Source organism: Ovis canadensis, chromosome 3 (assembly GCF_042477335.2).
Source record: "Ovis canadensis isolate MfBH-ARS-UI-01 breed Bighorn chromosome 3, ARS-UI_OviCan_v2, whole genome shotgun sequence".
In the NCBI taxonomy this organism is placed as follows: Eukaryota; Metazoa; Chordata; class Mammalia; order Artiodactyla; family Bovidae; genus Ovis; species Ovis canadensis.
This window is the reverse complement of record NC_091247.1, coordinates 59,472,316-59,540,652: the sequence shown is the minus strand read 5'-3', so window position 1 is coordinate 59,540,652 and position 68,337 is coordinate 59,472,316. Positions and strand designations below refer to the sequence as shown.

The following is a 68,337-nucleotide window of genomic DNA, read 5'->3' as shown; positions in this document are numbered from 1 at the left end:
GTGAGAAGGAAGCTGTGAGCAACCAGGTTCCTCAAGAGGCCCAGGAATAAGTGTCTGAGAGAAACAAGAAACAATTCAGTGGAATCTATAAAGAAATGATACAAACAAATTACTTACAAAACAGAAAGAGACTCAACAGACTTAGAGAACGAATTTATGGTTGCCAGGGGTAAAGGGATATTTAGGAGTTTGGGATGGTCATGTACACACTGCTATATTTAAAATGGATAACCAACAAGGTCCTACAGTATAGCACAAGGAACTCTGCTCAATGTTACATGGCAGCCTGGATGGGAAGGAGTTTAGGAGAGAATGGAGACACGTGTATGTGTATGGCTAGCCCCTTTGCTGTCCACCTGAAACTATCACAGCATTGTTAATTGGCTATATCCCAATACAAAATAAAAAGGTTAAATTTAAAAAAAATTTTTTTTAAGAAACCATTCATGTTGAATAGTTTGAGCATCTCAGGGATAGGAGGCTGGGAACATAGGGATGATTCACAGGAACATTTCAGATCACATTTCAGTAAATTTCCCAGCTCCCAGGACAGAAGCATTCATTTTCCTCTACTTTTTCCCCCTTCCATCTATGCATGTAGCCACATTCACATCCATTCAGCCATGTGTTTGTCCTCACTCAAGTCACAGGGTTAATTGTTTGCACTTCTACACCTAGCAACCCTAACTAATATAGGTAATATTCATTTGTTATGGATGCCCACCTTCCTTCATTCCACAAATTTTCTTATTAGCATCTTCAGTACCTGGCTCTGTGCTATGTTCTGCAGAAACATGGTGAACAAGATAGAGCTCTCAACCTCAAGGAGCTCCCAACCTAGTGTGGAAACAAGCTAGCAGAAATCTCACCAGAGCAGTGGCATGTCTATAGAGCCCTGTGGAACCTCCCAGGATGGGCCCATAACACATGTTGGAGGTCAAGAAAGATATATACCTTCATCCTCCTGCCCAAACAGTAGCCAACCTGGGATTTACCTGACCCCAGGTAAACACCCCAGGGTGTTCTCTGGCTTCCCTTGTGGCTCAGTGATAAAGAATCTGCCTGTCAGTGTGGGAGAGGTAGGTTTGATTCTGGGTGGAGAAAATCCCCTGGGGAAGGAAATGGCAACCCACTCCAGTATTCTTGCCTGGGAAATCCCATGGACAGAGGAGCCTGCCGGGCTACAGTCCATGGGGAGAGCAAAAGAGTCAGACACAACGTAGTGACTAAACAACAGGATGTTCTCATGAATCACTCCAGTGCTCCAACCCTTCGAGTGGGAAGCCATGGGCTAAGGCATTGTGACATGGGGATTCATCACTTAGAAACTTATTTACCCTTTCTAGTTCGAGGTTCTTTGTCTATAATAAAGCAATAGAAATAAAACCTCTGTCTCAGTATTACTATGAACATTAAATGAAATATTGTACGTAATTCACTTAGGATAGGGCATGTCACAGAGCATGTGGTCAAGCCACAATCTTTGCTGATTTTTAATGTTTCATAGGTTCTTGGTTTCCACGGCTGAGCTCAGTGGATATTCTCTCTGCAGTGATTCCACAAGGAAACGTTTTAGTTTTATGTGAAATCTTCATTTCTTCCAATTTGCAATAATACACCACAGTCCTTCTGTTCCTCTTCACCTAGTTGATATGTAAAGGCAAGAAAATTCTCTCAACCTTCTGAAAAATGGAAATACTGAGACACAAAGTAGAACCATTTATTGTTACAATACCTCGCCCACAGGCCTAGGGATCAACTTCAGTTCAGTGTATTTCCTCCCCAAGGGCATCTTGCCTGACACCACTGTGGAACATAAAAATGTAGCAGGATCGGCAAACAGTCCTTGAAATTACTGGACAGTAGCTATTTGAGGCAGAGAAGGCAATGGCAACCCACTTCAGTACTCTTGCCTGGAAAATCCCATGGATGGAGGAGCTTGGTAGGCTGCAGTCATGGGGTCGCTAAGAGTCAGACACAACTGAGCAACTTTACTTTCACTTTTCACTTTCATGCATTGGAGAAGGAAATGGCAGCCCACTCCAGTGTTCTTGCCTGGAGAATCCCAGGGACGGGGGAGCCTGGTGGGCTGCCATCTATGGAGTCGCACAGAGTAGGACATGACTGAAGCGACTTAGCAGCAGCAGTAGCAGCTATTTGAGGAATTATGCTCTGAGCCTTAATTTCATTCCTTTTCTGATCATAATCCTATAGGTTTGGGATTTTATCTGCACTCAATGACCTGAAGAATAGTAGCCTTACTGTAGCACACGGAACTCTGCTCAATGTTTTGTGGCACCCTGGACAGGAGGGAGTTCGGGAGAGAATGGATACATGTATATGTATGGCTGAGTCCCTTCACTGTTCACCTGAAACTATCACCACATTGTTAATCGGCTATACCCCAATACAAAATAAAAATATTTTAAGTGTTGTAGGATTAAGGTGGAAGGTGCATTTCCCAAAAGACTAAAATTTCATACTGGAAAAAATTAAAAAAAAAAAAGAAACGAGCTCTCCAAACATTAGCACATGGTTTCAAGTGGTCCAACAATTCAGCTCTCTTCTCACCAGAAGGATGGTGAACTAAGAGTGTGTTTATATCATTGTGGAAAGGAGGCTCTGGAGTCTAAGACCATCACAGACTCTTCTTGGACGACTTGCCAGCTGAGACCTGGCTTCTCACCCACTTGGTTCACATGGACACAGGTGACGGCTCATTTACTGAAGTCCCTAATAACCAGATCTGGGTTTTCTTGCCCTTCCCTATTGGAAATAAACACATAACAAGGAAAAAATGAGCGTCACAGATAGAGAGGAATGAGAAAATAAGTAGATAAATAACTTGGGGAATCAGAATATATTCAACTCATTCTCTTACAACTTCTGCCCCTACACCTATTTCTGGATTCTTTCATTCTGTAGACATTTATGGGCACTTGGGTCTGTGTCCTGGGGTCTGGTGGGTAGGTGAGGGAAGATGCACAGTGAAGAGGAAGACACAGATGTCCCTAACTTCATGAGGCTGCAGATGACCTACAAACACTCACCTTGGGCCCTTTAAGATCCTCAGCCACCAAACAGAAGCTTGAACGTGTTCCCTGGACCTGAATAAAATAAGGACCTTTCCCTACTCCCATTCATGTCTCTGTACTCACCACAGACTCAAAGATCCACATATGAGCTTCCCACATATGTTTTCTTTCATTGCCCACCAAAGACAATGATCCAGAAATGAGGAAATTCTGGATTGAGGATCACCAATCTAAATGGATAATCTATCCTAGACTTCTACATTCTGGGGGAGCTGCTTAAATTCTCTTCTTCTGTTTTAACAAACAGAAAATATTTTGTGTGTGGGTACACAGTGTTTTATTTAACAAATTAATGTTTGTAATTTAATTCCATAGTGTGTTGAATTAAAGAACATTTGGAAAAAGATTAGAGGGAAAAGGGGACTTCCCTAGTAGTCCAATGGCTAAGACGGGGGCTTCCAGGCAGGGGGCCCAGTTCGATCCCTTGTCGCCAAACTAGATCCCACATGCTGAAACTAAGAGTTTGTGAGCTGCAAATGAAGATCCTCCATCCTGCAAAGAAGATCAAAGATCCCATGTAAATCAACTAAACCCCAGTGCAGTCAAAAATATAAATATTTTTTTTAAAAATTAGAGGGAAAAGGAAAAATGAGAGCTGTGAAAGAAAGTGTTAGTTGCTCAGCTGTGTCTGACACTTTGTGACCCCATGGACTATAGCCTGCCAGGCTCCTCTGTCCAGGGAATTCTCCAGACAAGAATACTGGAGTGGGTTACCATTCCCTTCTCCAGGGGAATCTTCCTGACCCAGGGATCAAACCCAGGTCTCCTGCACCACAGGCAGATTCTTTACCATCTGAGCCACCAGGGAACCCCAAAGAGAGCTGGAAGAAAGGCAAAAGATAATAGAAATGGGAATTAAAAAGAGAAAGACAAAAAGAAACAGAGAAACTGGGTATCTCTCAAGAGAGTTCTCATTAGGTCTTTCCCCTGAGAGCCCAGGCCACAGGCTTCTGAGAACTTCTTTGTCGACGTGGTGATCAGCTTGTCTGCCATGCACTGTATCATCTAGGGTTCCACTGCTAGATGGTAACCTAGCAATTAAATACTCTAGTAATGGTGATCTAGCAAAGAGTCTCCACTGACTTTATTGACCAGAGCAGCCACCCTAAGATAGAAAGATTTCCTCGGATTTCAGCAGTTGCTAAGAGAGCCCCAAGCCCAAGGGGGCTGGTGGGTAGGTGAGGGAAGATGCACAGTGAAGAGGAAGACACAGATGTCCCTAACTTCATAAGGCTGCAGATGACCTACAAACACTCACCTTGGGCCCTTTAAGATTCTCAGCCACCAAACAGAAGCTTGGTTGGGTCTGAGGCCTCCTGCTCTTCTGTGAGCTTGTCTTCTCCTCCCCTCCCCCTTCCCACTCTTTGAGGATTGAAAAAGCTTGAAGACACATAACAAGGAAAAATAAACATCACAGAACATTTCTTTTTTTTTTCTTTTTTTTTAATTTTAATTTTTTTTTTAGTTTTTAATTTTTTTAATTTTAAAATCTTTAATTCTTACATGTGTTCCCAAACATGAACCCCCCTCCCACCTCCCTCCCCATAACATCTCTGTGGGTCATCCCCATGCACCAGCCCCAAGCATGCTGTACCCTGCGTCAGACAGAACATTTCAAGAAAATAAACAGATAAGTAACTTGGGGACTCAGAAGAACTCACTCTATTACAGCTTCTGACCCAACACATATTCTTGGATTCTTCTCCCAAATTGACTGTAAAAATCCAAAGTTCTTGAAACAGGAGACACTAATCAGACAGATGAAAATGACATAGTGCAACCCTCCTGGCCTCCACCCAGCACACACTCAGACCCACAGACTGGTATCTGACAAGAGCATCTCCACCCTCAACCTCAACATGGCTTTCAGTTGTGCATTCTGCTCAGAAATACAGTAACACCTGATTTTTATGTAAGAAAAATGAATGCATGTCTTCCAGTTACTGTATTCTGCAGTCAGAGTTAACAAGTGAAATCAAACAAGTTGTGTTTTCATAGGATTGTCTGATATGGCAATTGCAAATACACTTTTAACCTGTGCTGTCAGATTCATGACACACTCCAAAATAATGAGGCACAAGCGATTTGTGCAATGGCACAATATCAAACTTGTTCACTCCCTAGTTTATTAGCTATTTATCTGCAGGTATGTCTGAAAATCAATGAAAACTTGGTTCTATTTTCAGCTGACCCCCAGAGATCCCATCTCCTCTAAAAGATCATCCCTGAAAAATGAGAAATTCTGCTGATTTCACCCAATCTACTCCTTTGATTCCCTGCATCACTGCGTTCAGTACATACCATCCATCATTCATGTATTTGATTTGTGTGAGACCCAAAGATTTCTGTCTTTACTTCCTATCAAAATATAAGCTCCTAAAAAGCAGGGCATTCTGTCCATTATAAAGAAACTGATAGTGCTTTGCTTGAAAACTGTGTGACAAAACAGTATTTGAAGATCACAATAGTAGCTTGAGAACCAACTGAAAGTCTTTCTTTATTCTCCTACTTTGGTTGATGATCCATCTACCATGTATTAAAACCTAGAACTAGAATTTTTGCACCTTCATCTTTATGCAGTCACATACGTTTCAGTGCCTCGTATGAGGCACAGTGCCTTGGCTGAAAAGCATTTGTTAAAGAAATAAATGAGTAAATGAATACGAATTATTGATGGTTGATATATGTTTGTGTAACTATTATAGGGGTTGTTTTTCTCTGTGTGTGATTGCCCTTATTTATTATTTGGATAGACAAACTCATAGAGTGTGACATTATTACCCCAGTTTACAGATGAAGAAATAGAACCGGAAAGATTGAGAAACTTGCCCAAGTGGAAAAGCCGTCTCTCAGATACCTGCCCTCTGATTTCAAACCTCCTTTTGCTCAAAACAACCACCTGCTTGAAACACCACTGGATCTGACCATGCAGGTCTTCCTGAAAAGTCCCATTGCACTTGGAATCCACCTTCCAAAAGTGACCTTCAGGGACTCGTCTTCTTGCTTTGCTGTCCGTGTATGGTGTGCCTGCTCTATGCTGCCTTCAGTCGCAATGCATGTAAGTTCTGATTTCATGTAAGGATGGGAGATCGCACCTTCTGGAGCCAGCCACCTAGAAATTAAGCATCATTTCTCACAATCCCCAATATTCTAGCTCAAATCCACCAACACCATTCCCGCCCACCACCTTGCCACTTTCTCTACTCTGTGCACACATGATGGGCATTTCCTCTTTGAGTGGAAAGGAAGTACACTTTTGGGTAGAATGGTTTGACCAGAGGTAAGAAGTCATTGAGTTGACAGGAAAGAACTTATTTGCACTGAATGACTAAGAATCACTGCTCTTTCACAACTGGAAAGGATTGCTGATGTTTCTCACCAGACAGATTTATCAAACAACCTCAGTTATAGGAAGAAATCTTCAAAAAAAATTGTGTGTATAAAGTTATTTCCAACACTTACTCCAAAAAGAAATGTCAGAGTTATAAAAATTCCAAGATTTATTTAAAATTTTGATAACATTCTCTTCTTGAGTTAAGAATGTTTTATAGACATGAGAAAAACTCTAACATAAAGGATAGATTCACCAGGAAAAATGTCATTTGACAAGGGCCCTAAGAAGTCAAATCACTATGAAGAGATATAAGGATGTGGAAGTCACAAGTTCTATCCTCAAGAAGTCTGTGTAAAAAATAAAACATAACCTTCATTCCCTGAAATGGGTATAAACAAGGAAAATTAGAGCAGTGCCAAAGTGAACACTATCACCCCAAGAAGAACCAGCTAAAAGTATCAGAGTGATTGGGATTTGGTTTGAGTTAATCATGAAGTTTAGATAAGAGAGTTAAAGGTGAACTCACAGAACATTAGGACTGAAAAGAAGTGGCCAGAAAAATCAGTCAGATAAAAAAAGAAGAGACTAAGCCCTCAAAAGGTTAACTGACTTTGTAGTTGACTAAGTATTTAACGAGTTAACTGCAAAATGTTGAAAGCACCAAAGGATTGATGCTTTCAAATTGTGGTGCTGGAGAAGGCTCTTGAGAGACCCTTGGATTGCAAGGAGATCAAACCAGTAAATCCTAAAAGAAATCAACCCTGTATATTCACTGGAAGGGCGATGCTGAAGCTGAAGCTCCAATACTTTGACCACCTGATTCAAAGAGCCAACTCTCTGGAAAAGACTGATGCTGGGAAAGATTGAGGGCAAGAGGAGAAGGAGGCAGCAGAGGGTGAGATGGTTAGACAGCATCACCAACTCAATGGACATGAATCTTGGCAAACTCTGAGGGATAACGGAGGACAAAGGAGCCTGGAGTGCTTCAGTCTATGGGGTCACAAAAAGTCAAACATGTGCACACCTATGGCTGAGTCATATTGTCGTTTGACAGACAAACAACAAAATTCTGTAAAGCAATTATCCTTCAATTAAAAAAAATAGATTAATTTTTTAAAAGTCAGACACACTTAGTGACTGAACAACAGTAACATAGCTTAACTTCCAATGATTTAGTAGTTGCGGTTGAGCCAACACTAGAAGTCAGTTTTGAGGCTCTCTGTCCATTTCTCCTTCCTCTACTTTCTCAAGCAGACTTAGGCAAGGAGGCTTTGAAAGGTTGGCACATAGATTGAGTGGAAAAGGACCCCAGGCTTCCCTGAGGCGGCAGGAAAGACTAGAGGGCCACCTGGGCCAGGCTGCTTTGTTAACTTCTGATCCAAAGGGAATGACTGATCCTCAGAGTTACTGGCTTAAATACCCACATGTTTTCTGATTGGTTAGCTGTCATTAGATGGGCTTGCATAGAGTTGAATCAGTTTGACTGAGGGTCCCAGTTGTGCTGCATTTTCTCAGAATCTTTCCCTTAATAAGAACCCACCTAATCAAACTATGGAAGAACCAGTCCTAAGTATTCATGACTTGACCTATAGGGCAAATCACTGCATGGAATCAATGTGTCCCTGAAAGGTTAATATATTTTTAAGGAACATTTATGGGGAATTCTTTTGAAAATGAAGGGTCCATCTACCAAAATAAAACATAAATTTGCCAAGTTGACTATGGGTATATTTTTTTAATCTTAAAGGAATATGAGCCTCTGTTGGGGTTGACTGATTCTTAGTGGAACCAGACATTTTCTACAGAAGTAGCAAAACAATTCATAAAGCTCAAAATCAGAGCTTCTAGGGCTTCTTCCTTCCTTTGGATTCACTAACAAGTTGCAGAAGGAAGAGCCACAGAAATGTAAATGGAAGAGGGCCCCTCAACCTACTGGATTTGTATTTTTTTCTCTTAAAAAAAAAAAATTGAGTCAGTCAAGACAGATCACAATGAATTGAATATCAGAGAGGAAGTCTTAGCCCAGAGAAGGCTGGAACCTTCACTCGTGGACTGGTATGATATTCAATCCAAGCCATTATCCAGTATGAAATTATCTAAAATATTTGGTCTATGTCAATTTTTATAAGTGAAACCCTACTAAAGAGAATGTTTTTGAAATTTTATCCATTTCCATAATCCGAATACATCTACTATCTTCATTTCTCATGTCATATTACTTTCTAATATGTATCTATGTATTTCATTCATACTGACAGGAGTAATTCACACTATTACCATAATTTTGTGTACAACTTCTTTCATTTACTTTTATTTCCCAGCACTTCTGGTCTTTTCTCCTTTTTTAATCTTTTAAATTATAAAAGCATGATAACATTTACAGAAGACTTGGAAAATACAGAAAAAGGTTACATATAGTTCTACTATATATTACAGTTATTTTTAAGGAGATAAATTAAGATTTTTAGTTGGAGTTTCAAAATCAAACTCTCAAAAATTAATAGAATGAATATACAGAAGAGTAGAAGGATATAGTAGACCTGAAAAGCACCGTGAACCAATTCAACATAATTAAGATTTGTGCAATTTTCACACAACAGTAAGATACAAATTCTATTCAAGTTCCCGTAGACTATAAACTAGGAGACACTGGAACATATCCAGGGACATAAAACAAGGTACAAACATTTCATGATCTAAATGTATTGAAATCGATACAGAGTCAGTTCTCTTATCACCGTGCAATTACATTAGAAATCATTATCAAAAGATATTTGAAAATAACCCGTATATTTTCAAGCCAGCACTTCTGCTTTTGACTTAGATATTATCTTGATCATCCTGACAGATACACATCATTCTCTCTTACTGATAGTGTGTAATTTTACTTTGTCTTTTCTTTATTGTTGGAACCCACAACCTGTGGCCTTGACTCTTAGGGTGGTCAGCTATGCTGGCACACCACTCTCCTTGAAAATCTGACTCAGAGACCATCACTGTGAGAATCTGTCTGCTCTGATTGGGGTATTTTGTCTCCAGGACAACAACCGGTCATGTCCTGACTTCAGCTGTTCTCTAATTGTTTCATATATGTTTATTTTGTTTCATTAAAATATTGCTAGCTTCTCAAGATCATGGGGCCAATTTTTTAGCCTCAAGGTTAATCAATAGCTAGTACTCATGAGCAGAAAAAAATGTAAGTTATTATTTGACCCTAAGTGAACATTTTCTGACTGCCTAAAATTTGCTAAGCAGGGCTACATCCTTTTTCTCATGTATTTACCACAACAATCCCATAAAGGAGGTATTACTATTCCTAAATTACCAAAAAAAAAAAAAAGGAGAATAAGACTCAAAGATTGATTTGACTTAGTCACTCAGTCATTTCCAACTCTTTGCCATCCCATGGACTGCAGCCCATCAGGTTCCTATGTCCATAGGGATTCTCCAGGCAAGAATACTGGAGTGGGTCACCATTTCCTTCTCCAAGGATCTTCCCAACCCAGCGATTGAACCCGTCTCCCTCATTGCAGGCAGATTCTTTACCGACTGGGCCGCCAGGGAAACTAACCCCCCCAAAAAGGAGAATAAGACTCAATGATTGATTTAACCATCAGAAAAAATGCCACAGCCGTTTTATAAATATCCATTTCTTTTTTATAAACTTTTTATTTTGTATAGGGGTATAGCCTATTAACAATGTTTTCAGAGTTTCAGGTGGATAACAAAGGGACTCAGCCATCCATATATTAAGACATGTATGCATTCTCCCCCATATTCCCCTCCCATCCAGGCTGCCACATAATACTGAGCAGAGTTCCACATGTCCTCTGGTCGGTCCTTGGTTTTCCATTTTAAATATAAGAGTATGTACATGTCTAACCCAAACTCTCTAACTATCCTTTCCCCTCAACTTTCCCTGGGATAATCTTCAGTTCATTCTCTAAATCTATGAGTCTGTTTCTGTTTTTTAAGTATGTTCATTTGTATCATTTCTTTCTAGATTTCACATATAAGGGATGTTGTATGATATGCAAATATCAATTTCTTAAAATCTAATTTCTTAAGGTTTACAACTTTTGAGAGGAATCTTTAACTCAAGTCAGAAAGGAAGAACCATTGTCATGGAAATAACCCTCCCTGATGTTAAATTAAATCATCCATTGTTTTCTGTGAGCCCACACATACACATGGAGATTTCTTCAAGGTTTTAAATGATGCTTCACGCTTGCTTTCCAGAGGGTTGCTGATACAGAGCAAAAGGGAAGTCAAAATAATGAGATAACCTACTCTAACCACCAAGACTCATTTGCAGGCCCAGCTACTCCTGCTAGAATAATATTGCTAAGGAAATGAAACAAAGACAGTGAATTCTAAGATCTGAGCCCTCATCAGAAACACGAGCACAGAATATCAAAGCTTGAAAGGGATCCTCAAGGTTACCATGTATAAGCCCACTGTATTTAACAAGTGAAGGTAGTAGAAATGTCCACTGATAAATGAAAGGTCTCAGAGAAGCTGAAAATGGCACAGTGGAAAACAGATCATCATTATTTCATTAATCTGAACAACAGGTGAAGCAGCAAGGGGGTTTCCATAGCGCCACGTCAACATGGAACAAAGACTTTTATTTTAAGAGCCCAGCCCTGCACCTGTGCTATACAGCTGGGCTTGGTAAAAGAAGAAATGAAAACAGGCTCTTTTCACTATTGAGCTGGAGTGAGGGTCCACTCACAGGTTGCTTAAGCCACAATGGAGGAGCAAAATGTTGCTGACGTGTACCCCACAAGTGGGACCTTTCCTCCTAAGATTCCCAATTTCAGTTACTACAAAGTTTGTCCTCTTAATACCAAGGAAAAAGTAAGAAAAAGAGAAGTGAAGTGTTAGTTGTTTAGTCATGTCTGACTCTCTGCGATCCCATGGACTGTAGCCCACCAGGCTCCTCTGTCCACAGAGTTCTCCAGGAAAGAATACTGGAGTGGGTTGCCAGCTGATCTTCCTGATTCAAGATCAAACCTAGGTCTCCCGCATTGCAGGCAGTTTCTTTACCATCTGAGTCACAGGGAAACCAAGGAAAAGTCAGAGAAGGGGATTGTTTAATACCCTGGCTCATGCAGAGTCCCCCTCTCCCACCTCCATGTGTGGATTAAGCAGGAAGAATAGGAAACAACAGGTCTGGTCTGGTCCAGTCATAGGTCAGAGGCAGAGAAATTAAGAACCCACTCATGTCCAGAAAAAGGAAATCATTCAATCTCGGAACAAATTGTCAAGAAAAGCAAAAAAACAAACAAAAACAAAAAACTTCAATCATAGTTTCCTCAGTATAATAATAAAAGCACAATGAAAAGATGGTGGACTTCAGAGCAGGCAGACCTGACTTTGAATCCAACTCTGCTATAACTTGGGTGACTGGCTTTGAGCAAGTAAGTGACACTTTCAAAAGCTCAGTTTCTTAGTCTGTAATTTTAAGATATTAACAGACCACCTCTTTAAGGTTACTATAAGAATAGTGACACCACGAAAGAACCGAGTCTAAGGCCTAGGTTAAAAGAAAGTACCCTTGTTCTTTTTATCAGCCTACACACAAGCATTGCTTTACTATTTGCAAGTTTAGACAAAATACTTCCTGGAGTTTCTTCACTTTGGAACAGAAGCAATCAATCCCATCCTCAGAGCTCCACTAACGATACAGCAGGATACTCTCTACCATTCTCCTCCTCCTCCTCCCAAGAACCCGACACTCAAAGGATTCTGTGAATCTCAGTTTAAATCCTGTCATTAGACCTCCTGGTTCTATCAAAACCTGATGACTTAATATCTGTTGTGTGCCGTTATCAAAATCCACAAACCCCGTTTCTTTCACAGAAGTCGAAATTAAAACATCCGACGCAGGGCTAAGGAAATTGCCAAGATTTGTTAAGAAACCTCAGAAAATTCCTTTTTTGCTGCCTTACCTAATGGATCTGTTATTCTAGTTAAAATAAATTAAATAGATTTTAAAAGATCACAACTGAAATTAAATAAAACCAGGAAGGAAAGGAAATCAGTAGATCTGGTTTCCTTTCTGTAGTAATTTTATTTCTTTGATAAAGCAAATGTCACTTCAGAATCTCACGAAAGATTATGGTAGTACTATAAAGGGGCAAAATGTTGACCAATTAAGAAACTATTTCATAAAATAGCAAATAAATTTGATTTTATGTATTCATACTTCTGAGTGTACAAGAGTTTTATAAACTATAAAGGACTTCACCATTGTAAGGGGTTCCTGTGATTTCTGAACTAGGGCATTTTTCTTTTTGTCTGTTCTCCTTCTGTGATTCTGATGATTAGATAAGATTAATATCAACCTAGTATAGTGGGTTAGTTACTCAATCGTGTCTGACTTTTTGTAACCCCATGGACTGTAGCACTCTAGGCTCCTCAATCCATGGAATTCTCCAGACAAGAATACTGGAGCGGGTAGCCATTCCCTTCTCCAGGGGATTTTCCTGACTCAGGGATCAAATTCTGGTCTCCTGCATTTGCAGGCAGATTCTTTACCATCTGAGTCACCAGAGAAGCCCAATCAAATGTACGATTTGTTCTATGTAAAAATGCATGTGCCTACAAGCAAGGCTGGAAAAGAAAACATAGACAAAACATTAAGCTGCTCTATTAAAGTGAAAATTTATGAACTTTCTTCCTTCTAAGTTTTTGTTATCAGAGTATCATTTTCCAATAAGTAATTTTTAGGACAGGGAAAACATTGCTAAGATTGCACAGTGGAAGTCAGAATTAAACCATTGTTTTATTTTCCAATTTGGATAGATCAAAGGGCTTCCCAGGTGGCTCAGTGGTAAAGAATCCACCTGCCACTGTCGGAGACACGGAAGATATGGGTTCGATCCCTGGGTCTGGAAGATCCCCTGAGGAAGGAAATGGTAACCCACTTCAGTATTCTGGCCTGGAGAATTCCGAGGACAGAGAAGCCTGGCAGGCTATAGTCCATTGGGTCACAAAGAGTCGGACACAACTGACCAACTGAGAGCATACACACACACACAATCCCTCTTGAGCACAGCTCTGTGTAAGGCCCTGGGCAGATTATTCTCCAGCCATGGAGACCCTGCCTAGAGAAATAAGGCACCATTATTTAACCTGACAAACATGGGAGCTTACTGCTTCCTAACAGTTTGAACTAAGTGATTTGAAAAGTTAAATTCTACCAATTACAGAAATACTTTTCAGAATCCAAAATTATCTTTTATTATCAAGTGACACATGAACAATAAAGATAAGTTCAGCCATTCTGGATTGAAAACTGAAAATACTCTACATTTAGACAATTGTCTCAAATAAATTGCCATTGCATGTCGAGGGACAGACACATGCTTTAGTCAAGTCACTTCTCCCTAACTTCTCACATTCATCTGCCTAGTTCCACTCTGGAAAGTACTTAAAAAGGAAAAAATAGGTTAATGAAAAACACTGAAGGGCATTGACTATTTTACTGAAAATGTTTCCATTTAATTGTTGGAAAAGTAATCCATGAACTTGGTAAAACATTCATATAGTACAGAAGAAAAATCATGGAAAGCAAATCTCCATTTACCACTTCATGTTCCCCAGATTAAGAAATTTTTAACAAAGTGTTTTAGCTCTAAAGTACATTTTTAAATAAAAGTGGACTGAAACCAAAACCTGAAGAGTTAGAAAAGTCATAGCAAGAAGCAAGACTTAGAGTTACACACTGTATAATCTCTCCATATAGAGCAAAGTAATACTTTTACTTCCAAAACCAAAACTTTTGAAATTCTTTTAGAATTGTCCTTAATATAAAAATTCAAGTTATCAAAGTGTTAATTATTTAATTTCAGAAAAGTATTCCAAAAATAAGTTCTAGAATTCAGTCTTTTATTTGGATAAATATTTGGGGTCATTTATTCATTGCTGTCCAGATGGCTGGACATCATCACTGATGCAATGAACATGAACTTGGGCAAACTCCAGGAGATGGTGAGGGACAGGGAGGCCTGGCGTGCTGTAGTCCATGAGGTTGCAAAGGGTAAGACAAAACTATTGTGACTAAACAACAATAGCAATTTGTTGCCGTTATTTATATCTGATATACATGAATGAGATGATCCACTGAGGTTCCTATAGAAAGGGGCATGCAGAAAATATATTTTATCCCATTAAATGAATTTATGCTTAATGAGAAGGGAGGAATAAATTAGGAATTTGGAATTAACAAATACTATACATTACTATATATAAAACAAGCAAGGACCAACTGTAAAACACAGGGAACTAGATTCAATATTTTGTAATGCCTTCTAATGGAAAAAAATGTGAAAAAGAATATATATATGTATATGTGTATAACTGAACTAGTGTGCTGTTCGCCTGAAACATTGTAAATCACTACACTTCAAATTTCAAAAAGAAAAAATATAGAAACAAATAAAAAATTATAATTAACAAGTACTTGCCATAATTGAAAACAAAAGTCAATGAGATTACTTAGAGAAAGAAGGAGTCCTCTTTTCTCCTCAAAACTTTTAAACTTAAATGTAAAGCTACTTATGGCCACATCTCACATAATAACCATCAATTTTAGGAAGATGAATTCATTGTAGTGAATTTTACTGTATGTGAATTATATCTCAATAAAAAATAAGAATGCATTAAATAAAACCCAAGAAATTGTACTTGAAGGAAAGAAGCTGACTTAAGCCATCAGCCCAAAGGGCCCAGCTCTCAGCTCTGCAAAGTACCTCCAGAATTTCCCATATCGAGGGGTATCTGGGGGAGAATGGATACATGTATATGTATGGCTGAGTCCCTTCACTGTTCATGTGAAACTATCACAACATTGTTAACTGACTATACCCCAATACAAAATAAAAAGTTAAAGAAAAAAAATTCCAGATCCACACTTACAAGTGTTAGCAGCCTTGGTTCATGCTTATTCAGAGACTTAACTTTTCATGCTTAAAATAGTCTACTTTGATGAAACTATGCTTATTTTCTCCAATTAAAATTGCATCTACCTATAAGGGAAAATAATTTGAAAAATAATATATATACATATATATATACACACTTGCTGTACATCTGAAACTAACATACTGTAAATCAACTTGAAACTTAATTTTAGTTGAACATTTAGTTTTCAATCTTTTCCTTACTCGTTTCCCAAATCAGAAGAGCATAAAGTTGTAAAGCATTCTATACTCACTGAGGGAAAGAAAACCACACAAATGAAAGCACACTCTCAGCTGGGGAGTAAGTTGGAAAAGTAAGTAAATTGGAAAAGACCAACTACCTGGAATGATATGAAATTATGTTTCCACCTCCCTGGGCTTCCTCTGGATTCTCCAAACCCACCCACGCACCCCCTACACACACACACACACACACACACACACACACACACAGCCTGGGTGAGACCCAGGGCCCAGCCCTTACCCCAGAGTTTCTGCACGGGCAGCAGGTTGGCAGCACTCACTGTGGGAGGCCTGGTGGCAGCCCAGAGTGGCTCCTGCATGGCGCTGCAGGTGCCTTCTGTACCAGAGATCTGCTGCATTTTACAGTGTTCACTATTCAGAGTTTGACTCTTTCTCCCCCAGTCAAGCTTCCCCACTCCCTAGAGCAATCTCCTGTGACCCCTGGGGACTTATATGTAGCTGTCCAGGGAAGACCATCTGCCTGAAGAGGTTATGGAGGAGTTTTGGTGAGGTGGGAATTCCAGCTCAGCCCAGCCTAGCCTGCACTTCCAGCCATGGGAAAGCTCTGTGCATCCAGGGGAACAGATGGAGGTAAGGGTTAGATGAACAAAGGTACCTTTCTTGTCTTGACTGCAAAAAAAAAAAGTCCCCTGCCACTCACTAATGCAGCTCAAACTACTTCTGACCCTTGGCTGGTTAGTTTGCCCAAGTTGGTCTACTAGCATCAGTCACTTTGGGTGAGATGGTTTGAAGAACCAGCAGAAACTGCACAATACAGAGATTTGCACACAGCAATTTGAGATAAGGATTCAAGGAAAGGTTGAGATAGATTCAAACAGCATTTACTATTACATGACATCTAGGACCGAGAACTCTGACCACTGGCACATCCGGGAAAGTCTCTGTAGGCCCGGCATTATCAGTACAGTGGGGCTCAAGCTTCAGTGGACACACGTGTCAAACACCCCAAAGGAAAAATCAAAGACCCTCCAGTTCCAGTGGTGCATGCCTTGTCTTTCTCTTGAATCCTGGCAATAACTTGTCTAAAATAGAAGGGAGGGGCAGCTCTGAGATGGGGAACGCCAAAGACAAACCTGCTGGGGCCAGGGATAGTCAACAGGGCAAGCTCACCCCTTGGGTCCCACTCAGCAAGGGCCACCGCGAATCGCAGTCAGCCAGCCAGCAGGCAGAGCAAGCCTGGTGTGCGGGGCTGGAGAGCCCCCTGCTGGCTATCGTGAAGAGACAACACCCAGCTCTTGGCAACCCCATGGACTGTAGCCTCCTCTGTCCTGGGGATTTTCCAGGCAAGAATACTGGAGTGGGTGGGTTGCCATTTCCTCCTCCAGGGGCTCTACCCGACCCAGGGATGGCAGGCAGATTCTTTACCACTGAGCCACCTGGGAAGCCCCAGGGCTTGGAGGATGACTCCCTAAAGCCTGGAGATGAACGAGAGACTCCGTATCTAAAACTCCATTGTCTGACTGCGTCACATCCATCCTTATATATGTATTACCTTTGTAAAATATTTGACATATCCCCTGCGCATACTCACCATTTTTTTCAGTTTAGTAATATTGTTTGGATTCTTCGGAAAATACAGAAAAACACTGGAATTCCCTGGCTGTCCAGTGATTAGGACCACTATCAAGGGCTTGGGGTTCAATCTCTGGTTGGGGAATTAATCCTGTAAGCCACAGAGCATGGCCAAAAAAATAAATACAGAAAAACACATGAAAATAAAAGTCACATATGATCCCACAGCAAAATAACTATTACTTTCAACACTATTTAATATGCATAATTTTCTATTGGTCGAGATCATGCTCCACCTACTTGCAGATGCATTTCTGCCCTTGGCGCCATTGGTTAGTCAGCTGATGGGAGGCTCTGGCTAAAGGTTAGGGTGGGAAGAAAGCTTAAAGCAAAGCTTTAGTTCCCCTCTGCTTTGGGGAGGAATTTTCCAGCAGTGGCTACATCTCTCTTGTGGTCCTAGCTTCCACCAAATGCCCAGTTTCTGGGTTCTGATGATGTCACCTTTTCCTGCCCTGGGAGTGCAGTGGCTTGTGGCTGTCACTCATCTCTGGGTCGATTCAACACAAGGATTGCTTCTCTGCCCTTCCACTTCCTGTGAATCATTTCCCATAATAAATTCCCTTTGCTTGAAATGCCTAGAGTGGCAAGAAAATGCCCTTTACTTTCCTGACTAGGACTGACATATGTCACTCACACCTATGCTTTTTGGTTAATTTGTCACTTAATATTATTCTATAAAGGTTTTTCAGTGTCTTTTGTTCTTTGAAAATCTTTATTTGCTGCATAATGTCTCATGACATGACACCTTACTGGATTTGTGTTGTTCAAATTTGTAATGTTTGCTAGATTGCAACATTGGTATGAACATCATTGTAAATAAATTTTTATCTACATTTCTTTTTTTCTCTAAACATTCAGAACTGGATTTTTTGTGGGGGAGGAGCGTTGGTTTTTGGGTTTTTTGGTTGCATCAGGTGACCTCTTAGTTGTGGAATGCAGGATCTTTGTTACATCATGTGGGGACATTTTGTTGTGGTATGAGGATTCTCTAGTTATGGCAAGCGGGCTCAGTAGTCGTGGCGTGCAAGTCTAGTTGTCCCTCAGCATGGGGGGTCTTAGTTCCCTGACTAGGGATCAAACTAGAGTCCCCTGCAGTCCAAGGTGGACTCTTAACCACTGGACCACCAGAGAGGTGCCCCCTATCTACATGTCTAAGTACTTGATCAGATTCGATTCCTGGATGTGACTGAAAAAGATTGATTCAATTGAAGATTCTTGGTAAGTATTGCCTCCAAATCCCCAGAAAGATTAGACCAATTTACAGTCCTACCAGAGGTCTAAATAGAGCTTGTCTCACCTTGCCCTCTACAACACTGATTAGATTATTTGCTAATTTTATAGACCAAAAAAGGCATCTGCTAGCTATTGTTTTAATTTAGATGTGTTTTGTTTTCATTGTTAGTGAAGTAGAACTGTTTCTGGTGTTCATTAGCCACATGCATTTACTCTTTTGTAAATTATCTACTTTACCACTTACTGTACAGTCCATAATGATTCTCTTACTGACTGAGGTATCAGTCAAGGTTCTTAGATGCAAACAACAGAAATTGGTTCTGGCTAAATTAGGCAGAAATGGGATTTATTTAAAGGATACAATACATCTCCAAAATGGATCGCAAGGCTGGAAAATTAGGTTTAGAAAATAGTACTTCCCCAGTGGTCCAGTGGTTAAGACTTCACCTTCCAACACTGGGGGTGCAGGCTTAATCCCTGGTCAGGGAGCAAAGATCCCACATTTCTCATGGCCAAAATACCAAAACATGTAACAGAAGAAATATTGTAACAAAATTTAACAAAGACTAAAAAATGTCCATGTTGAAAATAAAACCAAGGATACCTGCTAACAGTGGAAATATGGCCAAGATCTAATCCTAAACTGATCTAAATAAGGTGCTGTATTGTGGTTGCTACCCTTAATGTTGCTCGTGGCCTTGCCGCCACCACCACTGAATGCTACCATCAACATGAACATGGTGTGTATTTCTCCACCTCTGTGAATTTGGTCTGGCGTTTTCATTTGCTTTGAGTAATGTGAGTGAAAGAGATATTGTACAATGTCTGAGAAAGCCTTCTAGCTTTCACAGAAATGCCCTTCTTAGAATCCAGCCGCCATGCTCTTAGAAAGCCCAAGATGGCCCACAGAGAGTGAGAGGCCCAGGAAAGCCCCAGACATATCAACCTCTGCCACATTTGCCCAGTTGAAGTCACACACTGTCATACATGATGGTGACGAGTCCAGCAAGCTCTGCTCAACTTGCAGGACTGTGAGCCAATGAATGCTGGTAATGGTCTTAAATTGCTCCGTTATGGTAATGGTCTTAAATTGCTCCATTATGAGGTGGTTTACTACACAGCAGTAGATAACTTGAGATGTTCCTTCAATGTTCACATCCTAGGCAGGAACAGCCCATTGATCAAGCCTAGGTCCATGCGCTGGGAGCCAGGGAGCAGGAAGAAAGGATGCTTCAGGTGTAGTAGAAAGACATGCCTCACAGCAAGTTCCCACAGTGAGGAATTCCCCAGAGAGAAATAGGGGCCTCAGATGCTGGAGAAGGGAAAAAAATCTGTTAAACTCAATACCTGCCTTTTATCTGCCTCTGCATATCTGCCCTTTGTATATTGATCTCACTGGACAGACACTGATCATTGTGTCTCTTCCCACAAAATTCACTTTATATCTCATTGTGTGTGTGAGATTCCTAAACAATGGATTATTCTAGTGGAAACACTTTGAAGGTTAACTGGATTTAGGAAGTGCCAAAATTCCTGCCCCCAGAGTAACTAGTGACACTCAGAAAAAGTACCCATATGAGAGAGTGTTTCCTAGCAGTAGAAGCATCTTTCACAACCCAGACTTGCTGTGTCCTGAAACTGAAAAGAAAACATTCTACTAACTTAAAAAAAAAAAAAAAAGGCTTCAAATAAACTGGGAAGCCTTTCTGAATCTTCTTTTTTATTTTTTTGGCAACACTGTTTGGAAGTGTTCCCTCTTTATTTCTGAACCTTTTCTATAGACTTACAACTGATTTCTCTGGCCCACACTCTGCCTGATTCATCCCACCCTCCTCCCTGCAGCTAGCAGTGATGGATCATACCTCTCTACTGCCTAAAACACCACTGTCAGGATTCAGACCAAAGTCCTTTGCTCTGATGAACATGGCCCTTCAATAAGTGGTTCCTGCCTTTCCTTTTCTCAGCTCCTCCTCAGAGTCACCATAACTTGTCACCCACTCGCAGCTCCTCAGGGTTACCTGTACCCACCAGTGCCTCACTAACCCTTGCCTTTGCACATTGTTTTCCCTCATGAAACGCTTCTCTCATCTCCTTCCCCACCCAACACTGCCTGCTGGTAGTCCTTTACTCCTTCAAGATTCAGCAGCTGGAGCAACCACCTTAGAAAGTCACTAAAATATAAACAGTAAAAAAGGAAACAAACGGACAAAAACCAGAAGAATTAGAACAGTATATTTTAAAATTTATTTAAATCAAAAAAAGGAAATACAAACACACAAGCAGATAATGAAACAAAATATATCCACACAGAGACTTGTACATCAATAGCAGCATTATTCATAAAAAATGGGAAAAACCCAAATGTCCATCAACTGATGAATAAATAAAATATGGTATATTCATACCATAGTATGAACAAAAAAGAACAAATATTGAGAAATTTTTCCCAAAGAGAAACCCCTTGTCTGTTAGCAGTTACTCCCTATTTCTCCCTCAGTGCATCCCACCCCCAATCCCAAGTCCTAGGCAACCATGAATTCACTTTTTGTCTATAAATTCGCCTCTTCTAGAATTTCACATAAATGCAGTCATACAATAATGATAATTTGTATCTTTTATTTAGCATTATGTTTTCATTCTTATACAATGTATCAATATTGATTCTTTTTTATTAAAAAAGAATAAATAAAAATTTTTTAATTAAAAAAAAACTTTTTAAAGTTACAGCTAAATGATCACCTACACTAAAGGGCTTTCCCTGACTTTCCCAGGCAGAATACACACATATACTCACACATCTCAATAATCCTACATGGCACTTCATAGGAGTATCTAAAATTATTGTAACAATTTTCTCTTTCAGCAAATTCCAGAACAAAAGCTGGCAAGTTATTAAAAAAAATTTTTTATTACAGAAAATATCACATAAAAGCAGACAGCAGGGAACTCCCATTTACCTGTGACTCAGTTCATGGTTTCCCCATCCAATGCCCACCCCCCAAATTATTTTCAGCAAGCTATTTTTGCACATTCCAACCATTCTTCATTTTTTAAGACCCAAGGAACTTATATTTTCCAGAAGTCCACAGCAGTCTAATAAAAATGTAAGATTGATTAGCATTTTATGTGCCAATAACTGCTCTAAGCACTTGGCATGAATTAGTTCATTTAACTTCAAAATTACCTGAAAAGGTAACATTTTTTGCAGCCATTTTACACTGAGGAAATCAAGGTTTATGGGTGAAATAAACTTATCCAAAAGTTAGCAACCAGAAGAATAGAATTCCAAACCAAGGAACCAAGGTTACTAATCATACTTAATCTCTCTCAAAAAAAGTATACCTCAACTAAAATAGGGCTTCCTTGGTAGCTCAGAAAAGAATCTGCCTGCAATGCAGGAGACCCAGGTTCAATCCCTGAATCGGGAAGATCCCCTGGAGAAGGGAATGACAACCCACTCCAGTATTCTTGCCTGAAGAATCCCATGGACAGAGAAGCCTGGCAGGTTACAGTCCATGGGATCGCAGAGAGTCAGACACGACCGAGTGACTAACACTTTCAACTAAAATAACCATTTAACTTAGAAGCTGAAAGAATGGTTCTCTTTCCTGGAGTTAAGGCCACTTATAAGGTCAGAGAGACCATCTGCTTGAGACACAGAAGGTCTCAGTTCAAATTAGGGCAGCTAAAGGGAACCCCCTCGGAGGCTGTCCATTTGACTCCATACTCCGTGAGTGTTAAGAAACATCTAGGGCCACAGTAGAACCCAGGCTCACTCCAGGAAATCAAAGCGGCCTTTAAAAAGCACAACAGGGACTTCCCTGGTGGTCCAGTGGTTAGGAATCCACCTTTCAACACCAGGGACATGGATTCTATCCCTGGTCTGGGAACTAAGATCCCACATGCTATAGGGCAACTAAGCCTGCACATGGCAACTAAGATCCAACACAGCCATAAATAAATATTATTTTAAAAGCCAGAACAAGGACAATACCAGAGTTCCCTTTCAATTCTAGAACTGTGTTCCCCAATCCTGGGTCACTGATGAATGAATACGTGGAAGGTGCCTAGTCCAAAACAAGATGTACTGAAATACAATACACACTGTAATATGAAGACTTAGGGCTTCCCAGTTGGTGCTAGGGGTAAAGAACCCACCTGCCAACACAGGAGACGCAGGTTAGATCCCTGGGTTGGGAAGATCCCTTGGACGAGGGCATGGCAATCCATTACAGTATCCTTGCCTGGAGAATCCTAAGGACCAGAGGAGCCTGGTGAGTTACAGTCCATGGGGTTGCAAAGAGTCAGACATGAATAAAGCAACTTAGCACACACATGCAGCCTTCGGTTCAGTTCAGTTCAGTTCAGTCACTCAGTTGTGTCTGACTCTTTGCAACCCCATGGAACTGCAGCATGCCAGGCTTCCCTGTCCTTCACTATTTTCCAGAATTTGCTCATACTCAGGTCGAGTCGATAATGCCATCCAACCATTTCATCCTCTGTTGCCCCCTTCTCCTCTTGCCCTCAGTCTTTCCCAGCATCAGGGTCTTTTCCAAAGAGTTGACTCTTTGCATCAGGTGGCCAAAGTATTGGAGCTTCAGCTTCACCATCAGTCTTTCCAATGAATATTCAGGGTTCATTTGCTTCAGGAGTGACTGGCTTGATCTCCTTGAGGTCCAAGGGACTCTCAAGAGTCTTCTCCAGAACAATTTGAAAGCATCAGTTCTTCTGTACTCAGCCTTCTTTGTGGTCCAGTTCTCACATCTGGTGCAGTACATGACTACTAGAAAAACCAATGGCTCAAGAGGTAAAGAATCCACCTGCAATGCAGGAAGTGCAGAAGGCTCAGGTTTGATCTCTGGGTCAGGAAGATGCCCTGGCGAAGAAAATGGCAACCCAGTCCAGTATTCTTGCCTGGGAAATCCCATGGACAGAGGAGCCTGGTGGGCTACAGTCCATGGGGTCACAAAGAGTCGGACACAACTGAGCACACACGTGCAACCCTAACCTTGACTATATGAATCTCTGTAGACAAAGTGAGGTCTCTGCTGTTTAATATGCTGTCGAGGTTTGTCACAGCCTTCCTTCCAAGGAGTGTCTTTTAATTTCATGGCTGCTGGGTGACAGTGATACAAACACCAGATGACTCTGTGATCATTGTGTCTCCATAAAATGGACAAAACATGAACGTCATCCAAACCACAAATAGGACCAGACACCTCCCTTCCCTGGCTGTTGAGTGACTGCTGCTTCTTTACAATCCCAGCTTTACAATCCCAGTCCTTACTTTCTCAGTGAAAATTAGGATGCTGGGTCACAGAATTCTCCTGCTTCTTGATGACATCCAACCCAGAACAAAGCCTTCCCCAAAGCCCCAGACACTTAAGTCCTCTAAAGTCCTAACAGCCTTGGGCTGAGACTCCTCATGGCATGTGACTTCCTTCATTCAACGAATCAGTAAAACCCATTTTGGGGCTTCCCAGGCAGCTCAATGATAAAGAATCAGCTGGCCAATGCAGGAGACACAGGTTTGATCACTGGTCCAGGAAGATTCCACAAGCTGCAGAGCAACTAAGCCCGAGCACCACAGTTACTGAGCCTGTGCTTTAGAGCCCGGAGGCCGCAACTACTGAAGCCCTCTTGCCCCAGAGCTGGTGCTCCACATCAAGAGAAGTCACCGCAATGAGAAGCCTGAGAACCGCAACTGGAAAGCAATTCCACTTCATCACAACTTGAGAAAAGCCTGAAGAGCAACAAAGACTCAGCACCGTCAAAAAGAAAAATAAATAAAACACAAAAAAACAAACAAAATCAACTTGGTTCAGTTATGTGTTCTGAAGTCTTTGACTGCAGGGAACTAACAACCCTTAGCCATAAACATCCTTCCTGGGCCAGCAGTGCCAATGGCTGCCACTGCGCCTATATCCTGGAAAGCGGAGAAAGCAAATAAGCACAGGAGGGGAGAAAATTGGTGGCAGCCTAAGGACTGACTCGTGCAGAGGGCCTTCCCACAGCCAACCCCAGATTGTGCAATCTTCTGTGCCTTTCTCCCACTAAAAGAAAGCTCATTAGAAAAGAGAAATTTATTAATATTAGAGGATTACCCATGAACCTACCCACATATACAATAAACCCATTCACTAACTTCAGTACTTTAAAAATTACAAATTACTTGTGATTCAAGTTACAAACGGTGGACACAGCATTAAGGAACGCAAACTCTTCAGAGTCCTACAACCAGCTGGAATGATGAGCCAGAAAAGTCTGTCCTGTTTTCCAGTGTCTGAACTTTCCTGAAACAGTTACTTAAACTGAGCCTGTTTCCCACAAGCTCCACAACAGAGACCACCAAACTCCTGTGAGATTACAGACTAAAGGCCCGGGACACAACCTGTTCAAAGTAATGGTTAGGGCTCAGTCACCAGTCACTTGGTAACGCTTCCCACCTCACAGCCCCTCTTCCCTACTGAACTGGCAATTCCTCTGTCACTCTGTCTCACCCAAAAGGCTGGAAGCATCTGGGGCCCAGGAGGTGTCTTACTTGTCTCTGCTCTCTACCCTCTACTGCTGCTGCTGCTGCTAAGTCACTTCAGTCGTGTCCGACTCTGTGCGACCCCATAGACGGCAGCCCACCAGGCTCCCCCGTCCCTGAGATTCTCCAGGCAAGAACACTGGAGTGGGTTGCCATTTCCTTCTCCAATGCATGAAAGTGAAAAGGGAAAGTGAAGTCGCTCAGTCGTGTGCGACTCTTCACGACCCCATGGACTGCAGCCTGCCAAGCTCCTCCGTCCATGGGATTTTCCAGGCAAGAGTGCTGGAGTAGGGTGCCATTGTCTTCTCCGACCCTCTACTAGTCCCCACTAAGAATTGGCACATGAAGGGGACTCAGCAAAGGCTTGATGACTGAAGAATATAAAACTTGAGCGCTGGGGCCTCCCTGGTGGCTCAGTGATAAGAGTTGGCCTGCCAATGCAGAGACAGAGGTTCAATCCCCAGTCAGGGAAGATCCTACACACTGAAGAGCAACTAAGCTCATGAGTCACAAGTACTGAGCCTGTGCTCTACAGTCCAAGTTCCGCAACAAAGAGAAGCCAAAGCAGTGAGAAGCCCGCATAGCAACAAAGACCCAAGACAACCAAAAATTAATAAAACTTAAAAAAAAAAATTGTCAGCTGAAATCAAAATTGAATAGGTTCAAATTCAAGTGATTTCTTTTCCCCTTTAATGCCTCCCAGATATGTGGCAGCTTAATTTGGATATAAACCTTTCCCGAACACCAGGTTTGCAGCTTCTCCTGTGCCCCTGGGACTGACCACAAACCTGCAAATGGGGTCCATCCAACAAGACCACATTTACTAATGACTTCACTGAAGAAACTTAAATCCAAATTTACTTCTAGAACAAACTGCTATGTGTACCTGAAACACAGCAGGTGTTTAAAGAAGGAAAACCTCACATTCAGTTAAGGGAACTGCACTTGGCTCACAGGTGTGAAGGCCTATGAAACCCACCACGCATTTACTTGTGCCGTGGAACATGCAGGTGTTTTTCTGAAATGTAGTTTAACGTTGTTGTTTATCTTTATCCCTGAATTTAACTTCAGAGAGTTTAAGGATCATATCAAGAAGCAGTTTTATCAAGTTTTCTCAACTAAGACCAAGTGTCCAGTTTGTGTAAAAACTATGTACCATCCAGACCAAAATAGTCTTGGAGAAAAATAAAGGACTCCTAAGAATGCAGATGACAGCACCCTTATGGCAGAAAATGAAGAGGAACTAAAAAGCCTCTTGATGAAAGTGAAAGAGGAGAGTGAAAAAGTTGGCTTAAAGCTCAACATTCAGAAAACGAAGATCATGGCATCTGGTCCCATCACGTCATGGGAAATAGATGGGGAAACAGTGTCAGGCTTTATTTTGGGGAGCTCCAAAATCACTGCAGATGGTGACTGCAGCCATGAAATTAAAAGACGCTTACTCCTTGGAAGAAAAGTTATGACCAACCTAGATAGCATATTCAAAAGCACAGACATTACTTTGCCAACTAAGGTCCGTCTAGTCAAGGCTATGGTTTTTCCTGTGGTCATGTATGGATGTGAGAGCTGGACTGTGAAGAAAGCTGAGCGCCGAAGAATTGATGCTTTTGAACTGTGGTGTTGGAGAAGACTCTTGAGAATCCCTTGGACTGCAAGGAGATCCAACCAGTCCATTCTGAAGATCAGCCCTGGGATTTCTTTGGAAGGAATGATGCTAAAGCTGAAACTCCAGTACTCTGGCCACCTCATGCGAAGAGTTGACTCATTAGAAAAGACTCTGATGCTGGGAGGGATTGGGGGCAGGAGGAGAAGGGGACGACAGATGTTGAGATGGCTGGATGGCATCACTGACTCAATGGACGTGAGTCTGAGTGAACTCCGGGAGTTGGTGATGGACAGGGAGGCCTGGCATGCTGCGATTCATGGGGTCCCAGAGTTGGACACGACTGAGACTGAACTGAACAGCAGGTTTCCTAACAATGTGTGAGCCAACTATTTTTAAAGACCACCTTGAGAACGAAAAAGAAGGAATTCAGCAAGGAAAAGAAAGCCTCTTCAAAGCTCAGTCCTGATTGATTGAGCCTGAAACTTGATTTAGCAGGAATTCTGACGCCTCTAGGTTTGGTAGCTATAATCCAAGCTTCAAAACAGAGAGCAAGGCGAGTGACATGAACGTCTAAGGATTGTGCAAAGTCAGCACTGGGGGATTAGGGCTCTCAACACAAACACCTTTACAGCAGGATGGATTAATGAGTCCCATCTAGAATCATCACTGAGTTGATCACGGCCTTTCTGTTGCCATCTGTGAAGCTTTCTGGATGGTTCACTGCTCGTTGGGCCCACTGTGAAGATTACACACTGGGAGAACACAGGAAAGTCAGGTGACCCATTTTACTGCTTGTCAGCTTCCATGACTGAGGGTCTGACTAGCATAAAACTTGGGGATAATCTGTGACTTTTGTTCAGCTGTGTTAGTCTCCATTAATAAAGAAAATCGATGTCTTGTTTGACAAAAGTTCTATGAAATAAAGCTGTTACCAAGCTCTCTCAGAAATAAAGGAAATACTTATCTACTCTTTGGCTCAAGATTTGAGTGAATCCCACCCCTTATCAAAGACCCAATGTAAATTAAGTGAGCAAAACTGATTCCTATTTTACTGTAAATGGACACAAATTCTGTAACAAAGACAAAGAGCCAAAATGGCACCATACTGTTTTATTTCAACCTTCAAACAATATAAAGAGGTAACAACTTCTGATGCCAAACCATGCAAAATAACAATAAAGGAACGAAAAAACTATTAACAACAAAAAGACAGTCACTGAAAGGTGCTTCACAGCAGTGCTTTGGCAGTTCTGGCAAGTATTTCTGTCCAATGGCTTCAACACACAGAGTCTGAATGAACCCATGACCTCAGCTGAAGAACTCCCACACCCTCCCCTGGTAGTTTACACATTCTGAGTCATCACACACCACACCCTATACCCGCCAGACTTATATTTTTATAGTTCACCTCTTAGAACACAGAACTGCGTATTGTGCGTAACTGCAACAAAAACTAAAACACAAAACAATGTGGTAGAAAAGGAAACGAACTCCTATGTTTCCAGTAAGGCATCAGGGGATCGCTGCTGGCTGTGCCCTTCATTTCACCAGTTTGAAGAAACGTTTGACTTATATTTCTCAGCAAACCCAATATTCAGAAGCTTAACCAGCAGGCTCAAGTTAAAAGTTTAAAAGACAGTCCTTTTTTTTTTTTTTGGTAAATGTTTCATATAAAACATGAAATCAAGTTCCACTTTATTAAAAAAAAAACAACTGAGCATTTTTAATAGTAAAAATATATATATGTTTATATCTCTCTTTTTAAAAAGACATTTAATAACAATACTTCAGAAGACTGGATTTAACCCTCAACCCCTCACCCTGCCAAGCTATCCACCTGGCACAGATACATTAAGGCAAAGGCTCAGAGAGGCGTGGCCACCTTGGCGGTGGGCTGGGGACGCGAGAGGAACACACTCCACTCCTGCAGGGCCCGTTCAGAACGGCTTCTCCCTCATGTTCACCGAGCCGTCCTGCATCCCGAAGTAGACTCTCTCCGCCATGTTGATGAACAACCCCGTGTCCACCACACCTGCGGGATGAAGGGCAGAAGGAAGTGTTAAGTTTCAGCCTCCCAAGGCAAGAAGAAAACCAGGATCACTGGGTGCGTAGGAGTGACCACCTTCAACAGCACTAGACAAATGATACATCTAAAGATGCTCCTGTGATTTTTCCAGTGGTCACGTGTGGATGTGAGAGTTGGACTGTGAAGAAAGCGGAGCGCCAAAGAATTGATGCTTTTGAACTGTGGTGTTGGAGAAGACTCTTGAGAGTCCCTTGGACTGCAAGGAGATCCAACCAGTCCATTCTGAAGATCAGCCCTGGGATTTCTTTGGAGGAATGATGCTGAAGCTGAAACTCCAGTACTTTGGCCACCTCATGCGAAGAGTTGACTCACTGGAAAAGACTCTGACGCTGGGAGGGATTGAGGGCAGGAAGAGAAGGGGATGACCGAGGATGAGATGGCTGGATGGCATCACTGACTTCATGGACGTGAGTCTGAGTGAACTCCGGGAGTTGGTGATGGACAGGGAGGCCTGGCGTGCTGCGATTCATGGGGTCGCAAAGAGTCAGACTCAACTGAGCGACTGGACTGAACTGAACTGAACTGAAAGATGCCCTGCCTCGGGGACTTTGCTCACACTGTTGCCTTTATTTGGACCAGTCATCTTCTCAGAGAGCCCCTCCATCGTGACTCTAAGTGCTCCCATTCCCGTGATGCTCAATCACACTATCAGCCTTAGAAGCTTTTCCCACAAAGGGCTGAAAGATAGCTTGCAATGCATATTCAAGATGAATAAACTCTCCAGATCAGTAAGACAACAGACAATCTAGTGGAAAAATGGGCAAAAGACTTAAGAGATACGTCACAAAAGAGATACTTCTCCAAAACAGCCAATAAACACAGAAAAACAGTGCTCAAACTAGTCAACAGAGAATGCAGAGACTTCCCCAGCAGCCCAACGGTTAAGACTCTGCTCCGCCAATGCAGGGGACATGGGTTCTGTCCCTAGTCGGGGAACTAAGGTCCCAGATGCTGCAAGGTGTGGCAAAAAAAAATTGAAAGAAAAAAAAAGAATAAAATAAAGGACTTTTTTAAAAAAATGAGAACGCAAATCAAGATACCACTACACACTCAACAGGATGAGTATAATGAAATTTGACTGGAATGTAAAGACACTCCCACACACTGACTATAGGAGTAAATCTGAAGAAAACCATGCTGGAAAATGTTTCTCGGTCTATCTTCTGAAGCTGAACATATTCATACCTGATGATCCAGCAACTCTACTCCTCAGTATATATCAGATATATGTATATGATCCTCACAAGATATGTAAGAGAATGTTCCCAACAGCTAAAAACTAGAAACACCCAAAGGCCCATAAGAGTAGAATGGATATACAGACATTTTTTCACACACAAAAATGACAGTATACTATTCAGTAATGCAAATTAACTACAACTGTTAGCAACCTTTACTGAAAATATTCCATATACACACATACTACAGTGAGATACTACTGTCCAGCTCCTGATGGAGCCAGTGTGTAGCGAAGCACACCGGCATGCACTTCAGGCAGAAGGTAGACTACCGCCATCCATGGACGGCAGCTCTGTGCTATCTGGCAAAATCAGATACACTTATTCTTTCAACTGGTAATCCCCTTCTGAGAAAGGACTGGAAACGAATATCTGCTCACATGGATCTGCCTAAATAAATTATGTGAGAGTCACAAGATGGAATGCATATTATTATTAAGAAACAAAAGAATGAGGAAGTTCTTTTGTGAACCATTATATAATAACCTTCAAAGTGGGGGAAAAAACAGGAAAATAGGAAGACAGAAAAAACAGGAAGCAAAACATGTGCCAAATATGCTGTCAACTGTGTAAACAAAGAGATCGGGGTGGGGGAGCTGACTTCTGTTTATGTAAGATCAACTCAAGAAGGACACACACAGACAAGGGCACACACACAAGGACACACAACTTTGGAAGCACTGGCTGTCTTCAGACAGGGGGAAAGTGGAGGGATGGAAGACAGAGACTTCACTATTCACTCTTAAATTTTTGATGTAAATTCAAAAGGACAAAAAAATTTTCAAAGAGAGCCCTGCATACATGAATGAAATCATCTCCCAGCACTGCACCGACACGATAGGGGCCTCCCAAGGACGTGCCCAGTGGCCACCAAGACCCAGGCTTCTCAAAAACTCTACTGAGTCAAAAAGTTCCTTAGAGTTTTTCCATAACATTTCAAGGAAAAATCTGAACACTTTTGGGCCAACCCAATATAACATAAGGTGACAGCTTCCACCTGATTCAAGAGAAAGCCAAACTGAGTTCAGAAGAGACTTCAACGATTTAAGAGTAGAGGTGCAGGGCAGCTGTCAAAGGTCTGATCTCAAGACCACTTCTCTTCAGGTTATCAGGATGCTGGGAGTGACTAACCCATTCCTACACCCATCCCCAGATTAGTGGAAAGGGGAGAGGTGGCTTGGTTTGAACAGGGGGAAAGAACCCCACTGGCTTTGGCCCTTCTCTGCTCTGGGTGTTGCAGTGGAACACCCAAGGGTGTGGCAGCCAGGGGACAGTTCTGCTGCCCTCTAGGTGTCCTCACACAAACGGACGTGCATGGGACACAGGCAGGGTGACAGAGACAGACAGGGAAACGTTCCCTCCCCCCCTCCCTTGACCCAGGTCCAGCATCATGTATTACAACAGACCAAAGAGGAAGAGAAAAAGAGAATGAGAGAGCAAACCACATGGATGACCCTGAGGCACTGTGCTAAATAATTCAGCATCTAGCTTCTCTGTTTACACTGTCTGTTCCTAATGAAGCTCGGAACTTCTCTAGGATGTAGCTTCTGCTGACTGAGGTGGAGACCAAAGGATGGGAGAAATCCGCTCACAAAGGACATCTCAGTGCCTCAGTTAGCCTCGAAAGGTCTGAGCAGGTGCACCAGAGCCCCCTGGTGGGCACTGCAAGTACTCCTGCCCACAGGGCCCCCTGCGTTTGCATTATCGCTAGGGCTGATTCTTCCAGATTATCAACGGCGACCTGGAAGAAGAACTCCCTGTAACACAGGGCACAGCACCTCCAGCACCTCGCAGGAATCTAACGAGCGTGGGAGAACTGAGTCATTCTTCTCCAGAGAACAGGCCAGAATCAAAGAGGTGACAGTCAAGCTCTTTGCAGAGAGAGTACGTTTATTTCAAGGCAAGCCCCCGACACACCATCGGCCCCATGCCTGCCCCAATTGAAACGGGTTGTGAAATGCCAACTAACAAAGCTGCTAAGTGAGCAGTAACTGTTTTCAGGAGGAAAAGGCAAAGGCAAAGTTAGAAATTCCAAACATGTTATAAAGCAAATTCTTCCCACACAAGTCTCAAAGCCAAAGCCACTGTGCTTCCCATGGCCAGAGGCAGGGGACGGCTATGAAGAGCCTGGGTGTCTACACTCAAGAATATATGTTACCTGGGATCATTTTGATGGCTATGTTCACGTCACTCCATTTGTGGACCCGGTCAAACTTCCAGTCCAGGATGAAGTTCCCATTATCCGTCACCACAGGACCCTAGAAGATAATTGCCCACAGTGACGAGATGATTCAGATTCAGGCAGGCAGAGGGGGCAGGAGAGTGGAGGTGATAACCAAGGACAAGTATCTTAAGCAACCCACTTCAACCAGTACTCCCACCTCATGCTTTCTATTACTAGAACGCAGTGCTATGAAGCAGTCATGAGCAGGAGTCCTGAAGCCACTGAGGCAGATATCTCACAGAGGCCATTTTCCTCTGTGAGCCTCAGATTCCTCTATGGCAAGAAAGGGATAATGAAACCTACCTCCTTCGGCAGCTCACGCATAAACCACATGGGTAAGCATTTACCACAGTGAGGGCACAGTGATGCTTAGCCATCATTAGAGTGAGAAACTACAGCAAGAGAACAGACAACCAATATGGCTCAGTGCTCCCAGAGCTTTACACTGAGAACCATCAGTGATGCAACGTGAGACAACTTTCCCCCCAGATCAGGCAGACCCAACAAAAAGATGGAGCAGTGAGGGGTCCTGGGGTCACACGGCTGGGGGTACTTTCAGTTAATTAACCCAGTATCACACAGCAGCTTTGGGCACTAGAAAGCATATAGGACCACAAATGTTGCCAGAACACAAAGACTGCTCTGCAAAATGGGGGAGTGGGAGCCCAGAAAGAACACACAAAAGCAAGATGCTGGGCTCTCGTGTGGAGGAACCCCAGCTCTGAGAAAGAACCCTGACAATTTCTTCTCGAATCCTCAGCTACTCAGGGAGCCAGAGTTGGAACTCAGTGTAACAACTATGATTAAGACTGTGGTTTTTTAAAAAGTCACAAAACGCCAGGAAGAAAATACATTAAAATAAAATAAAAGTTCATCAGGGAAGAGTTACAGATAAGTTGCTTTCTCTCCTGTATGTTTCAAACTTTTTATATACAGTTCTGTCTGCAACTATAGTTAATTTTTGAATTATTACTTCTGCTTGCTTAAGTGTAAGAAAAAAATTTCTGTTCAACCCACTTTAGAAGCTGAAGTGAAGTGTTTGGACTAAGTATCTGGAGTGTATTTCTGGGGAGGAGCTTACATCCCCCAAGGAACTCTACTTCATTTAACCACAGGATGAGAAAAGAGGAAAAAAGAAAATCATACCACAAAACCTGAGTAACTCTCTGCCCCAGGAGGGACTCCCCAAACCCATTTTTAGCAGCTGTCAGAGAGATCCAGGTACAAAGATCAGATCACCCGAGGAGCATCAGATTCCAAGGGACAGAAAATGTGCCCATTTGTACAGGGAATATACAGTGTGTTAAGTATAGTCTTGTCTACATGAGTTTGAATATGGAAACTGATAAAGCCAGTGCTCTGAAAATAAGCCAACAGGCTGATTAAAAATAAACAGAGAGAACTTCCATGGTGGCACACTGGATTAAGAATCTTCCTGCCAATGCAGGGGACAAGGGTTCTATCCCTGGCCTGCAAAGATTCCACACGCCGCATGGCAACCAAGCCCATGTGCCACAGCTACTGAGCCCATGTGCTGCAACTACTGAAGCCCACGCACTTAGAGCCTGTGCTCTGCAACAAGAGAAGCCACCACAACGAGAAGCCCACGCGTCTCGAGTAGCCCTGACTCGCCAACACTAAAGAAAGCCCTTGAGCAGCAATGAAGACACAGTGCAGCCGATAAATAATCCACAGGAGCCACCTGCCCAGTCTGGGTATAAAGGACCTAACGGAAGCAGGAGGACAGGCCCTGAGAGCCTGGGACACCTCCCAGAAACCTTCCAGCCACTCACTGCCTTGTTGACGGCCATCCGAAGTTCAATCACGCCCCCAAACTTCTGGGTCACAGTTCGGCTCACTGGGACATAGGCCATAGGGATGACCTCAATGGGGATGCCCTTGTGCCACTGATCCCCGAGGTTCTTTGAATCTTTCCTGGAAAGAAAAGAGTCAGAAGTACAACAGATGTCAATAAGCTCAGCGGTACAGACATGCCAAATTCAGGCATGGAGTTACTAACGAGGTGAGAGGGCAGGGCCAAGTGTACAGGGCTTCAAACAGACTGGCTGTGCTCTACTGTTTTTAAAAAAAGTATGTGAAGTAAATATGACAAAAATATTAAAACCGGGATATGACTGGCTTGTGGTTAAACAGGTGTGAGGAACATAATCATTTATGCTCTTCCTACAGCTGTAATTTTTTTTTAATTAGCACGCTCAGCATAAGTGCCTTCTAGTAGACTCTGAGAGCCTGGTCAAAGACTGTCCACAACACAAATCACATGCGGCACAGGGGAGGCAGGGGTGCCCAGGGGCAGGCTTGACCCGCTTCCTCCGAGACGCCTTGCAGGGAGCAAATGGAGCGAATGAGTGATCAATAAGGACATGCTCTGTTAACGAGTGTGACATCTGTTTCCTCTTTCAAGCGGACACAAGAAATAGCAGTATCTTCCTTCAGCACCAAAGCAGAACATAATTGTCCAAGGCACTCTCCTGAGTCACAGGAAGGAGTGCCCCTCCCTCCAGCTCTTTTTCTCCTCCATAAAATGCGGGCTGGGGTCTGAGGCACCTCCTCAGTGGACAGTTCAGAAACACTGAACATCGTACCTGAAATCGGCAATCACAATGAATCGACTGGCATTGCCAGCCACAATCTTCTCCTGGGTTAGGCAGCCTCTGGGGAATGGGGAAGAAGCAAAGGAACAAACATGGGGCTAAGTAAGACAAAATCTGAATCTGGGAACTAAAGTCAGATATAGGAAACCAAAATCCATTCAGTTTTGACACTTAGAAATTTAATTTTTAATTCTTAAAGGAACAGCCCCCGAACTCTATCACACGGTGCAGATTGTGTCTCCTGCCCTCAGCCCCCCAAAATTCATCTGGTGAAGGCCTAACCCCTAACGTGACTATATGTGAAAGATGAGGTCTCTAAGGAAGTAACTGTGGTTCAATGAGGTTACTGAAGTGGGGCTTTGCTCTGATTAGGATGGATATCCTTCTAAGATGATACCAAAAAGCTCTTACTCTCTCTCCCTCCACCACAGGAGGCTACACTGAAAAGGTAGCCATCTCCAAGCCCAGGGCTTCAGAACTGTGACAAACAAATTTTTCCCTTGAAGTCACCACGTCTAAGATTTTTGTTATGGCACCTGGGCTAAGACCTGCTGCTTCCAGTAAATGGACTGTGGAAGCAGGAGTCTGTGTCCGGGAGAAAGGGTTCCCAGTGGGGCCACAGGCATAACCCAACTAAGATGCATCTGCTAAGGAGCACAGTGCCTGGGGGAGGTCATGTGACTGTGGCATGAAGGGGAGGTTACTCCCCTTTGAACAACCTGCCCTTTCTGCCATCTGACAGCCGGTTAGGAAGCAGAGAGAGCACAGCGAGACTTTAAGCACATTTTGTGTCACTCCAGAGTCTGGTTGATTACAAGAACGAGGAGACAGGGACTTCACCTTCTTCAGCTCACCACTTCCTAACTCCCCAAAATTAACACTCAAGAAACACCCAATAAATGTTTTCCAAAGGAATGAATACACACACCACTCCCTGCTCAGAGCCCACAGACCTAGTAATCTAGTCCCAGTAATGTGTTTGCTTTAGGCTGTGCAATTTTTTTTTTGTTTTGGCTGTACAATTTTTAAAGTTGGAATCAGCAGAAGGCAGCAGACAGAGAACCCATTAAGATGAATCACTTCACTGACCAGGCTCGGGTCCCTGTCACCAGACTGCTACTAACAACCAGAAATGCCCAGCTGGCTCTACAGGCTTATGCCATCAACATCCAAGAAGAAAGACAAACTCGTGTGCATCCCAGAGGCACTGTGCTTATCCTGCATTCCACTTGGCTTTGCTAAGGATTAACTGGCAGATACTTGGCAAAAAAAAAGGCCCTACAACTCACCCACCACCCTTGATGAGGTTGAGGTCAGCGTCGACTTCATCAGCACCATCGATGGCAAGATCGATCTGCGTTGAAGAAAGATACAAAAACCACTGAGACCCTCCTGAGGGCAGGCTCTGTGCTAAGCATCAACCTGCAACAGCTCATGAGACCCCAGCTGCCCTATTAGTCAAGCAGTTATTATTCCTATTTAACCAGTTAGGAAACTAAGACTCTCAGTGGTTAAGTTATTCCACTAGGGTCATGAGGAAGCATATATGGACCACACCTGGGTGCAGCTCTCATCCATCACTTTATACTTCCTCTACTCTTTGATGGGATTCTCTTTGGACAAGCTGGAATTACTGAGCATGCAATCTCAGTGTGAGTAACTTCACCTCCAAGGATAGAAAGAGATATATAGTATATCTGTGGGATTAAAATTTCCTTGGAAGCAGGCAATAATGGAAAAAAGTCTGAGAAGCACTGATTTAGAAATGTCTGAACTAATATGGCAAAGACACAGGTATGGTGACACACATCTGATGTGATTTAAAATTGGAAAATTTCTGAGATCCCACCCCCATGATCCCACTAAAGCACCTGTCTGGGCTTGCCCACTGCCTTTAACGGGAAGTTCCACTGCCAGCCCAAAAGCAGTGAAGGAGGAGAATAGGTTCATTCATGTTTCAAAATCTGAAATCAAGGAAGAAAGATATATTGATACTTCTCATCACTCCTGGGACTCTGCATGGACCATATGGGAGCCTCAGGAATGGTTTTTCTAAAAACATCAGTATAAAGAAGGAAATGGCAACCACTCCAGTATTCTTGCCTGGAAAATCCCATAGACAGAGGAGCCTGGTGGGTCACAGTCCATGGGGCCACAGAGCTGGACAGGTCTGAGCGACTGAGCACACATAAAGCCTCAGGGTGCAAATTCAGTTTAAGCTGCAAGTCAGAAGTTGCCTGATACGGAGCCACCAAAACTTCAGTGGGGCAGCCTCACTTCCGCCTTTTTACAAGGATGAAGCGACAGCCCATGATGCTCCTCCTCACCCTGCACTGACCCCTGCTGCACCACAGCCAGCTCTCTGGGGACTGGAGGGAGGCAATCTTTTCTGCGTGGGTCCCATGTCCAGCTTCAGCCCAAAGTATTCTATCACTTGGTCCTAGACACCCCAGCCAGTCTGGGCGCTGTCCACATATGCCCACATGCTAGCCTGGAGCTGCTCCCAGGGTTCCCATCCTGGTTGGAATGCTCTCTCCTGCCCTTGCCACCTAGCCATCACAGCTCTGCTCAAATTTTCACCTCTTCCCACAAAGCCCCTCTAAGCAGCAGCACTCTAGAGCTGGAAGCACCTGAATTCATCCTCAGGCTCTGCCACTTATAAGAAGCAAGGCCTCAGGCAAACACTTTGCCTTCTCCATGCCTTTCTCACATTTGTAAAATGGGATGGTAATGGGAGGGTAATAGTTCCCACCTTCCAGACTACAGGAGCTTAAATACAGGTGACCCTGAACAACAGGGTCAGGTTTGAACCGCGCAGGTCCACTCAGAGGCAGATTCTGTCCCCCACATATGCACTGCAGTACTATGTGATCCATGGTTGGCTAAATACACACATGCAGAACCACGAATACAGAAGGCCAACTATGGCACTCAAGCATCTGTGGATTCTGGTTTTCACAGTGGGTCCTGGAACCAAGCCCCTTGGACACTGAGGGATGACTGTGGTTTAATACAGACCAGCACTTAGTAGAATAACTGTACACAGTGAGGGCTCAAGAAATGCCAGCTGTGAGGATGCTCCACACTCTCCTCAACGTCAGCCTCTGGATTGTTCGTGTGTTCAATCGTCTTAATCAAAAAACTTCTGTTTTCAAAAGCCCGTGTTTTATCTGTTTTCAAAGGCCCATGCTTGCCTCAGACAATTGCTTCTTCTCTCCAATTAGCGGCAAACTCCAAGGGCCAGCCTGCTCATATTACATGCCTGTGTGAGGGCTGCAGGAAGTCCTGGGTCCCTGCTGCTGCTGCTGCTAAGTCACTTCAGTCGTGTCCAACTCTGTGTGACCCCAGAGATGACAGCCCACCAGGCTCCCCCATCCCTGGGATTCTCCAGGCAAGAACACTGGAGTGGGTTGCCATTTCCTTCTCCAATGCATGAAAGTGAAAAGCAAAAGGGAAGTCACTCAGTCATGTCCGACTCTTCGCAACCCCACGGACTGGAGCCTACCAGGCTCCTCCATTCACGGGATTTTCTAGGCAAGAGTACTGGAGTGGGGTGCCATCTCCTTCTCCATCTGGGTCCCTGAGCCCCCTCCATTAAACCACAGGGAACATCCTGGAAATTAACAACCTCCCCACTTGTGACCTCAGCCAGGATTAATATCCAAAGTCCCAGGAGAACAAGTAGTATGGCTGACTGACTTTCCTCCTAGACTTGATCAGATATCCTGAGCGCATGAACAAGCAACAGTCATAAAAAAGGAGGCAGAAAAACCCGGCAGCCTCTCTTACCTCTGGGTGTCGGTCCAGGTCACTGAGAGTTAAGCCATACTGCAAGATGAGCTGACGGGCCTGTGGAGAACAGGAAAAAGCGCCTGTAATCATCATCTCTGAGCGAGCATGAGGAGCCTCAGAAGCCATTTGGATCTAAGGGTCAGACACTCAGTACCACCAAGGCCCCTCCCAAATCCAACCTGTACCACCAAGAGATAGGGATCCAGCCCCGAGAATGGCAAAAGTTGGTCCATTCCAGGAACTGGAAGAAGGCAAATAGCAACTACTGAACACTCTGCTCCAGCACTAGCCAGAGTCCCTCCTCTGTGACCTGTTACTTAAGATGATTTCATGGCCTCCGAAAGCTCTGGTAATACACTACAGTTGCTGTTTTACTGAGTTGTGTCTGACTCGGTGCAACTCCATGGACCATAGCCCACCAGGTTCCTCTGACCATGAGATGGATTCTCCAGGCAAGAATACTGGAGTGGGTTACCATCCCCTTCTCTAGAGGATCTTCCTGATCCAGGGATCAAACCTGAGTCTCCTGCATTGGCAGGCAGTCTTTACTGCTGAGCCACCAGGGAAGCCCAGTACAGTACAGTAGGTAGCCCTCATCTGTGGTTTCAGTTACCTATGGGCAACCTCGATCCAAAAATCTTACATGTAACATTCCAGAAATCACAAGTTTTAAACTGCACACCATTCTGAGTATACCACGATGAGATCTCTGCTACCTACTCCATCTGGTCCAGGATGTGAATCATCCTTTTCTTCAGCACACCCCACCTGTTAGTCACTCAACAGCCATCTCAGCTATCAGCCTGATGTCGCAGTGCTTGTGTTCAACAGACCCTTACTGCACTTCATACAGGCACTCCTCGGTTTACTGTGCTTCGCTTTATGGTGCTTTGTCACCAGCCGAAGGCCGTGGCCACCCTGCCTCCAGGGAGCCTAAGGATGCAATTTCTCCAACAGCATTTGCTCACTTTGTGTGTCACATTTTGGAAGTTCTCACAGTATTTCAAACTTCTTCATTATCATTACATTTGTTATGGTAGCCTGTGACCAGTGAGCTTTCACGTTACTGCTGTTACTGCTTTGGCATTTTTTCAGCAATATGTTTTAACTAAGTTATGTCCATTGCTTTCTTAGACATAATGCTACTGCACACTTACTAGAATATAATGGAGTGTAGACATAACTTCTATATGCACTGGGAAATTCAAGTAGCTCACTCTGTATCATACTCTATTATGGTGGAATGGAACCAAACCTGGAATATCTCCAAGGTAAAGCTCAAAAGCACAATACTGATGCTGGCAATTCAGATACACCAAAGACAAGCCATAAAATGCTTTCTTTTTTTTTTTTCATAAAATGCTTTCTTAAGGGCAACAGTAAAAGTTGTTAACTTAGTAAGGAAAGGAAAAAAAATTATACGCTAAGGATGCTAAGATCTAAAACTGTAAGAACAAATCTGCCATCCTTGAAGCTGCAAAGAAGGAAAAAGAAATCTGTGCCAGTTTCACTGTTGCAGCCCAAACTGCAAAAGTTATGACTACAGTGCATAAATGCCTAGTTAATATGGAAAAGGAATTAAATTTTACAATAACGTATTTTGAGAGAGAAACCATGATCACATAACTTTTATCAGTGTCTTGTTACAATTGTCCTGTTTTATTATTAGCTGTTGTTCTCTCTTAGCATGCCTAATTTACCAACTGAATGTCATCACAGGTATCTACGTATATAAAAAATATAGTATACATCACATTCAGCTGTATCCGCTGTTTCAGGCAGCCACTGGGGGTATAGGAATGTATTCTCCATGAATGAGGGGGCAGGGGAAAGGGGGGAGACTACCATTACTTTTTAAAATTTCCTAAGCTAAGAGCCTAAACATTACTTTTTAAAACTTCCTAAACTAAGATTTGGGGCTCCTAAATCACTGCAGATGGTGACTGCAGCCATGAATATAAAAAGACGCTTGTTCCTTGGGAGAAAAGCTATGACAAACCTACACAGCATATTAAAAAGCACAGACATCACTTTGCTGACAAAGGTCCATCTAGTCAAAGTCTATGGTTTTTCCAGTAGTCATGTACGGATTTGAGAGTTGAACCATAAAGAAAATGGAACTCCGAAGAATTGATGCTTTTGAACTGTGGTGTTGAAGACTCTTGAGAGTACCTTGGACTGCAAGGAAATCAAACCAGTCAATCCTAAAGGAAATCAGGCCTGAATATTCATTGGAAGGACTGGTGTTGATGCTCCAATACTTTGGCCACCTGATGTGAAGAACTGACTCACTGGAAAAGAACCTGATTATCAGAAAGATTGAATTTGAATCCTGGGTTTTTATTTGATCCTATGAAAGATTACTGCTTAATTTTTTAAGTGTTGTGAAGATGTTTAAAAGTCTCCCTACTTTTCACACAGACATAATGAAATAAATACAATGAAATCATACTATGTCTAGGGTTCACTTCAAAATAACACAGGCAGAGGAGGAGAAGGGGACAACAGAGGATGAGACGGTTGGATGGCATCACTGACTCGATGGACATGAGTTTGAGCAAGCTCCAGGAGTTTGTGATAGACAGGGAAGCCTGGCGTGCTGCATTCCATGCCGTCACAAAGAGTAGGACACGACTGAGCAACTGAACTGAAACTAAGAGCCAAATCTACAGAACATAAGTTTTTTTAAAAAATAATGTTGTAAAAAAAAATGACAGAAGATGATCACTATAAATTCATACACAGTGACAATTTCCAGGCCACACTGTTGAATAAAAATAAGCAAGAGAAGAGGATGTAAAGGCAGCGCACCAGAATGACTGCTAGTGAGGAGCGCGGCAAACGGAGAGAACAGACCGGGAAAAAATCAGGATGTTTGTGGCCAAGTCTGGAGACGCAACAGCAACTCACTCCAATACTCTTGCCTGGAAAATCCCATGGATGAAGGAGCCTGGTGGGCTGCAGTCCATGGGGTCGCTAAGAGTCAGACAGGACTGAGCAACGTCACTTTCACTTTTCCTTTCATGCAATGGAGAAGGAAATGGCAACTCACTCCAGTGTTCTTGCCTGGAGAATCCCAGGGATGGGGGAGCCTGGTGGGCTGCCGTCTATGGGGTCGCACAGAGTCGGACATGACTGAAGCAACTTAGCAGCAGCAGTGGCCAAGTCAGCACCACTGACTATATGCTTACACTATATGGAGCAACCAAAGCATGGAAACCTTTTTACCAAAAGCCATGTCTAGAAAATATCTTCTGCCTAAAGTCAAAACCACCTGAGATTAAGAATGAGATGGTCTTGGTTCTAATCTTAAATAAACCAGTCACATGACCCCTAGCAAGTTTTCTCACCTATAAAAAGATGAGGATAGATAATGACCAATGTCAATCTTCAAATCCTAAGACTTAACAATAAAACACAAACACCCTGGACTTTGAAATGTATGGGACCTATCTGGATCCTGATTCAAAAAACTGTAGAAAAATATTTTTAAAGGATAAGACAATAGAGGACATTTGAATCCTAGACTTTACCTTATCCTATGAAAGATTACTGCTTAATTTTTTAAGTATTGTGGAGATGTTTTAAAGACTCCCTATTTTTCAGAGAGACATAATGAAATACATACAATGAAACCATACTATGTCTGGGATTCACTTCAAAATAACATAGGTAGAGGAGAATAGGATACAGATGAAACAAGACTGGCCATGAATTGATCACTGTGGAAACCAGGCGATGGGTACACAGAAGTTCCTTGCATTATTCAGTATCCTTTTTGAAGTTTGAAATTTTCCATAATAAAAAGGTAAAATAAAATGCTGAGTGAATCAAGTTCAAAAGAAAAAAGCTCATGATTTTGAAAGAGAAATACATAATGAAGGGAGAAAACAACAAGGAAAAAGGTACTGCTGGTTCATTTCTCAGTTCCTAGGTTTCTCCCAACATGATATTGGAGAAAGGATACTAATCACAGACCCTTAGGCTATAAGAACATTTGGAAGATGAGCCCCCAAAGCCCCCCACACACTGTGGTATTCATGCCTTTGGGGAATCCCTGCCCATGACGTCCCAAGATTGTCCTGTGTTATCAACTGCACACAGCAGAGGTGATGGCAAGCCCCAGCTGAGATCAGTTTATAAAAAAGAAAGGGCGTGCTCCCACAAGATTCCTCCCTCCCTTCCTCCACTCACCCTCGCGCACACACACACCAGGAAAACCTGCTGCCAAGCCCTGAAGACACTGAGAGCCCTGGGGACAAGGCCCACTTCACAGCCTGTGAAGAAGTAAGGCCGCAACGCCCACTTGACAGAGCACGGAAGCAGGCCCTTCAAGCAGAGCTGAGGCGCCTGCAGCCCTGTCCAACATTCAGCTGCGGCCTCATCGGACTCAAGGCCAGAACACCCAGCTCAACCACTCCAGGTTCCTGACCCCTGGCAACTATGAGCTTACAAATCTCTGTTGTTCTAAGCTGCTAAGTTTCGGGGTAATTTGTTCCAGGGACAGATATCTAATACAGATGCTGCTGGAATAACGATATGAACTGAATGTAGCTCAGTGTGATATTCTATCACAAATAAAACTGTGTTATATATACTACTGGTGCTCAGCTCCTCAGTTGTATCCAACTCTTGCGACCCTATAGGCTGCAGCCTGCCAGGCTCCTCTGTCCAAGTCCATTTTTCATGCAAGAATACTGGGCTGGGTTGCCATTTCCTCCTCCAGGGGATCTTCTCAACCCAGGGATCAAACCTGTGTCTCCTGCATCTCCTGCACTGGCAGGAGGATTCTTTACCACTGAGCCACCTGGGAAGCCCATTATATAGACTATGACCCCTGTTAAGTGTATACTTTGGGTTGGCCAAAAAGTTCGTTCAGGTTCCTCCATGTGATGTAAATCTGAACAAACTTTTCGGCCAACCCACTAGTTAGAAATGATACTAAACTACATTCAAATGTATTACACGAAAACCGATGTAAGGAAACAATTCTATCATGATTCCTATGGGGGAAAGAAATCTGTATGAAGTATATCATTTTCATTTAACCCGAAGCTTAAAAACTGCCTGCACCACTTGCCAGTGTTATTGTTTCATGAGGATGTTCTATTTGTCCATCTAGATGGTAATCAGAGTATGTGAGAGCACATTATATATACACTTTTCACCAGCAGTTAGGATTAGCTGAGCCAACAGTTGAGTAAGTAACTACTGTGAGTTCATTCGAAAAGGAGTTACCTAGTACAAACTCTGGAGAAAGCAATGGCACCCCACTCCAGTACTCTTGCCTGGAGAATCCCATGGATGGAGGAGCCTGGTAGGCTGCAGTCCATGGGGTCGCTAAGAGTCAGATACGACTGAGCATCTTCACTTTCACTTTTCACTTTCATGCACTGGAGAAGGAAATGGCAACCCACTCCAGTGTTCTTGCCTGGAGAATCCCAGGGACGGGGAGCCTGGTGGGCTGCCGTCTATGGGGTCGCACAGAGTTGGACACAACTGAAACGACTTAGCAGTAGCAGCAGCAGTACAAACTCCTGCTTGGAAAAAATGATGAGACTTCCCCGGTGGTTCTGTGGCTAGGACTCCATGCCCTCAATGCAGGGAAGCCGGGGTTCGACCCCTGGTTGAGGAACTAGGTTCCACATGCCTCTTCACCACTGCCACCAGCTGCCTGACTCAATGCCTGTCCAGAGTCTGCATGTGAAAGGAGCCCAGTAGGTAAGTTCTGCCTGTGTTATGTGGCTGGGAGGCCAACTGCTTTCCCTTTAAACAGTCTGAATCCCCAGTCACAACGTGAAGGGCCCTGTACAATGACCTCAAGGACCCACTCAGGAGGGACCCTTCAGGCCTGCTTCCATCAGCAGGTCCTCCAACCCTCCCTCCTCCCCATATCTCACTGGATTCCCCAGCAAGGCCTCTGTGCACAACCCTGCACACGGACAGAAGCATCATCATGAGTGGCATAAACTCCTTCCTCCCTGGGTGTAATGCACTGTACCGTGCTCCCCCCCAAAAAAATATATTGGGGCTTCCCTAGTGGCTCAGTGGTAAAGAATCCGTCTGCCAATGCAGGAGACACAGGCTCAATTCCTGGGCCAGGAAATCCCACATGCTGTGGAGCAACTAAGCCCACCCTCCACAACTATGGAGCCTGAGCTCTAGAGCCCAGGGGCTGCAGCTATTGAACCCATGCACCCTAGAGGCCATGCTCCACAACAACAGAAGGCACTGTAGTGAGAAGCCCCATGTCAGAATCAGAGAGTAGCTCCCGCTCTCTGAAACTAGAGAAGAGGCCCATGTAGCAACAAAGACTCAGCACAGCCAAAAATAAAAAAAATTTTTTAAAGGAAAGATATACTGGAGTCCTAAACCCCAGTACTTCTGGATGTGACTTTCCTTGGTGATTGGGCTTTTACAGAGGTAATCAAGTCAGAATGAAGTCATGAGGGTGAGCCCTAATCCAACACAAGTGGTGTCCTTAGAAGAAGAATTTGTACACACAGGGAGAGGCCCACAGGTAGAATGCCACATGAACATGAAGACTGAGAGTGAGGACACGTGCCACAAAGCCAAGTAATGCCAAAGACTGCTAGGAAACCACCAGAAGTTAGGAGAAAGACAGCACAGTTTCTCCTTCACAGCCTCTACAGGAATCAACATCTAGCCTCCAGAACCTAGAGACAATGAATTTCTGTTTTTTAAGCTGCTCCATCTGTGGTTCCTTGTCACAGCAACCCTGAGAAACCAATGCTGTTAATTCAACACCACAGCCCTACTGTGGGAATATGGACCCATGGCTGGCTCAGCCACAGGTGCTCAACTGAGATTAGTATCTGCTGACACCATATACTCCAGGCTCACATACCGAGGGGCTCCTGAGAGTGTAATGAAACAACTTCTGGCTGTCTCTTCTAGCTCTTAAAAGTGCAGGGGGCAGGAAAGCTAATGATTAGTTTATACTTCTGGGAAAAAAAGACAGGAAGCAACGCCTTCTCAATGCAGTTCCACAGCTGGTGCCTGCAATGCCTCATGTGATCAAGGACAGTGGCATGTGGCAGGCGAGCATTCCTGTTTTTCATCAGTTTACAATAAAACCTGAAAACTTTGCATCTTCCCTTCTATCACCTAAGAGGGAGACTACAGGCCATTGTGAATAAACGCTTTTTTTGCTTAGACCAGATATAGCTTTTAAATACTATTTTTATTTTCCTCTCACCAAATCTTTTAACTTTGAAGGGAAAATCTACAAAAATCCTTTAAGTCCCTAGGGGTTTACCTGTTTAAAAGATAGAGCATAAAATATTTTGGCTTCCTTTCAGTCATTTCAGGAGACTACAGCTGGATAAACGTAACACAAAATAAGTTTGAATTTGAGGGAGAGAAAAAAACAAACCTCTGAACAAGTTTATTTTTTAAAGTCCTATGAACTGTGAATGACTCTTCCAACCAATCAACTGGAACTGGCCGTCATTTTCCAGTCTTGCTATTAATTACCATCATAACACACAGGTGTGCTGGGAGGACGTTATCTGAAAAACACAGATCAAACTTCCCTCCTATTAAAGAAGTTTAATTGGAACTTCTTGAACGTGAACACCTGTATTTAGCTCAGCTCTTTCCCCAAACCTCTCTAAATTTATGATAAAGGAATTTCTCTTAACGGCATAAACCAAAAAGAGGAGAAAACAGCAACCAGTTTTTTAAAGTTAGACCACTGATGGACAATGATAAGTGACAGAAATGAGGGAGAGAAATCCTAAACCCGTACTGGAGAAAGCTAAGAAGCAACCTCCCAAAAGGTTCCAGGACTCAGCGACACTGAACTTCAGACACAACAGTGGGAGCGATAAGGGAAAGCTGGTTGAAAGGCTATTTGAAAACCTGTTATAACTTTTTATCTTTCTCCACTTCTTCCAAAGTAGCATGTTTATTCCCTGGAGAAGGCCAAATCAGCAGGGCTCAGGACTGGGCTGCCAGGCAGAGCTGAAGATGGGGTACTCCATCAGTGAGCTTTTGCTGTGGAGCAGCTACCCCAAGATTAAGAGGCTTAAAAGAGCAAACTGTTATTAATTCTCATGATTCCATGGACAGACTGAAAAGTCTCTAGTATGACTTCACTCACATGCCTCTTACCCTCCAGGGGAGTTAGCTGAGGCCTGTTCACAAGGCAACAAGAAAGATTTCAGAAGCAAAAAGGCCAAGCCCCCAAAGCAAAAGTACTTTTCAACCCACTGATGACATGTTTCATTGGCAAAACAAGTAATATGATCAAGCCCAGAGTCAAAGACACACTGCAAAATGTAGCAGGTACTTCTTTTCCATCTAGCACAAGAATAACACTGAAAATGGGAGAAATCAGAAGCACGTTCATATCTTGAATAACGACAGATGTCTTCTCACCCTCTTCTCCTATTTGGTATCCAGGACATGGCAGCTATGCATACCCCTCCTAAAAGGGCACTGGGCAGTCTACTCTGGGAAACCTGACCAGTCAAAGGAAAGAAAAATGATCTGACTCCAGAAGATCCCCCCAAGATAAGGGCTTGGCAGACAAGCCGAGAGCAAGGACTACTCTCACTGTGAGAGCTGCTTTCCAATCAGCTTCTTAGTCTACTAGTGTTCAAAACAAGCAGACAGCTGAAGAACACCAGAATTAAAAAAAGAAAAGACCAAGCATTCTAACAATATCTGTTGGTTGTGACTTGACTACATCATTCAAAACTCAGAATTACATGCTAAAAAAGGGTAAGTTTTTTTTTTGTTTTTTGGTTTTTTTTGACCACACCACATGGCATGTGAGATCTAAGTTCCCCAACCAGGGATCAAACTTGTGCTTCCTGAAGCAATAAGTGTGGATTCTTAATCTTAACCACTGGACAATCAGGGAAGTACCAGAAAAAGAGTAAATTGTACTGTCTGTAAATTATACTTCCAACAAACTGTAAACAACAACAACAACAAAAAAAAAATTCTGAGGAAAGATAAGAGGGAGAAGAGACCTTAGAACAAAAACAAAAGCATTAATAGCCTCAGGGAGCTTAGAGAAGAAACTGGAAAATTTGAATAAAACAAACAAAAACTACTCAGAGAACAACAAAAAGAGTTCGTACATGAAATTAAGCACATGAAAGCAAAGAAAGCTCAATAGAAAGGTTAGAAAAAGATAAAGCCAAAAAGACAAAAGGACAAAACAGGCCATGAGCACCAAGGACTTAACAAGGGTCCCAAAAGAAAGATCAGAGAAAACAGAAAAGAAAATCAAAGGAGTAACAGGGAAAAAGAAAGGCCCCCAAACTGAAGATGGTCAATTTGTAGATGACATGTCCCAGCAAGCGCCCAGCACAGTGGACAAAAATAAACCCACACCAAAGTGAAATTTCAAAACACTGGAGATAAAGATAATATAACGGTGTAAGAGTTCAGAGAGAATGAAAAATAGACTTCATACAAAGGATCAAGAATCAATGGCACCAAGCTCCTCAATAGCAAATTGAAAGCCAGCAGACAGACAGAACCAAGAACTAAGAAATGATTTAGCATAGATTTCTATACCCAAATACCTGAGTTTCAGAGAGGCTAGAATAAAGACATTTTCAGACATCCAAAGTGCCGACAAGTTGGCACCCCATGCACTTGGGTAGCTATCTGAAGCAGCAGTCCCCAACATTTTTGGCACCAGGATGGGTTTCATGGAAGATGGTTTTCCCACAGGGGTGGGGAGGTGGTTTGGGGATTATTCAAGCACATTACATTTACTGTGCATTTTGATTACAATGTGGGTAAACCTCGGTGGCTCAGAGGTTAAAGCATCTGCCCACAATGCGGGAGACCTGGGTTTGATCCCTGGGTCGGGAAGATCCCCTGGAGAAGGAAATGGCAACCCACTCCAGTATTCTTGCCTGGAGAATCCCATGGACGGAGGAGCCTGGTGGGCTAGAGTCCACGGGGTCGCACAGAGTCGGACACAACTAAGCGACTTAACTTTCACTTTCTAACTTTTGATTACAACGTGATATATAATGAAATAATTATACAACTCACCATAATCCCACCACTGATCTGAGAGGAGGTGGAGCTCAGGTGTAATGAAGCAATGGGGAGCGGCTACAAATAGAGATGAAGCTTCCCCAGTTAGTCCACGGCCCAGGTGTTGGGGACCCCTGACATGAAAGACGTGTTTCACTAAAGTTGGAGGAAACAAAACTAAAGGATATGGGGGAGTAGTGAGGAGGAACAAGACCAAGGGACTGGATGATCCAAAACGAGACAGAACAGGTAAGTTCCTGAGCAGGAAGGGAGACACCTCCAAATCCACAGCAAAGTACAGCTGCTAGCAACCAGAGACCCAGGCAAGAAGACGAAAGTCAAAGAGTAGAATATCCACCGGCCAGACAGGTGAGACTTTCCATGGAGCTAAGAGTTTGAGGCTGAATTAGTAAGAAGTATGTAGATAACCTGGCAAGTGGAAAAAAAAAAAAGGCAATTTACTTAACTTTCGGAAAAACAAAACAATGGGCAGGTAAGGAAGCGTAACCATAGCACACTGTACAGCTCAGCTGTAGTTTGGACATCACCTTTCTGTAAGCACTCAGTAAGCCTCACCAGAACATGACTGTCCTGAAGACTGGGAGAAGGGTGTCTGAACTGTGGGAACAAGGAGGGAAGAGATAATCAAATGCTCATCTTCCTTTCACCCATTCAGTGTAGAATTATTACCTAAAGTTGAAAAAAAAATGTAAATAGCAAGAAATGTATGTAGTTTCCAGATTCTGGAGCAAACATCCAATGAACTAAAATAGTTTTAAAAGTATGTCCACCTATGGGACTTCCCTGGCAGTCCAGTGGCTAAGACTATGAGCTCCCAATGCAGGGAGTCTGGATTCGATCCATGGTCAGAGAACTAGATGCTGCACGCCACAAAGATCCCGCATGCCGTAATGAAGATCAAGGATCCCGAATGCCACAACTAAAACCCAGAAGAACCAAATAAATAACGATTAAGAAAAAAAATTTGTCTGTCTAAAGAGCAAGAAAGTGGTGGTTAGAGTCGGGGGGCTGGGGGGACGGGGAGAGAATTGAGGGAGTGTTTTGCTTTTTAATTAAAAAAAAACCTGGAATTATTTGACTCTTCAATCTACATGTATGTATAACTGTGGGGTTCCCCGATAGTTCAGATGGTTCAGAATCTGCCTGCAATGCAGGAGACCCAGGTTCGAACCCTGGGTTGGGAAGATCCCCTGGAGAAGGAAATGGAAACCCACTCCAGTATTCTTGCCTGGAGAACCCATGGACAGAGGAGCCTGGCAGGCCACAGTCCATGGGGTCACAAAGAGTTGGACATGACTGAGCAACTAATGTCATATACAACTTAAAAATGAACACCAGTAGCAAATAACTTATTAAATAAGAAAAATGCTAGGTGATCCATTCATTTGGCAAAATGACACACAAGATTTTTCAAAAGACCAAGGCAACCCCTCACAACCCTTCTGACTTAGAGTATCTCCTCAGGACAGCCAGATTTCAAAAGCAAGATAGGCCAGGTAAAACCACTTCCTTCCCAACCCAACATAAGAATTATGGTACTGTCTTTAGTACCCTTTGTGCCCACCCAGCTGGTCAGAGTCTCCAAGAGATATAACTTCAAGGAAGCTCTGGCAAGACACACTATCCTAACTTCCTATCCTGTCTCCTCCTCCATTCCCCACTGACAGGCAGGGGCACACACCTGACTTAGAAGGAAACTTTCTTTAGGAAGGAAGGAAACTAAACTTTTGTTTAGTCGCTCAGTCATGTCCAACTTCACAACTCTGTGGACTGTAACCCACCAGGCTGCTTTGTCCATGGGACTCTCCAGGCAAGAATACCAGAGTTGGTAGCCATTCCCTTCTCCAGGGGATCTTCCTGACCCAGGGATCAAACCAAGTCTCCCCCGTTGGCAAATGGGTTCTTTACCACTAAGCCACAATGGAAGCCCAAAAGGATACCGTCCTCTCCCTTCAGCTCTGTCCCTTCACCAGAGCTACCTGTAGTGCTAAGCCTCCAGGACTGAGGGTTTCTTTAACCAAGTCCACAATGTCACAGGAGCACCAATCGCCAGCAATGCCAGCCTTTAACCCCAGCTCACAGTACCTCCTCAATGAATTCAATGAGAGATAGACACAACCTCCCCACAACGGCCAGGTGAGGGAAAGGGCTCTATCTGGACACCTTCTTCCCCTCCCTTCCTGAAGTCTATTCTTCCCGTATCTTTCCCTACATTTAATTGGCTCTGTTGCTTTCCTTCACCAGCCCTACTATGTTATGGTCAAACAGCATTAGACATGGACTCAAAATACTATCCCTGTATTACTAACACATCAGTTAATGCCCTGTAGCCCATTTTTTCATCTATAAATGCAGATAATACTTCTTGAGGATGCAGACCATGTGCTTATCTCTATATACTCCACAATATACTAAAGATATGCTAAAATATTCAGAGTAAATAAAGGAGCACCTCTAAAACCATGTTTCTGAGGAGCAATCTCCCATCAATCGACTAGCCTCCTGCTCCTGGCTCCCTCACCCAGAACCACCCTGGTGCACAACCCAGAGCCAGACCCCCTCGTCCTCAGCGACCTGGAAGATTCAGTGACAACTGCCAAGATGGAGAAGGGAAAGCAGGACATACCTGGAAGGAGGTGGGAATGCAGACGAGGTTCAGATTCTCTTGTCTCACTCTTTCAGCTGTGAAGACAAAAGCCAGGCGGGTGGTTTTCCGCTCTCCTCACTTTATCTTCTTTGTCATTTGCACACTTGCTCAAAGCCAACAGAAAAGGTCTAATCCCCACCACCGACAGGTCCCTTTCACTCCACGTTCCCACCCTTGGTGAAAAGTTGGTAAACAGATTCCGCATGTCACCAGACAAGGACAAAAAAATGCCTGAAGAGGTTAAGTACTATTCACGGAAAGAGAAACATCAGTGTTTGCTAGTATGTGTTTGGCATTATTCAAAGAACTTTGTACAGATGAACTCTTTTAATCCAGGAACCCAAAGGTAACTTACAATTATTATTTCCACTTTACAGATGAGGAAACAGGTGCAGAGAGACAAAAATAACTGGTAAGCAACTAACAACCAACAGAACTAAGATCTGATCCCAGGCAGTCTAGTGCCACAGTTCTCTCTTTTACAGAGAAAAGCTAGAACTTGACTTCTGCATTTAGTAAAAAATATAATCATTTATAGACCCCAGAGGGCAGTTAAAAGAGGGTTTATTTATTCACTTAAAATTTGCACCTTTCCAGAAAGTTTGATTTAAACAAAAAGAAAAGTCTTAGGAATTCCCTGGTGGTCCAGTGGTTAAGACTTGGCGCTTTCACTGATGGGGCCCAGGATTCAGTCCCTAGTTGGGGAACTAAGATCCCACAAGCCATGTGGTAAGGCCAAAAACCAAAAAATCTCAAGGGATGCAGACAAAGAATGCCTCCTCTCATTTCAGTAAACAAAGGATGTCATCAAGTCATGAGTCACTGTACCCACCCTAGGCAGTGAACTCTGAGAGGATTCAGGATGGAGAAAAACAGGACACTGGCCCCAGATTAAGGTGCACATAAAAGGAGTAATTTCATTAAGCCCAGACTCTTGCTTCTTCCCATACACAGGAAAGCACTGAATTTATTAACTTGTGATGTCTGGTTTTTCCTCAATTAGCAGCAATCTTTTGATGTTCGACTACTGGAGTTTTGTGTTGTTGTTTTTGCAAAAACTCCTACATGCCCTGGCTTCTCAACAATCCCTCAGAGCTATCTGAAAAGCCATATCTCAGACTGAAGTCCTCAGTAATGCCCCAAATAAAACATAATTCTTGGGGAATTCCCTGGCAGTGCATCCAGAGGTTAGTCCTCTGCAATATCATTGCAGGGAAAAGTGTTCAGTCCTCTTCAGGGAACTAAGATCCTGCAAGTCATGTGATGCGACCAAAAAAAAAAATCATAATGCTCAATTTTTAGGTTGGGCTTCTTTTTTCCAGTCAACAGGGGAAAACTGTCTTATTAAAAATATCAAATCTCTTCAGTCACTGAATGTGCACCTAGGGAGGTTTAGATGGCACTATTACGAAATCTACAGCAATCCCAGTGCCCTAAAAGCCCTCCACATGCACACAGTGCTGAGGCACAAGGGTGTACCACACTGAGGCCCCGTTAGGCTAATGAGAAGGCTTCCAGAAGCCAGCATGCCTGCACCACAATCATTCCTTCAAGACAGAGCATTCCTGGGCTTTGTCCCCTGAGCGCAGCCCCTTGGCACTGGACAGAGGAGAGCAGCATTCAGGAAAGCCTCTCCTCTGGGCTCTGTTCTCACAAACAAGAGCAGGGCTGTCAAACCTGTTGAGCAGCCACCGAGGTTGACAGTTCCTGAGCCTTTCCTGAGCCCAGAGACACCCAAATCTAAATGAAGTCAGCACCTGCAGAGCCAGCCACCAACCGCAAGGTCACAGCCACGTCACGGTCACAAAGAGGACACGCATGGGCCGGCCTCGACTTGCGTGCCTGAGGGACCTCCAGCTTCAAAGGGCTTGCCTGCCTCAGGATCCATGAGGCCAGACCCAGACACACACACACACACACACACACACAACAACCCACCACCACCACCACCACCACCACCACACCAATGATGATGATGAAGGTTCCATGGAGAACACACACAACAGAGACACAGAGAAACACACCTCACCTTGAGTCAGCTCCTCAGCTCCTCACCTGCAGCTCAGCAGAGCAAAGAAAGCCAGGGTAACCCCCAGAGTTGGGTGACGGGGCCCAAGAATAGCACTTGGAGGAGGACAGAAACACTCACCTGACTGCAGACTCCACATGGCTGGCACCAAGCTGGGCACATGCCCAGCCAGTGCCCACTTCCTACTTCTCCTCTATATCCCCTCCCTCACTGTCCTGCGTGAAACATCAAGTTGGCCCCAAGAACATACCTATTCGCTGCACAGCGTGGACAATTGTAGAACCACTTCCGATTCCCAGCACTTGGTTATTCTGCAAAGATAAAAAAAGAAGAGGGAAACTTTATTAATACTGTATTTCACTCCCTCTCCAGCGCCCTTCTAGAGCTATAAAATTATAAGGAATAGCAATTCACTGACATGGGCACAAAGCAGGTACTGTGCCCACAGAAATATAATCACTGAACCTCAAAGCTGGACTTTGTTCTGGTGCCCAGTGGCAACTTATCAGCAGAGCCCTCCTCTTTCCATCCTTCACAATGCCACTACCAATTCCTCCTCTTCAAAGATAAACTGAGGCAGATTAAAACTTTAAGATTTTGTTTCAGCAAAAATCAACTCAAATTGGGCAGGATTCAACCTAGCAAACAGAAAGGATGTCTAAGAAGCTGTATAAAATAAAAGACTTTTATAGCAGGAAGGGAGCAGGAAATAAAGAAGCTACTTTGGGCTCAAAGGGAGTTGGTTACTGTAAGGTGAAGTCCCTGTAGGATGGCAGGGGTCTCCCAGGCAGATGGCCTCACTAGTGCTGATCAGGTGATCCTTGATTGGCTGGGCTAAGATTCCATTTCTGGGGGAGCCAAAAGCATAATTAAGTATCAGTTTGGTGATGTAGGGCTTGGCATAAGCAACTCCCTTTGGGGCCTGTTGTCTTATTTTTAACATTCCTCATATTCTACCACACAGAAACGGCCTGCAGATGAACACTGGAGGCTTTTGGCCAACTCCAAAGAGAGGAATCAGAAAGACCCTAGGGAAAAACAGCCTATCTGTACTAATAGCAGAAAACAGAGGTTTCTGACTTTAGTGACTTTTCATATATGTTCCCACATTGTAGATGTCAAGTTTTAACATCCACAGGCAGGGGGCTGACCACAGTCTCCTTCAAGTTGGTGGCATCACAGCAAACCTCAGAGACACACCAAATCTACCATCAGAGCTCCAACCAAAGCCAAGAGAAGAGAGCAGAGTCTGAAGCAACCTTGAATATCAAATCACATCAGGGGATCCTCATTTTGCACAAGTCTGCTTCAGAGAATACGGGGAGAGGGGGAAAGCTGAGCTGGGAACATGAGAAACAGTCTTCATCTGGTGGCCATATAGGAAACCATTCCATGAGTACAAAGCAGGAGAACCAGGCATCACACTACTGAGCCTGTCATTGTAAGAAAGGGGGAAGGGACCTGAGGGCAGAGCAGGGGCCCAGCCGAGGTCAGCTAGACCACAGACGGCAAAAGGCGGCCAGGGCACTAACAGGAACTGATGTGGAGCTTGGTTCCTAAGCAACTTCCTGGGTGTAATCTCTTCCCTGTTTAAGGCAGAACAGCTACAGGCCAAAGCAGCAGCTATCATCTACTAAGCACTTGCGAGGATTTACAAATGTTGAAAAAGGTTGAATCTCACAACAATCCCTTGTGACCTCAAAGCCCTTCAGAAGTAATTCAACACCCCAAGGGAAAATAGATGGGGAAAGAGTGGAAACAGTGGCAGACTTTATTTTGGGGGGCTCCAAAATCACTGCAGATGGTGACCACAGCCATGAAATTAAAAGACACTTGCTCCCTGGAAGAAAAGCTATGATCAACCTAGACAGCATATTAAAAAGCAGAGACATTACTTTGCCAACAAAGGTCTGTCTAGTCAAGGCTATGGCTTTTCCAGTAGTCATGTATGGATTTGAGAGTTGGACTATAAAGAAAGCTGAGTGCTGAAGAATTGATGCTTTTGAACTGTGGTATTGGAGAAAACTCTTGAGAGTCCCTTGGACTGCAAGGAGATCCAACCAATCCATCCTAAAGGAAATCAGTCCTGAATATTCATTGGAAGCACTGATGTTGAAGCTGAAACTCCAATACTTTGGCCACCTGATGTGAAGAACTAACTCATTTGAAAAGACCCTGATGCTGGAAAAGATTGAAGGTGGGAAGAGAAGGGGACGACAGAGGATGAGGCGGTTGGATGACATCATAACTCAGTGGACATGAGTTTGAGGGAACTCCAAGAGATGGTGATGGACAGGGAGGCCTGGCATGCTGCAGTCCATGGAGTCGCAAAGACTGACATGCAAAGACTGTCGCTTGGACATGACTGAGCGACTAGACTGAACTGAACTGACTGAAGCGAAACTTTAAGACTTAGAAATGAGCAAGAGACTATTAGACTCTTACAACAAAATGCTGGAATCTGCAGGCATTATCTGATCCTACAGGGGAGTGCGCCCCTGCAAATTCTTGCCCATTGAAAAGTAAATGGTTTTGTGAAATCCAACTAATTATCCTACAGCTCTTGTTCAGTAGATGACAAGTCCGACTCTTTGTGACCTCATGAACTACAGCATGTCAGGCTTCCCTGTCCTTCACTATTTCCCAGAGTTTGCTCAAACTCCCGTCCATTAAGTCAGTGATGCCATTCAACCAACTCATCCTCTGTTGCCCCCTTCTCCTGCCCTCAATCTTTTCTAGCATCGGGGTCTTTTCCAGTGAGTCAGCTCTTGAATCAGGTGGCCAAAGGATTGGAGCTTCAGCATCAGTCCTTCCAATGACTATTCAGGGTTGATTTCCTTTAGGATTGACTGGCTTGATCTCCTGCTATCCAAGGGACTCTCAAGAGTCTTCTCCAGATTTAGCAGAGTTCTTGTAAATTTATTTAAACATTCCCTGACTATATATAATTGTGTGGTTCTTTGGGTTTTCCTGTGAACAGTTTGGGTTTCCCAGGTGGTGCTAGTGATAAAGAACCCACTTGCCAATGCAGGAGACGTAAAAGACATGGGTTCAATCCCTGGATCGGAAAGATCCTCTGGAGAAGGCCATAGCAACCCACTCCAGTATTCTTGCCTGGAGAATCCCACTGACAGAAGAGCCTGGTGGGCTACAGTCCAGAGGGTCGCACAGCGTCAGACATGACTGAAGCGACTTAGCACGTGAACAGGTTACAGCATCTTTTCCAGTTCCCTCAATTCAATGAGTCAAATTGGAAAAAAAAAAAACAAAAAAACGCTCTGATAATGTTATTTTATATCTGTATTAAGTATCATGATTTTACCTTTAAAAAGAAAATCATTTTTTGACAATGTTAATTACTCCCCTACACACCCTCACCTTGAATAAGCAACTACAGGAAGTTCAATTTGCTGAAACATATTAATTAAAATTTTTTAAGAGTTCCAGCAACTGATTAATAATGAACTCATTTGGCAAGGGGCAAGGGGGCCCTTTGTAGGAGGAAGAAAGGTCCTGAAGGCCCCTCGGGACAAACTCCCCATGGGACAAATGCCACAGGAACCTCCAGGGCAAACCCGTGGACCCCACTGCTGATACAGTCCTTCTCAAAGTGAGAGGACAACTCTAGCAAGAAGAGACTGGAAAGTATAAGAGGTGGAGGGATTTACAAAGAAAAGAATAAATCAAACGCTAATGTCCCTGCTTCTAACTGAGCCTCTCCTACCTACACAGGGCTCTGCCCATCAACCAGTGTTCCTGATGATGGAAGTCACTTTTACTGGCTCAAAGGTTACCAAATAACATCAAGAGGCCTTGAATGGAGCTCGTGTTAGGTCAGGAATCCACCCATGGTGGTGCCCTACGAAGGTAATGCGTCCACCAGCTGCTTAGCTACCTGGGCAAACCTCAACAGCAAGGTCTTCTAGACCAGAAAACGCTACACTACCACACAAAATAGATGAACGTCAGAAAAACGTAAAAATCTTCAAGTAATGAGGGTGCTTCCTTAACCAGGGTGCTTCCCTGATGGTACAGCGGCTAAAGAATCTGCCTGCAAATGCAGGAGACACAGGACACACTGGTTCAATCTCTGGGTTGGGAAGATCCCCTGGAGGAGGAAATGGTAACCCCTCCAGTATTCTTGCCTGAAAAATCCCAAGGACAGAGGAGCCTGGGGGGCTACAGTTCGTGGAGTCGCAAAGAGTCGGACATGACTGAGTGACTAGGCATTCATGCATACTCCCAGCAAACTAAGCAAACAAGGAAATAATACCCTGACTGACTAGGCAGGCTCCGCATGACCATCACACCTGACATGAAGCTGAGAGCTCCAGCTACACAGTAATTCAACTGCCAGATTCCTCATTCCCCCAGTCTCCTGTCATCCAGCAGGCAGGGAGCACACAGATGAACTTGGGTGAGTCACACAAGCTCTGTGCAAGGCTCCTCCCTTGGCTCCTTTTTGGTAAAGGCCAAGAATTGCGCAGACCTGCCAGGCCCAAAGCTCTTCAGCCCTGTGGTCTTGCTGCCCTGGAATCCAATGACTGGCCAGGAATCAGTGCTAACAGCCAAAGCCACACAGAGGTGGCCCAACAGTAGCCAGGCAGGCTCCACCGGAGGAGCAGGCCCCTCCTAATGGCAACACTAAATCACAGGTCACATGTGCAATATCACAACTTGGCTCACCATGTCCAGTGGGGTAACCTCTTCTGTTGACCTACTGGAACCACTGTCCACCAACTTCTTCAAGCTCAGCCAGCCAAAAAGCAAAAGCCAGGCTCCAAAGAGAACAAAGGAGGTTATAGACCTTCAGGAGAACGTGGCCCTGCGTGGTGACTCCTGTGTGCTGCACCAGCAGACCTGAGTCAAGGGTGGCTACCGAAGCCCTTCAGTAGAGAACTCTCCAAAATTTCCATTCGCCCAGGAATGGAAGTAGTCACTACACTGGAGCACCGAGGGCCTCGGGAAGGGAAACCCTAACACTCCAGTGATTCACCCGACAACCTCCATATGTGTATCCACACGCCACACAACTCATCAGACATTTCGCAGGCAGGTCCCACTGCGACCAATGCCAAACGAAAATCAAGTTTACTACCTTCCAAAAGTTTACCCTTCACGGGATTGGGATACACACATAACTAGACCATAAAAGGTAAAGCACCTAAGAGGTATGGAGGACTACAGAATTTAAGGGAAGAATTCCTCCCCCTACAAGGCTAGGGAAAAACTGAAAGAAGAATGGCCTTTGAACCAAACCCTGGAGGACAGGGTGTTAACAGGCAAGAGCAGAAGACGAGAAAGAGCATTCTAGGTAGAGGGTAGTGACATGAAAACACAGCCACGCCAGCCGTCTGTCCCTTCTGATGTTCTGGTCCCTGGGAGAGAGAAGAGCAGAGAAGGAAACAAGTCTGTGGGCTTAAGGACAAGAATCAGAGCCTCTTATCCTTGTATCCCCTCCACCTGGCTCACTACTGGCTTGTAACAGATGTCATACAGAGGTTAGGATGAGGCTAAGAGCTTCAAGCTTAACATTCAGAAAACGAAGATCATGGCATCCGGTCCCATAACTTCATGGGAAATAGATGGGGAAACAGTGGAAACAGTTGCTGACTTTACTTTGGGGGACTCCAAAATCACTGCAGATGGTGACTGCAGCCATGAAATTAAAAGATGCTTACTCCTTGGAAGAAAAATTATGACCAACCTAGAGAGTATATTCAAAAGCAGAGACATTACTTTGCCAACTAAGGTCTGTCTAGTCAAAGCTATGGTTTTTCCAGTAGTCATGTATGGATGTGAGAGTTGGACTGTGAAGAAGGCTGAGTGCCAAAGAATTGATGCGTTTGAACTGTGGTGTTGGAGAAGACTCCTGAGAGTCCCTTAGACTGCAAGGAGATCCAACCAGTCCATTCTGAAGGAGATCAACCCTGGGACTTCTTTGGAAGAAATGATGCTAAAGCTGAAACTCCAGTACTTTGGCCACCTCATGCGAAGAGCTGACTCATTGGAAAAGACTCTGATGCTGGGAGGGAGTGGGAGCAGGAGGAGAAGGGGACGACTGAGGATGAGATGGCTGGATGGCATCACGGACTCGATGAACTTGAGTCTGAGTGCACTCCGGGAGATGGTGATGGACAGGGAGGCCTGGCATGCTGCGATTCATGGGGTCGCAAAGAGTCGGACACGACTGAGCGACTGAACTGAACTGAACTGAAGAGCAGAAGGGCACTTCAGCAGATGACAATGCATCACTTGGCTGGTCAGAAGAGACAGGGAAAACCTAAACAGACAAAGCTGGTCCACAGGAAGGGTCAGTTCTAAGAACATTCCAAAGGTGCAACCAATAGGACCTGGCACAGAAGCTACCTTGATAAACTTACACAAACTGAGTATAAAACTGAGCAGGCCCTTGTGCCCTGTTTGTTGTTTGTAGGAAACAGGCTTCATACAGCGTCCTTGACCTTCCCTGAGTTCCAAAGGACAGATACAAGCAGTCACCATTCAGGTAAGATAAGGAATGCAGAAGCAAGGGAGGAGCAGTCAAGAAACAAAGCCATGAGGCAAGGGCCTGGTTCCTCCTCAAGGAATATACATGACAACAGTCTCTGAGTTCTTCCACAGGAACTAAGGCCCCAATCAAGTAGAAAGCTGCTAACCACCACACAGTTACCTCACCATCAGCCAATCAAAAGGTCTACACACAGTGGAAGATAAGACTCTGACCCCCTTCCTAAATGATTAACTGCAATTAACGTCCCCTTTCACCTTAGTAAAGTAGGTTCTAGAAGTCGGCCTTCTCGCCAGGTTGCCAGCCTCCAGAACAAAGCAATTTTTTCTTTCCCAAGTTTTCTTTTGAAAGCAAACTTGTCTTTCAAGGGGTGAGCAGTCAAATCTGAGTTGGGTAGCAAGGGAACAATTTCAAGACACAAAGTGCTAAAGGAAAATTTGGCCTTAGATGGAGAAAAAGGATAACCCTGGAGAGGGCTGCTAAACCTTGACAATCAGGTACAGGACTGTGATCAATAACCTTGTCTTGGAATTCAGTGATCTTGTTTGCAAAATATCCAGGATCAGCATCTTCTCCTCCCTTTAGCCACATCTCTGGCCTCCACACCAACTACCTGACACATAGCAGGCACTCAACAAGTTCCCGCACAGGAATGAAATGAATGAATCAGTGGTAAGAAGTACAAAATACAGGACTTCGCTGGCGGCTCACTAATAAAGAATCCACCTGCCAATGCAGGGGACACAGGCTCCATCTCTGGTCCAGGAAGATCCCAGGAGAGCAACTAAGCCTGTCCATCCCAGCTATTGAGCCTGTGCTCTAAAGCCTAGGAAGTGCAACTACTGAAAACTGTGCCCTAGAGTCCATGCTCTGCAACAAGAGAACCCACTGCAATGAGAAGTCTGCACACTGCAACTAGAGAGTAGCCCCGGCTCACCACCAACTAGAAAAGCAGCTGGAGCAGTGACCCTGCACAGCCAAAAATAAATAATAAATAAATAAAATTATTTTAAAAAAACATTCAAATAGTGTTGACATCTCAGGAAAGAAGTCTGCAAAGGCAAATAGTGTTAACTGAGACTGGGGTGAATGCCAAAAGGTCAATGGAGATCTCCCCAGGATGGTCTGGCAACTTCAGGCAACAGGTGGCTGGGGGCTCTGGCCTGAGGTGGGGGCTTGCAAATTTTTATTTAACCAAATACGTAATTAAAAAAAAAAAACCACAATGGTCAGGAAGACATAATAGTAATAGGATAATAGGAAATCTAACATACAGGTCTTTTCTATTTGTATAGATTTCATTTGCCCATTACCATTCACTTTCTAGAGGCATTTAAAATTTCAGCCGATTGTCCCAATGTTGCAGCTGAGACACTAAATCCCAAAAGGAGAGCCAGATGACACATTCCACATTATCTCTGTGAATTCCCATAGAAATTCCTATTGCTAACCAGACTATTACACCAGAACAGGGCAGCTATGTAACTGGGGGAAGGGCACTGGAACAGGAGTCACTGGGTTTGGGTCTGGGAGGATACTTGGTCATTCCTCCTACAGAACACGCTGAGCCACAGGTTACCACGCGGCCCTCCCACTTGGCCAGGCTGTAGGAGGATCTAACATCTATCCAGCAAAATAACTTCGTACACGAAAGCATTACCAAATGTAAAGAATAAAGAACCATTATTTGAGAAAAGAGAATCTGATAAGAAAGCAGAAAACACTAAAAGCCAATGAAACCCAGGAAACTCCACCTAAGGGCAGAGATACTCCACTTGGCTCCCAGCTCCCAAAATTCTTACAATTAACATAATTGATTGTTGACAGCAAATCCAAAAGACTCCACCAAGAGGACCACACCCGCCACTTAGCCAACAAGTGGGGTCACGACCTCACTGACATTACATTACGACCTCACAATAACAGCTAAACATCTCCACATCCCGACCTTAAAGAGGATCTCCAGACTTCAAGTGTCCACCCGAGCCCTGCCAAAAGGAGGAGGTTTAAAGTCTTTGGCTCCTTCTCCGCTTTCCTCCGGAAAGTACATTCAGGAGCCGGTGCGCGCCCAGCTAAGCACTTCCCTGGAGTTAAATTTCAAAACACTTTTCAAATCAGCTCCCCACCGACTTCCCTGGGCAGTGAAGCGAGGTGAACACTTCTCGGCAGTCCCAGTCTTTTATCTGTTGATAAGGAAGCCAGGCGCTAAGTCCCTCCTAACCCCACTCCGAACATCAGACACACCACCACGCTCCACTTGGCAAACTGTTATCTGGCCTGACAAGCAGTCGTTAGACAGCTGAACTTTAGGGTACTCGGCCCCAACCATTTCCATATTTCAAAGGCCTTGAAGGAGCAGGTCTCAAGGCAGGTCAAGTGCGTACTCTCTCCCCTCTCACGCAGCCCCCGCTCTGCCAGGAACTTGGCGCACCTGGCAGCGCTCAGAACCCGCAGCAAGAGCCCATACCGCCCAGCACGGGCGCCCAAGCCCTGAATTGCTCACCTTCACGTGGTTCTCCACGGCCGCGCGGCCAGCCAGCTTCTTGGCCTCCTCGGCCTTTGACATCGCGGACGGGCCCGGACAGACGGTGTTAGTCTCCCTGCCGCCGGTACTGGTGCTGCCAGCGCCGAACTGCGAGCGTCCCGACAACTGCACGTGGGAACCCGGAACGCTCCAGCTGTTCCCGCCTCCGCCAGAGGCCGCGCCCCCGGCCCGCCCGGGCAGCGGGGCCAGGACCCGCCCGTAGAGGGTGCTGAAGGGCCCGGGGCGCTGCATCCCTCCGCCTCGCTCCAGCCTCCGCCACGGGTCCCGCCCCCCGGCTCCGCCGGAAGTCTTGAAGCCCACGTACAAGGTCCGCTTCCGCTGAGGCGCGGTACTTTCTGGGAAATGTAGTTCTAGGTCTTCAGTGACCGGAAGCCGCGCCCCAGCCTGGACTACCAGCCCCACAATGCTCCGCGACCGGGTGCGCAAATCAAAGACGACTTTGTTGTGACGGCTCGTACAGAGCAAGCATCCCCGGATGGACCAAGGCTAGAGTATTTTTTATTTGCCCCCGTGTCTGAGATGGACGTTTTGGATCTAATCCTGTTGGATTTTCTAGCCGTAAGAACGTGGCGGTGTACGAGGCCTCAGGGCAGTCGCTTTTATGGAAATGTCCTTTTGGGAGTGACTTCTCTAGACGGACTCCCCGGGGAAGCGCACCTGCGGACAGCGGCTCACGCTTTAGTCCACATTTAGACCTCCTTCCACAGGAGCAGGGCTACAGATTTAGAAGCCCCAGCCTTAGGTTTTGTTCTGCCCTGCGCAGCATTGGATGCCGCGGTTCCCTCCAGATGGAGCTTGGCTCGACGCCTATGTGTGACCTATAGAAATTATTGACTCAAAAAGGACTGTCGTTGAACTAACAACTCTCTTTTCTTCCCTACCTATAAAGTGTCTTGCTGTGCTTGTCAACTGAAAAAAAGTACAATGTAAGTAAAGTGAGTTTCAGTTTTATTCTGGCAGCTTACTTGGGACTATAGCTGGGGAAATAACATTTCACCTCTGTGGAACTATTCCAAAAAGATAAGGGAGGCGGCCAGTACATACATGTCTTTTTGGTCTTGGAAATGTAGTCAAGCGTTGGTGTTCAAGTAGCTCAACCACGTCAGGGCTCTGCGACCCCATGAACTGCAGCCTGCCAGGATTTCCTATTCTTCACCATCTCCCAGAGTTTGCTCAAACTCATGTCCGTCCAGTCAGTGATGCCATCCAGTCATCTCCTCCTCTGTCCCCCTCCTCCTCCTGCCCTCAATCTTTCCGAGCATCAGGGTCGTTTCCAATGAGTTGGCTCTTAACATTCAGGTGTCCAAAGTACTGGAGCTTCAGCTTCAGCATCAGTCCTGCCAATGAATATTCAGGGTTGATTTCCTTTGGGACGGACTGGTTTGATCTCCTTGCTGTCCAAGGGACTCTCAAGAGTCTTCTCCAGCACCATAGTTCAAAAGCATCAATTCTTGCACACTCAGCCTTCTTTATGGTCCAACTCTCACATGAATATGTGACTACTGGAAAAACCATAGCTTTGGCTATACAGATCTTTGTCAGCAAAGTGATGTCTCTGCTTTTTAATATGCTGTCTAGGTTTGTCATAGCTTTTCTTCGAAGGAGCAAGCATGGCTTGCTGCAGTCACTATCTGCAACGATGCTGGAGCCCAAGAAAAGATCTGTCACTGTTTTCACTGTTTCTCCATCTGTTTGCCATGAAGTGATAGGACTGGATGCCATGATCTTAGTTTATTGAATGTTCAGTTTTAGAGGAAATCCAGTTTATTTAGGTAATTCTTCTTTTAAAAATGTAGATTTTTAAATGCTAACTGAATATTCAGATAAAATTTTTCTTTTTTTTAGAATAAAGTCCATGAAATAAAGATATCACAAAGATAATGTTAATTGAACTTAAACGTTGTTCAAAGAAAGAGTCCTTAAATAGAATATGAAACTTCTGGTTTACCTAATAGAAATATTTTTAATATTAACCTTCAGGACATCTTTCCATAACCAAACACAAATCAAATGGCTAAGGCAAAGTCATTTTTTGAACAACAGTTACTCTTGCTGCTTTAACACCTGTTCAAGAGTTCTGGTTTTGACAAATAATTTTCAAGTAAAACAGTTCTATGGACCAAAAGATACGCTGTTTTCCTATTTCTTTAACTCTGCAGTCTTTCCACCTTCCTTCTTCCCTTTCTCTACCTGATGTTCCCTTTATAGAGATATGTTGCCTAGAAAAGACCCCTACATGTCCAGAATCCCACCGTCCTTGGTTAACATGACTCAAGACGCTTATTCTGAGGGTTGTTGGGGTTCTTCTAAATTCTCTCCCACAGTACTCACTTTTCATCATTTGCAAACTGAATTCCACTGCTTGTGATGGGATCAAGGAAGAACCAGTCAAACCCAGGGAAGTATCAATAGATCTGGAGGTAACAAGTAGACAACAAGGAGAGAATCAATCACTATAGCCCCATGGCGGGGGGGGGGGGTCACCCCTGCTTCCAATCAGGCTGACTGGTGGGTCCAGAGTTGGGGGGGGATGGGTGGTAGCCAGGGTCACCCCTGCTTCCAATCAGGTGGCCCCAGAGCTGGGGGGTGGGGGGGATGGGCAGTAATATACCCCCATAGGGGCCAGACTTCCCTGGTGGCTCAGACGGTAAAGCGTCTGTCTACAATGTGGGAGACCTGGGTTCGATCCCTGGGTCAGGAAGATCCCCTGGAGAAGGAAATGGCAATCCACTCCAGTACTGTTGCCTGGAAAATCCCATGGACAGAAGAGCCTGGTAGGCTACAGTCCATGGGTCGCAAAGAGTCAGACACGACTGAGCGACTTCACTTCACTTCACTTCATACATCTTGGTAAAATAAGACTGCTAATCACACACACACACAAAGATTCTCAAGTTAATGATTTTAGTTCTTTCCCAAGTATGGAAAGATGCAAGAATCTAGAGTCATTAAAATTCTTCCTTAGATACACATCTTAACTATCTAGGGGCCTTGTGTCCATTACACTAAATGCTTCATCCTTTTTACTCCATCCTGAATCACCCATAGAGAGCACTACTGGGGCAGGGTTGAGTATAGCCGGATGATGAGTGAGACTCTTTGTCCTTTTTTACAGAGGGAATAGTAAGTGTGGGAGGATGCTTGTGTGCGTGTGTGCTCAGTCCCTTCAGTATTGTTCCACTCTTCTGTAACACCATGGACTGTAGCCCTACAGGCTCCTCTGTCCATGGGATATCCCAGGCAAGTATACTGGAATGGTTGCCATTTCCTCCTTCAGGGGATCTTTCCCTGGGCATCCTCCTCCCTCATAAGCACCAATCATAGCCAGCAACAGTTTCCCAGTGCACCTTGTTTTGTCGTGTCTTCATGCCCAGTGTCCTCCACGCATCCTTCCGCAACCCTGGCCCCCAACTTCATCTTCGTCTGGCTAATGCCTCTTCATTTTCTAAGACCTGACTAGGGCCTTACTTCCTGAATAAACTTATCTCAGTACTTTTCATGCTGATATACATCTGTTTGCCCACTAGAGGGCAAGCTCCTTGATTCGGAGCCTCGAGCCTGCATCTTACCTTTTCTGTCTGTGTCCACAGGGCTTTACACTAGCAAAGGTAGGTGCTCAGTATGTGGTTGGAGAAGGCAATGGCACCCCACTCCAGTACTCTTGCCTGGAGAATCCCATGGATGGAGGAGCCTGTTGGGCTACAGTCTATGGGGTCTCACAGAGTCAGACACGACTGAGAGACTTCACTTTCACTTTTCACTTTTATGCATTGGAGAAGGAAATGGCAACCCACTCCAGTATTCTTGCCTGGAGAATCCCAGGGATGGGGGAGCCTGGCGGGCTGCCGTCTATGGGGTCGCACAGAGTCGGACATGACTGAAGCGACTTAGCAGCAGCAGCAGCAGCAGCAGTATGTGGTTGTTAGCTGGCTGAACAGATAGATGCATTGGGTGATCCATGGACAAAATGAGCATGTCAAGATTTTGGTACAAACAAGAAATTGTTTAATAGCTTACAGTTATCAAAATATGATTTAACATATATAACATCTGATTGAATCCATATCATATAGAATAAGTATGATGGAATGGAAAGAATAAAGAATGAGATTAAAACACACTACTATATATAAAGTAGATAAACAATAAGGACCTACTAATGAGCAGCCATGTTTAAAAATAACTGGACTATATGATAATCTTTTACTTTTATCTAGTTTGTTTCACTTTTTATACTTCATATTCAGTGTTCCCATTTCATTTAGTTTATGTTTTCCAATTGCTCCATCTCTTTTTTTTTATGTTCTTTCTCAAGCCTTTATCAAGAGTAGTAGAAAAGCTTTTGTATGCATATATATAAATAATTCAGTTCAGCTCAGTCGCTCAGCCCTGTTCGACTCTTTGCAACCCCATGAACTGCAGCATGCCAGGCCTCCCTGTCCATCACCAACTCCCAGAGTTCACCCAAACTCATGTCCATTGAGTCAGTGATGCCATCCAACCATCTCATCCTCTGTCATCCCCTTCTCCTACTCTCAATCTTTCCCATAATCAGGGTCTTTTCCAATGAGTCACGTCTTTGCATCAGGTGGCCAAAGTATTGGAGTTTCAGCTTCAACATCAGTCCTTCCAATGAACACACAGGACTGATTTCCTTTAGAATGGACTAGAATCTCCTTGCAGTCCAAGGGACTTGCAAGAGTCTTCTCCAACACCACAATTCAAAAGCATCAATTCTTTGGTGCCAAGCTTTCTTTATAGTCCAATTCTCACATCCATACATGACCACTGGAAAAACCAAAGCCTTGACTAGATGGACCTTTGTTGGCAAAGTGATGTCTCTGCTTTTTAATAGGCTGTCTAGGTTGATCATAACTTTCCTTCCAAGGAGTAAGCATCTTTTAATTTCATGGCTGCAATCACCATCTGTAGTGATTTTGGAGCCCCAAAAAATAAAGTCAGCAACTGTTTCCACTGTTTCCCCATCTATTTCCCATGAAGTGATGGGACCAGATACCATGATCTTCGTTTTCTGAACGTTGAGCTTTAATCCAACTTTTTCACTCTTCCCTTTCACTTTCATCAAGAGGCTCTTTAGTTCTTCTTCACTTTCTGCCATAAGGGTGGTGTCATCTGCATATCTGAGGTTATTGAGATTTCTCCCGGCAATCTTGATTCCAGCTTGTGCTTTATTCAGCCCAGCATTTCTCATGATGTACTCTGCATATAAATTAAATAAGCAGGGTGACAATATACAGCCTTGATGTACTCCTTTCCCTATTTGGAACCAGTCTGTTGTTCCATGTCCAATTCTAACTGTTGCTTCCTGACCTGCATATAGGGGTCTCAAGAAGCAGGTCAAGTGTTCTGGTATTCCCATCTCTTGAAGAATTTTCCACAGTTTATTGTGATCCACACAGTCAAAGGCTTTGGCATAGTCAATAAAGCAGAAACAGATGTTTTTCTGGAACTCTCTTGCTTTTTTAATGATCCAGCAGATGTTGGCAATTTGATCTCTGGTTCCTCTGCCTTTTCTAAAACCAACTTTAACATCTGGAAGTCCATGGTTCACGTATTGCTGAAGCCTGGCTTGGAGAATTTTGAGCATTACTTTACTAACATGTGAGATGAGTGCAATTGTGCAGTAGTTTGAGCATTCCTTGGCATTGCCTTTCTTTGGGATTGGAATGAAAACTAACCTTTTCCAGTCCTGTCGCCACTGCTGAGTTTTTCAAATTTGCTGATATATTGAGTGCAGCACTTTCACAGCATCATCTTTTAGGATTTTAAAGAGCTCAACTGGAATTCCATCACCTCCTCTAGCTTTGTTCATAGTCGTGCTTCTTAAGGCCCACTTGACTTCACATTCCAGGATGTCTGGCTCTAGGTGAGTGATCACACCATCGTGATTATCTGGGTCATGAAGATCTTTATTTGTACAGTTCTTCTGTGTATTCTTGCCACCCCTTCTTAATATCTTCTGCTTCTGTTAGGT

At 43.9% G+C, this 68,337-nt stretch overlaps 1 protein-coding gene across 1 annotated transcript; it reads right to left on the bottom strand.

The window, feature by feature from the left end:
* Positions 1-27,700: 27,700 nt before the first annotated feature.
* RPIA (ribose 5-phosphate isomerase A) lies at positions 27,701-62,644 on the bottom strand. The gene is made up of 9 exons (XM_069583199.1): positions 62,301-62,644; positions 53,537-53,597; positions 51,237-51,292; positions 38,558-38,617; positions 36,058-36,122; positions 34,760-34,828; positions 33,947-34,088; positions 32,088-32,187; positions 27,701-28,637 (listed from the first exon to the last, which is right to left on the bottom strand). Exons 1-9 carry the CDS (start codon positions 62,571-62,573, stop codon positions 28,543-28,545), a joined length of 921 nt encoding a protein of 306 aa, XP_069439300.1. The 5' UTR covers positions 62,574-62,644; the 3' UTR covers positions 27,701-28,542.
* Between the last annotated feature and the right edge of the window lie 5,693 nt (positions 62,645-68,337).

Bases quoted from the DNA above. Each gene is read 5' to 3' on its own strand.
- RPIA (XM_069583199.1), bottom strand. From the start codon at position 62,573: ATGCAGCGCCCCGGGCCCTTCAGCACCCTCTACGGGCGGGTCCTGGCC. The intron at 32,188-33,946 runs GTGAGTGGCTGG...ATTATCTTCTAG, and splicing joins GGATGGCCGTCAACAAGGCA to GGTCCTGTGGTGACGGATAA. The intron at 28,638-32,087 runs GTAACATATATT...TTCATCCCGCAG, and splicing joins AGCCATCAAAATGATCCCAG to GTGTGGTGGACACGGGGTTG.